At 41.2% G+C, this 60948-nt stretch overlaps 5 protein-coding genes across 6 annotated transcripts; 3 read left to right on the forward strand and 2 right to left on the reverse strand.

Annotated features, from left to right (window-relative positions):
- The first annotated feature begins 12510 nt into the window (after positions 1 to 12510).
- Positions 12511 to 16282, forward strand: ikzf5 (IKAROS family zinc finger 5). Its single transcript, XM_076075814.1, has 3 exons — positions 12511 to 13097; positions 13427 to 13600; positions 13684 to 16282. The coding sequence occupies exons 1-3, from the start codon at positions 12965 to 12967 to the stop codon at positions 14652 to 14654; spliced, it is 1278 nt and encodes a 425-aa protein (XP_075931929.1). The 5' UTR covers positions 12511 to 12964; the 3' UTR covers positions 14655 to 16282.
- Positions 16283 to 16325: 43 nt separating this feature from the next.
- Positions 16326 to 25884, reverse strand: LOC142931665 (uncharacterized). Its single transcript, XM_076075691.1, has 23 exons — positions 25833 to 25884; positions 24664 to 24808; positions 24370 to 24566; positions 23897 to 23989; positions 23529 to 23567; positions 23348 to 23446; positions 22740 to 22778; positions 22462 to 22649; positions 22320 to 22364; positions 22130 to 22234; positions 21170 to 21302; positions 20562 to 20600; positions 20301 to 20471; positions 19942 to 20046; positions 19675 to 19707; positions 19339 to 19374; positions 19111 to 19255; positions 18656 to 18876; positions 18133 to 18308; positions 17776 to 18016; positions 17545 to 17695; positions 16673 to 16917; positions 16326 to 16554 (listed from the first exon to the last, which is right to left on the reverse strand). Exons 1-23 carry the CDS (start codon positions 25882 to 25884, stop codon positions 16508 to 16510), a joined length of 2745 nt encoding a protein of 914 aa, XP_075931806.1. The 3' UTR covers positions 16326 to 16507.
- A 4059-nt stretch (positions 25885 to 29943) lies between these two features.
- On the forward strand, positions 29944 to 32846 carry agt (angiotensinogen). The gene is made up of 6 exons (XM_076075895.1): positions 29944 to 30351; positions 30540 to 30906; positions 31254 to 31378; positions 31490 to 31638; positions 32093 to 32249; positions 32330 to 32846. The coding sequence occupies exons 1-6, from the start codon at positions 29944 to 29946 to the stop codon at positions 32504 to 32506; spliced, it is 1383 nt and encodes a 460-aa protein (XP_075932010.1). The 3' UTR covers positions 32507 to 32846.
- Positions 32847 to 33409: 563 nt separating this feature from the next.
- cog2 (component of oligomeric golgi complex 2) lies at positions 33410 to 41029 on the reverse strand. Its single transcript, XM_076075829.1, has 18 exons — positions 40882 to 41029; positions 40344 to 40505; positions 40102 to 40167; positions 39933 to 40013; positions 39541 to 39644; positions 39169 to 39277; positions 38834 to 39013; positions 38604 to 38728; positions 38144 to 38270; positions 37851 to 37990; positions 36879 to 36940; positions 36642 to 36793; positions 36339 to 36524; positions 36131 to 36203; positions 35547 to 35689; positions 34861 to 35000; positions 34477 to 34660; positions 33410 to 34305 (listed from the first exon to the last, which is right to left on the reverse strand). The coding sequence occupies exons 1-18, from the start codon at positions 40936 to 40938 to the stop codon at positions 34207 to 34209; spliced, it is 2190 nt and encodes a 729-aa protein (XP_075931944.1). The 5' UTR covers positions 40939 to 41029; the 3' UTR covers positions 33410 to 34206.
- Positions 41030 to 42258: 1229 nt separating this feature from the next.
- Positions 42259 to 58587, forward strand: pgbd5 (piggyBac transposable element derived 5). Of its 2 annotated transcripts, XM_076075668.1 has the most exons (8): positions 42259 to 42446; positions 42516 to 42628; positions 47843 to 48273; positions 51617 to 51751; positions 53476 to 53650; positions 56257 to 56454; positions 57758 to 57863; positions 58392 to 58587. In XM_076075668.1, the coding sequence occupies exons 1-8, from the start codon at positions 42259 to 42261 to the stop codon at positions 58585 to 58587; spliced, it is 1542 nt and encodes a 513-aa protein (XP_075931783.1). The 2 variants fall into 2 exon arrangements, with proteins under 2 accessions (XP_075931783.1, XP_075931782.1); XM_076075667.1 differs by having other exon boundaries at positions 42259 to 42628.
- Positions 58588 to 60948: the final 2361 nt, after the last annotated feature.

Below are 60948 nucleotides of genomic sequence, written 5' to 3' on the forward strand. Positions count from 1 at the left end.
ATTCATTTCATACAAAAACCAACGTGTTAAAAAGGTTATTTTACTGTGGTTTATGTAGTGGACTATATGTCGGCTATCAGTGGAGACTCCAGGAAGATAATGGTCCAGGACAAGAAATGGTTCAGCACATATCCATTTTAAAATGGCATATTTAGATGTTTACACTTTGGCTTTGGTACAGGTTAGACAAAGGTGTGTTTATTAGTGAGCTTTAAAGGTGCTGGTAGGCACATTTAATTACGTTTTGTTACCTTTGGGCAGGCCAGCTGTTTACCCGTTTCCACTCTGTATGCTAAGGTACAAAAAGACCACAAGTCTATGCTGTGCTGCTAGTTACTACTACACTTTCATGAGGTTTATGAGAGGCCAGAGACTGCACTCACTACTTTGTGTCTGTATGTGTGAATGCAGCATTCTTGCACATGCAGGCGGAGTTTACTGTTTGAACTGAACGTACCACTAAACTGAAGACTGAAGTGCATCTGAACTGTGATGCTGTCATTTAGCTTAGAAAACAAGTGACAGAACTACACAGTCAGTGACAAATCTTTGAACTGAACGAAACGATACAAATAAGCAAAGTGATTTTCAATTTCCACCTCAACAGTGAGCACCGAATACCAGCCTCAAAGGAACACATCCAAAGAAGGTTAACCGACTGTACTGTCCTCTTAAGAGGCAGGGCCTTGACCCAGGGAACTAGCGTAATGCACGCTATGTGTCACCATATTATCTTGTCCACATCCACAGAGACAGCTGATCTCTCTGTGTCACTGCATAATTGAGGAGCTGTTGGTATCAAGGATGTGACCCTGAGAGGGATGAGAAAGTGTAGACCCCCGCGAGAAAGACCAGAGGAACCGACTAGAGTGGGAACCACAGAAGGGGTGCATCCACAGGACAGAGGCGGCAGACAGTCTCCCCCACAGCCTCTGAAGCCAGTGGCCCGTAACACATGCAAGTGACTGATGTGTGCGCTCCACTGTTATGTGACAGAACTCCACATTAAAGAGGAAACTGATCTTCTGGTCAGTATTAAGGGCTGGGGTCAATTTCGTCTCGTCTCTCACACTTCGGGGAAATGGATTGAGATTCAGCTCATGGGTTGGGAATGAGACATAATTGATTACTGATAATCAATACATTGGCCAAGGAATAAGAGCCCATTACTAACCAATCATCAATAGCACTTTAGCTGCCTCTTTGTTTCTGTCTTTCTATCAGCTTAGCAGAAAACCTGCAGCTATCTGACACACAGGACGGATTGATGCTCCAAAATTGAAGAGGACAAGAGAGAAAATAACAAAACAGGAGCAAGACTATTAAACTCAACAAGAGTCTCACTCTCCAGGTCAGAGGACAAAACATGTGGTTTCCTACTTGACATTAATACTCTTATCCTCCTCATGGACACAACTCTGCTGATCCTCTTGTTTGGTCTGTGGGTGCAGCGAAGATCACATGATGACAAAGAGCACCCAAACATGATTACTCCCCTCCTCGTGACAGACAGTAATTGGTGTTTGTTTGCTGTCTTCTCTCCCTCTCTTGTGTCGCGGGGTGGTAAAGAGCATTATTACTGTCAGCTGATTAGTATGGCTCCTCCAGCAGCTGTCAGGACTAACTAATAAGAAGAAACTTGAGCAGAGTGACAATAGAGGACTGTGCACACACACACAGACATATTCAATTTAAGCATACACTGAGTGAGTGAGATAGAGAGATTCATTTGACATGCCTTCAATGTATTTATTTATTTCAGCATGCGTGTAAGCAAATAAGTAAAGATAAATATATGGGGCCACAACTTTGTATTAATGATCTAATAGCCTAAATGTATTCCTCATCATAACCAATATTACTTTCAGTACAGAACATGTGTCAAGAGGTGCACAAGGTGCATGCTCTCACCTATGTTTCTTTACTGCAGCCATGTTAAGATCTACTCTTAACCGATTTAAAAGAACTCTGGAGCTTCAAGTATTTTCAAGTCAAAACTACTTTTATTCTTAAGTTTGCCACTAGGATTAAAAGTAAAAGATTTTTACTCTTTTCACTCAAGTCCAAAACAGGTTAATAATTAAGGGCTCTGTTGTCTAAATCGTTTTGGCAAAGTAGATACAGAAACATCTGACAAAACTTGAATATACAATGTACTTTATCCATCTGAGTCATATAATGTTCCTTCTGTACTGTAAACAAGAAATATACGACCCAGCAGCATCAATTCCTAATGGATCTTTCAGAATTGCTCTCCTAATACATCAAGCATTCACACCAACCCTTGACAACTCTATCTTCCACACATCTTAACGCACCCCAAAGTCCTCAGGGCACCCAGGAAAATTAACCATTTAATAGCAATAAATAACAGATTCTGACTCAAGGGGACTTCAAATCAGCCTCTCTCTCTCTCTCTCTCTCTCTCTCTCTCTCTCTCACACACACACACACACACACACACACACACACACACACACACAAAGACTAGCCTCACAAAGCTGGATTAACACCAAACAGCCCAATCAAATGTTTTATTACTGAGGTTGCACATATGTAACATCTATTTTTCACCCATTCACGTGCACACTAGCCTCATAGAATGTGACCGTTTTATAAAAACTCAGTCTGTCTCAACCTTGTCCATGCAACTTTGTTTTTTGGAGGAATTAATAACCATTAAATCAAACAAGAGACATATACTGAAAGCAGACATGATGATATACCAGGGTTATCTTCAGTGGTACATTTACTAAAGTTGAGTACTGTGCTTAAGTACACATTTGAGGCACTTTATTTGAGTAACAGATTTACTTACTTTATAGATTAAGATTTTACTACAGAATACCTAAAACTACTAACAGTAAATAGAACAGTTCAAATGACCTCCCCCTCAACCAACAAATGTATAATCCAAGCTATACATTGATGCATCAGTTATAATAATCAAATTATAAGTATAAAACTCATAGCATCTCTTTACTAAACAGGGAGTACTTTTACTTGTGATACTCTAAGTACATTTAGCTAATAACCCTTTTTACGTACTTTTACTGAAGTGACATTTTGAAGTCCGTACTTTTATTTTGAATGGTATATTTTCATATTGCAATATTACTTGAGTGAAGGACCAAAATACTTTTTCTACTGGTTACCATGAGGGATGATTCTGTGGCTTTGTAAAAAACCATGCAGCACGTTACATTGTGGCATTTATCTTTTCTGTTTTCATAAAATGTCTGTCTTCTTTCCCCTTTTCTCGCTGACAACGTGTACTGTTACAGGCCCTCGTATTAGTCAGAATGGAGTATTGACTATTTGTAAAAACAGAAGTGCAAATCAAATCAACATTGTGCAGGGACAGATGAAAGCTGCCTACCTGTACACACGCAGGAAAAGGGGGCAGTTAGTGACCAATTGATTTGATGTGAAGGAGGGGCATTCTTTTTCCTGCAGTGGAAAGGCCTCCACTGTACGCTGTACGGCTAGCAATCACTCCTCCACCTTACCTCCAACTACCTCTAACACCCAACTGTGTCCTCAATCTCCACTCCACCGGGCCCAGGTATGCAACTTTTCCGTCAGCACTGTTATGTATTTGGCTTTCTATTTCACTTTAATAGGAGAGAAATTGGCAACATATTCTTTTACAGCCCCCTGGCACCATTAGAAAGCCTGCTGTCATTTGGATTATTTATGAAAAACTATTTCATGCTTACTTACATTTGCTGCTTATTTTCCCCCAGTGTGACCTGCAGCAGATTTAGTTCCATTTCGAAAGCCTTAAAGCCAATTCTTTATATCTGCAGGTCAGCCTTCTCGATTGAGTCGAGATTGAAATACCAGTGTGTAGAGGAAAAGGTATGGCAAGAGGAAACCAATGGTGTTTTATTGTGTTGAGGGCTATAGTAAAAAGAACAGGGAGGGGGGGTACTTAAAGAGGAAACGATGGGGGTGAAGGCGGAGGAGCGGGGGTGATTTTTAGGCGGATGTAGAACTGGAGACACCTGCAGAAATAGGAGGCAATGCAGAGGCAGCAACAAAAGTTGAGGAATGAAAGGGCCACAACAATCCAGCTGCTCGTGAGCAGCAAAAGCAACAAAGACCGGCCAAGAACTGAGTCAGCAAATTGGCATAGAAAGTAAAAAACAGTAAAGACATAAAAAAAAGAAAGTGGTATTAAATCCGCAAGATTTTATATTTCATCTAAAAACATGTCAAATATCGTTGTTTGTGAGGTGTTTTACAAGGTCCACAAAGATAAACTTTGGTGGGGATTTTTTGCTTGTGATATTTTTCCGCTGTGTTTCTAGAATCTATACTCATATTCTTGTCTGTACAAGAAAATTGGCAATCTTTGTCTTTCAACATATCAAATGAATCAAAATAAACTTCCCCACTAAGGAGCTCGACAGGCCAGCACAAAGCAGTCACCTGCATGCATCTATACTCATAATACCATACTGTATGGGGTCTTTTACTCACCAATGCACACACACACACACACACACACACACACACACACAAACAAACACACTTTTGATCTGGGTTTGTTCCGGGCTTTATACAGTGACCCTAATAAACTGCGGCGTGGCCAGGCAGGTTTGTCACTGTCACAGGTAAATGATGTAATTAATGAGTGTGAAGCGGAGTGGATGGGAGCCGGGGTGTTAGCTTTTAAACACCTCTCCAGCTGACTGGGTTTGGGGAGGCCCAGCTGGACACAGCCAGCGGATCGATAGGGGGTCAGGGGTCAGTCAACCCTCCCATTATAACCCCGGTGGCTCCCATCATCGTCTGGCTAACGATGCCTGCAGGAGGGCCAGAGATGGAGCCACTGCAGGGAGAGGAAGCAGCTTCTGGAGCTTCAAACGGAGGCTGGTGTGCTTTCTGGGCGCTGAAGCCTTAAACTCATATCTATAAGGTTTATTTGTGACTATTGTTAATGTACTTATCTGTACGAGTCGATGATGGAGTGTCCGACCTGCTTTACGTTGGTCACAGACTCTCTATATTCTGTTATTTAGAAATGTTGGAGACCTTGTCGGGTCACAAATGGTTGTTAATGACGGGACATGTTTGTATTTTCACATATTGAAATCCGGTAAGATGTAATAATTTATCTTGCTTGTGCAGTGTCCTTTGTGTCAGGAATGTGTGATATTAAAACAAGACAGAAAATGACACATATTGACATTGATTTCTACCCAAGTATCAAGTGGCAGATTGTTTACCTTTACTAAGATTATGTTATTTTTACATCTTTAAAAAAATGTTAAATGAAGGTTTCTTACAGACTGTACAGAGCTGTTGGTTATACATACAGTATACATATATTGCTGGCTGTTATCATTTGTAATCTGCATTTTTTTTAGTTTTATCTGTCATCATCAAACTAAAATGACCCAACTGCAGCTGGAGTGATGGCCTCTGGCTAATGTCAAGGACAAAGAGAACAGCAGGAGAGGATGGGAAATTTTTCTGGGTCAGAGTGGTTTAATCATTAACTGTGAGTCTATTGATAAAGTGCCTTTTGTTTGGAAAAACAAAACTCATTTGATGTTTAACTTTGAAATATTGTGGTTTTTTTTGACAAAGCAATAGCACTGTCGCAATGCCAAATCCCATAACATCTTTGCAAGTATTTATCTCAAATATTCAGTGGAGTAAAGTTAAGATGATCATTAGATTAATTATAAGGAAATGTAGAAATTATTTTTTCAAACTAAACCTCAGATTTTATCCAGCAAAACATTATTTGTGGAAAATAAGAAAAGGCACTTGTCAAACAACAAACAAGAACTATTAGCTCTGTAAATATATAGTGGATTCATGTTCTTGAGCAGAGAATGAAGTCCCTCTGTATGTGTTGTTATCAGAGCTTCTTCTTGCTATGTTGACATAGCCGGGCCGGCCCCGCATGCTTTTAGTGCATGTTGGTGCACGTGAGCGTGCACCACCTCACAGCTGCTGCTCTGCTGATAACGCAGTCCCAACCCACCCTCTGGTTTCTCCTCAGGTAAACACTGTTAGCTCTGTCAGCTCTTTCACCATAGTTTGCATTGTTCGTGCTGTTAGCACTGTTAGCTATGAGCCACCAGCTCGCCAGAATCAGAATGCTCCCAATCTTGGATGTTGCACCTCTAAAGTGTGCCTCACATTTGTTGGAGCTTTGAAGTTTTTTATCCCGTAGATGCCCCGAGGAATACTGCAACCAGTTTTGTTCATGATGTTGATACGTCATTAATATTACAGCAGGGGAACATGGGAAATCGTTTCTGACCAGATTGATCAATATCATTAAAAGGGCAAAAGCCTAATCTAAAACTTCCCTCACATTAGTATAACTGTCCAATTCAGACCCCTCTTTACTCAGACTCAACAGCCACTCCAGCAGATCCATACAGAGATCAAAACTCAGCAGCTAATTTAGAGTGTGTGCTAGAGTTTTTAATGCTGTGAGCTCCCCGAGGAATACTTGGACCAGTTTTGTTCATGATGTTGATACATTATTAATATTGCATCAGGGAAGCAAATCGTTCCCGGCCAGATTGGGTTTGATCAATATCCTCAAAGGGCAGAAGCCTCATTAATCTAAAACTTCCCTTACATTAGCAGGACTGTCCAATTCAGACACCTCTTTACTGCCGCGGATCCATACAGAGATCCAAACTCAAAAGCTAATTTATAGTTTTTAAAGCTGTGAGCTCCCCGAGGAATACTGAGATCAGTTTTGCTCATATTGATATTGATGCATTATGATTATATTATATTATTATAGGGATCTTAATCTGCGAAGAAAAAAGATTGATGTTTCATAAAACATCACAATGAACTTCTGTCAGGTAGAAACAAGTTTCTCCAGTATTTTTGAAAGATTTTATGACCATAAATGGGTGGAGAAATTTTTATTACTCACTGCTTTTTCGAATTGCTTTATATAAAACATCAAAAGAAAATATATAAAAGAAAGGCAAGTCAATAAAAAGGTACATAAATAGTTCTATAAAGGAATAGAATAAAACAGAGGATGAAAAATGTGTGAAAAGTTAAAGAGTAGACCTGAAACCATTAGTTGATTAATCATTTTTCAAGTAAAAATGACAAACATGCAGGATTTGCTTCATGTCTTATGTGATGGTACGCTAAATATATTTTACGAGAAAGTTGAATATTTAATTTATTAAATATTTTTTATTTTATTTTATTTTCCCTATTTTCAGACATTTCATAGACAAAATAAATTGATTAACCCATTAACTAAGAAAAGAATTGGCAGATAATTGTTAGTTGCAGTCCTAAAAAAATAGATATTTATTTTGTTTTAGTCCGAAAATCAGTGCTAGACGTGAGCAGACATGCTGAGAGTTGACACTCTACCTGTGACCCAACGGTGTTTAAAGATGTGCCAGTGGACGCACTATATTATCTTCCTATGGACAGGCTAATCCATTATCGGCCCTTTTGCGGTGCGAGTGAAATGCTCGTATTAGGGCAACTGTGCGTTCAGAGGCATCATTCAGGACAATGAGCTATAGCCATAGATTGACAAGCTAGAAAAATGTCCCCACTTTTCAGGCTGTACAAATGACGTTTGGCCACAATAACTCACAACTGGACACCTCATTTCGAGTCGGGAGCTGGCTGGCCAGTCAAAAGCTATCATACTATCTTCTTTATTTGTGGCCCATGCTTTTGGTAGTAACACTATCAAATAAATACTGCTAAAATGCCACTTCAGTCAAAAATATTGGCCAGTTCTTTCTCCGTCGTGACTGGGTCCGGATGGCAACCTGTTTCTGATGGTATAAACCATTAAGAGTCAGGTGGTCGGGCAGCCGGCATCCATCATACCCAACAGCACCATGAGTTACTGTTGGATATATATATGCACGTGATTTCGAGTGATCAATGCTGCTGATCCCTTGGAGCCATTCTCAAAGCATGATAGTCAAATGAATTGATTACCAATTAATCATTGGGGAATTGCTTGCTTTGAGGAGTAATCGCTCACCGATAAAGAAGAAATGGCTATGAATACATTTCAAGGATGACAATCTTTGAGGAGTAATAGTATAATTTGTCACTTGTGACAGTCTATTTGATTGTTCTCGATATTTCAGCCTGGTGGAATATTGGACAGAATCACGCTGGGTTGTCAGAGCCAAGCTGAGATGTGTGTGAATGCGTCGAGTGGTGCTTTAATACGGTAATAAGGCAGTCAGAAGAACACTTAGACTTCCTAAGGTGACAGCAGCTTTATCGGGCATCGCCTCATAAAGTCCCATCATATCTGTTCGCCACTATTATCAAATGGGTGTTTAGCGTGCTTCTGTGTGTGGGTGTGTGAAAGACGGAGAAAGAGGATGGCTGTGTGTGTGTGTGTGTGTGTGTGTGTGTGTGTGTGTGTGTGTGTGTGTGTGTGTGTGTGTGTGCTGAGGGTAATGACATGAGAGCACAAAAAGATCAGCATGAAAAGTGAGTTGATCCTGGCTGAGGGCAGAAATACTGTAAGATTTTGAGCTTTTTATAAGAAAAATAAGCCCATTATCCTCCCACGCTGAAGTGAAACATTTCTCTTTTTCTCTCCACTTTCCCTTCTAAAGCCCAGGCAGCTGTGGTCAAACTTGGGTCAATAAAATGTCTGTCTGTCCATTGAGTTGCCACATCTATCAAAAGATGAAAGTTTGTCTTTAAAGGAGAGATAGAATTCAGCGGGGAGAGAGTGGGCCCTTTCTGTGAGGCATGCAGGAAATTAATCAAGGAAATGGGGTTTTTGGTGTGCCTATATCACATCTAATCTATCCTTTGTCCACATGTAGCCGGCTCCAAGCCTCACCAATCAAGAGCGACACGCTGGCTTTATGAAAAGCCACTTGTTCCCTGCATAATTGGGGGGTCTCGTTGCTGAGTTAAATGGGAGGTGGAGGTGGAGGGAGGGGCTGTCTGTTTGCCCATGTAAAGTGTGATCCAGATAATAGCATTCTCATCAAAGGCGGCAATTACATTCATTACAACGGCGCAAGGCGCGCCTGCAAGGAAATTAAGTGGTGAGAGGAAAGAAAAGCTTAATATATACCTCCTTTATCCTATCCCCCACCTCTCAGTTCTTTTTCAAATGCTACTCGTGGAGCCGGAGACCTCAAGAAAGAAACAGTCTCAGTAGGAGAAGAATAAATCTTGTCAAAGTCCCCCTTCACCTTTCTGCCTCCAAGAGGCTCCTGTCTACCGTTACTATGGCTGCACTTGTCTAGGATTGAAAAGCTTTTCCAGAAGGGTAATCTCTAATGCAGCTTTTACACGAGCCCAACAAATGACACCAAGTCTTTAAAAACTGCTTAAGACCTTCTCTAAATTAAATTCCAATTTCTTTCAGGAGAGGAGGAGCAAATCAATTGTCTTGTGTGGCGTTAAACCACAAACAGCCTGTAAATCAAGCGGTTAAGAGGAGAAGGGAACCTTTTCATTCAGGCCTTTTAAATGTGAATCAGAGCAAGTGGATAACACTGCAACCTTCTCAAAGACAGGTGTTGTCCCTGAGCCCATTCTACACGAGCCTGTGTGTATATGTACACGCGCTCATATTATTTAGATTAGTTTTGTGAAGGTTTTGAGTTCAAGTCAGGCCTTTACAAAATGTTAAGTATATGAGCAATTGTGTCAATTGTATCAAAATAGACAGAAATGTTGGATTAGCGTGTTTGATTTATATTACATCCATAGTTTTTCAACAAAGCTGGAGTCACTTGTAATCAAGTTTCCATCAGTGCGAACGCAGCATTATTGGGTGTAAAATGCCAGCCCCAGTAAACTCTATTAGAGTATTACCTGCTCTTATTCTCGTTAATAAATGCGCACTGCCCTTTATAAGAACAGTTTAACATGTGGACATGTCATTAATGTGAAATTAAGTTTGACCAATTATCCCCCTAAAAGAAATCTGTCCTCCAAACCAAAGGCTACATTGGCTCTAACTGCAGGAAATGCCTGGTTGGAAATACAACATACGATTATTGTTTTAATGATTAATATTAAAAGGAATTAAAAACAAAACTATTCAAACAAGTGAGCACACGGAGAAGTGCACACTTTGTCTTCAGGAGTCGACAAATCATTGTGGCTGTGTGTAAATTATTCAACAGGATCTGGCCCTGGTGGAAACCTGAGCATAATTAAATTGCAATAAAATAACATTAGTGTGGACAGGCTGTTAGAAGGTGGCGTAATTGGCCGTTCTCGCTGCGGTCATGGTTCAACTGATGAGGTCGACTGTCATGTCCTCCACTGGTCCTGTACATGCTGTCCCCGGGGACTGACAGCTGACACAGAGAGGACACTGAGCTTTCTATACAATGATAGCCACGGTCTGTGTGATCTTGATAAGTCAGGGTGAAGACTTATGAACAATACTAGCCCACATGTATTGTATCTTGTGTCATGTGGAGTACTTGTCTCTCTCATATGGTAGAATGGGAAGTACCTGTTTCACCACTGAGACATGTGCGCCATCTAGTGTCCAGATGTCGAACTGTACTCACAAGTGGCCAGGCAACAGCAGGTGAACATGCAGGACAAGTGTACCTGTCAAAAGAATGTTCTGTTAAAATAGTCTATAATTGTTCTATGTGACAGACAGACACATAATACACGCGGTCCGTCACTATGTAGGTAGATACATTTTCAACACAAAAACATGTGACTCATGTTACAAAGTACAGAATTGACAGGTTTACATTACTGCTGTAATACTATTGCTCTGACGGTAGCAGTTGTAACGCGGTAAAAGGATACCGCAGCCAGCCTCACACAACTTAGTCGTTTATCATCTTCTCCTCAGTGGTTTTCCAACAACTTTGACACAAATGGGGCAATGCGATCTTCACAGAGTGCTTACTGGTAAATTATTGATTGTGATAAAACATGAATGAGTCAATAGCTTTTGAAAGTAATGCGATTGTTGTGCCTCATTTGTCACTTTGCATATAATTGCAAGCTCTACGTTTGAAAGTGTCATGTCACCGATGTGAATGGATATGCTATCAGTTAACATTATTAGCTTGGTGGCAGGAGATGGTGTTTAAAACACTTCTGTAATAAATAAATGCTATTGTGCTTGGATGACAACGTGCATTTTTTAAGGTGTATTTTTAATTACAATGCAAGACGCATTTTCATTTAGGAACTATTTTCTTTCAACCATAGTTCCTACATGTAACTGCTCACAACAGTCTGTGGACTATCTTGCGTAATCATGATTTCTGGAAAGAGACATTACTGTTAAGTTTTTTAAATGTATTCTTTTGGCACTTTGAGCACCACAAGCCGTGTGCCATTTAGTCCCATTATATTTGAGAGAAGGCAGACATCTCTACAGCCAATACCTCCAAAACTAGCCAACTCACACCAAAACAAGATTGATTGATAAATAGCACTTCAGGGAAGAGGGAAATATGTCTTTTTTACTTTGGGTTGAACTGCCCCTTGAATATTCCTTGAATTTGAATTATTACCACATACGGCATCAATAGAGAAGCTGCATATGGTTCATTGCAATGACATAAAGCATGATAAGCATGTCTAGTTTACATTGTTGTATGCAGTACATGATTGATTTTTTTTAATTGACATTTTTACCGAAAGGACTTTAAGGGGCCACAAGTTTGAGATGACTAAAAAAATGGTCTGTACAGGGAGGGAACAATGCGAAATCTCTCTCTTCTGGCAAAAGGTTAGAGAGTAACAGGAAGTCGTAAAGGAGCAGCTGATCATTGATGCACAACAGCAACATGTGATTTGCCTGAGTCCAGTAGTATCATTTACCATACTTATACAATTAGTGTTTAATCTGCAAACTCTTTTTCTTTCATTCAGTCGGTCTTCAGAAATCCTCGTAAAAACATCTGCACTTTAAACCAGCTGGCTGGACCAGACAATTTGGCCAATTTCAAATGCCAACGGCACACCATACGATAGAGATACAGACAAAATGACAACACATGTCAAGAGTAATTTCCACTTTAGTCATGATTTTGCTTGTTTATATATAGTTTTTTGGCTTCATTCTAAAGACAACATGTTGTAAGTTTAGCTTTTTCTGCATAAACAACACAGCAAAAAGGCTGGTCACGCCTTTAGAATGCCATTTACAGGCCACAGGATAGGACTGGAGACAAAATGAAAATTTGTTATTGAGAGCTAAGATCCATATATATATAAACTAATCAAATGGAGTTAATTGGAACACAGATTGTCTTAAAGGCTACGTTAGGCCTACCCATTAAGCCCATGCCAGAATTTTGACATTTTTTGACAAATTTAATTAGAATGAATGAATTATCGACACTTCAAATGGGAGATTACACTTTAATTTTAACCAGAATTTTGTTCTCACTTAAACTGGTTTAGCATATAATAAACATGTCTGAAAAGCGGATTTGGTAGGCTTACAGTAATATGGACAAGCTCAATTAAAGCGTCACTGGTGGGAACCTTCCTTCGCGGGACGGTTTTCAGCGGTGCACACTGAGTGAACTTTCACCCCTCAAACTGGTTTATTGTTTTGACTTAACAGGTTCTAAAAGTGATTCGACAGAAAGACAATTTTAAAACAATTAAGTACTCTTGATGATTTACTCAAACGCGTAACATACGATGTAAATAATGAGCGTGTCGACCAGATACCGACGTGGCTGTTGACAAAGATGCTTTCTCCTCCATAAGCTAGCGTTAGCTGTCTGGCTAACGTAGCGTACGTAGCTTTGGAAACAACATGACGACGATGAGGATTGGTGTGTAAGAGCGACCGACCAGACATCGGATCGCACCGATTTCCTGCTTGTCTGACACATATTTCCAGGATCACCCTGTCTGTTGCGTCTGCATAGCTTCAAAAACGGCTTTTGCGCATCAGTAATTCAAGTCCAAACGTCTTCGTAGTGTGGGACAGTTGCATCACTTTGCTTCAATGGGCGAGGAAAAGCCGGACACGCTCGACTTTGTGAAGGATTTCCAGGAGTATCTGAGCCAGCAGACTCAGCATGTCAACATGATATCAGGCTCTGTCAGCGGCGTCAAGGAGGAGGACGAGCTGCCACCAGGTAACTAGCTGTGTGTCATTCACTCTTTGCAACAAGTCTATGGATCTTCAGCACTTTTTAGGCGTCTGGATGTGGTGCAATTATCCCCATGATCCTTCAGTATGTGTCGTCTGTGATACATTCATTTCTTGATTCACACCATTTGAGAACCACTGTCCTGTTTGCAAAGTGCCACTTGTATGCAGTTCAACACAAATGTAACTGAAGTGTTGGGCTACATGTTTTTTGTATTCCAATGGAATGCCACCTGTTTAAATCCCTCAGAATCCTTTGTTTCCTTCGATAGTAAAGTGTAATCATAAATGTCCTGCTAATGGTCCTGTATGCAGACTGCAGTCAGAATGGACTGGATCACCCCTCAGTGGACATGTCACTGGAGGACAGCTCGGGGATCCTGGTGGATGGTTTTGAGAGGACCTACGACGGCAAGCTCAAGTGCCGCTACTGCAACTATGCAACCAGAGGCACTGCGAGACTCATTGAGCACATCCGAATTCACACAGGTAAGTGTTAATAGTTCATTTTCAGGCGATGCAATTGACGCGTTTTTGTTAATCGGCCTGTTTTTTTTCCTTCAATTAAACAGGAGAGAAACCTCATCGCTGCCACCTCTGTCCATTTGCTTCGGCCTACGAGCGCCACCTGGAGGCCCACATGCGATCGCACACAGGTGAGAAGCCTTATAAATGTGAGCTGTGCTCCTTCCGCTGCAGCGATCGTAGCAACTTGTCGCACCATCGCCGTCGACGCCACAAACTCCTGCCAATGAAAGGTGCTCGCTCGCTTTCCCACAAGAAGATGTTGAGTGTTTTACAGAAAAAGGCCAGCTCGCTGGGCTACGGCCGTCGACTCCTCATCAACTTTACCCCCCCTTCTACGGTGGTGCACAAGGCGGAAAATGTGAACGACTTCTCGCATGAGCTGCCCCACTTACGCCAGGAGACGTACGATAGTCAGGGTCGCGCAGTGGAGGACGGGCACTCGACAAATCAAAATCACCATCACCATGATATGGTTATGGATAACCCCCTGAACCAGCTGTCCACCCTGGCAGGCCAGTTGGCCAGCCTCCCTTCTGAGTCCCAGGACCAGACTCAGCCTCAGCCTCCTATGTCTCCAGGAGCAGAGTCTATCGTAGATGAGAAGCCCTTCCTCATCCAGCAGCCCCACCCTGCCACAGCTCCCGTGGCTGTGTCTGCCAGCATGGTCCATGCCTCCTCCTCTTCCCCAATCAGCCCGGAGTCCCGGGCTCCTCCCCACAGCAGTTGCAGCCCTGGAAGGGGACCCTGCAGCGAGCACAGTGGGCGCACCAGTACCCCGAGTATCTCCAACAGCCAACCCAGTACACCGGCCCCAGGCCTGTCCATCCCACTCCAGGACCCCCACATGCTGCATCACTGCCAGCACTGTGACATCTACTTCCCCGACAACATCCTCTACACCATCCACATGGGCTGCCATGGCTACGAGAACCCATTCCAGTGCAACATCTGCGGCCACAAGTGCAAGAGCAAGTACGACTTTGCCTGCCACTTCGCCCGCGGGCAGCACAAGTGATGGATGACTGAGGACAACTTTGAAAGAACTTTTAACAGGACAGTTTTGTTTTATTAATTCCATAGTCATTTTATTTATTGGTCTTTTACTTGGCCTTGATGTAGCCTAGCCTTTGAAAGTTGTATAATGTCAACATTCAGATGGTTTAATGTGTAATTAAAGGTGCCCATTCAAGTGTATTATAAAGGGATGATCAGTGTTTTCAACAGGTTAAGAATTTATTTGTGGTGTGATAAATCAGAAAAACAACTTCCCTACTTGGCCAAATTCATTAACCTTATTTAATGTAGCAATTTATCAAGTTAGACATAGCTCAGAAATGTACTGCTGTTCATACGTTGAAGCTTCTCTTCAGTACGTGAGCTAAAACAGACAGACAACAGGTGTGATCCTGTTCAGTAAAGTGATAACACTCCTGCTGTTCACACAGCAAATCGACTCTCACCCTCAACAGTGTGTCCCCTTTAGAAAAATGCAAAAAGAGAAGAAACTAAATGAGTTCTCAACCTCCCTGGAATGTTTAAATATGGCTCCGATGACACTGATGCCGGAGTGATCTTACTTTAGCCTTGTTGAACTTATTTCAGTGCTTGGTGCATTACTACTATTCTTTTGCAGTGCCTGACATAGTCACTTTCTTGTGTGTCCAAGATAGAATGGACTGTTACTTTTGAAGATTAATAGATGTTATTAAAATATCCTCTTCTTGCTGTGATGAATAGGCCCAGAACCTTAGAAAAAGAGTTTGGCCATTGTAGTTTTCTATGGTAGCCATTCTTTTTTTTTTTTCTTTCTTTTTTTTTTCTTTTTTTTTTTTTTTGCCTAAATTCTGCTCCATGAATGCTGCTAAGACACTTTGGAATCTGAAATATGTGGACGGCGTCTAGCCGGCCAAACGTATCGGTGGTTTTAGGTCAGTCGGTTAAGTTGTCGAACTAGATTTAGTAGGAGTTGGGTTGTTGTTGACGTTCCTTCACTCAGTGCCCTTCCTTGACCAGCATCATGGTAACTTCACGTGTTTGGTTGAACGGGTTTCGTATCCTTTTTAATCACATGGTGTCACCTTCTGATGTTTTGATATTGTACGAAGTCACTTTGATATCCCGTGTCTGTGTGTTTAGGACAGAATCATCCCGTCTTGTGTCTCATGTGTCTCACGTAGCACCGGGGATGCCATGTTTTTTTCTGCCTTTCGTGATAACAACACACACGCTGAGATTCCCCCGTTCATCAAATGGATCCCAGTGCTTTTCTGACTATTTACTGAGTATTGTATTCTGAGTTGTTGGATAGATGTTCAGTGTCAAAAAAAAAAAGAAGCAAACTCATGTCGCAGTAAGACTGCTACTTTAGCAAAAGATTGTTCTTTGTCTTGGGTACTGTTGTTTGTTGCTTAGCAACGTGCGTGGAGAACATTGTCACTGTTTTGTTTTTTAGGACCATCTCCTTGTTGCCATGCTAACCAGTAATAAGGGGCATCCCAGTAACGACTGCCTTATGTTCTCTCTGTGTGTGTCGTAGGGTCATAGGTCATGATGGCGATCACTCGCTCCCTCTGGGATGGCAAATCATTTGATTGTGAGATGGATTAATCTTACTAATTTATAAGTAAAGTGTTTTCTAACTGAGTTGCACTTCGTCTTTTGTCTTCTTTGTATACGAGAACCGAAGTCGATAATAGTTGTGTTATTAATTCGTATTGAATGTTCATTTAACAGTAATGAAATACACCAACGCACATTGTCTTTTGATGATGCTTTTAATCATTGTGATAAAGGGAAAATAAATGGTGAGTATGATTCAGTGTCACGACGAACAGAATGATGACTGAAGCCTCTCATTGTAGGATCACGTTAAGCCTGGTTCTGCTTAAGAGTCTCCTCTTCCTTTTTTTCAGGGTCTGGCGAAGAAAAATGTGTTTTATTCTCGTGTTACCTTGAGATCACGAGACTCTACCTAATATGTTTCTTCAACTGATCCGCTATCGGATTCAAAACAAGGTGCAAATGGACACAGACCTTTGAGTTTGATGGGACCCAGGACCAGAGTTTGGCTGTCGTGTTCTGACCCCAGGTCTCTGGCCGCACGTTTGTTGCAGCCGCGGCGGCACCGGGAGTTGTAGTCCGAGGCTTGGCATATCAGCACCTTGCACTGGATGTACACCGACTCTGTGGCTCGCAGGAACTGGAAGGCCTTAAATGTGAAACGGCCATAGGCACGGCTGCCAGTGATGTAGGCCTGGTAGCTGTTGTCCACAGGGCAGCTAAAGGTGAAACAAGAGACGGTGTTTGTGGACAATACTACTACATGTATGTATTTATTTTTTGTTGTATATAGTCAGATCCCTTATGTACGTAAGAGTACCAGTTCCACATGTAAAAAACATAAGTTAAAGTCCCACATTCAAAGTCCTACTTAAGTAAAAGTACTAAACAATAATTTACTAATATATCAAAGGTAAAAGTAGTCATTATGGAGAAAACATCTGTTATTAAATGTTACATTGTTGATTATTTATACTGATGCATCAATGCATAAGTATATTTTTGATGCAGCTAGTTAGTCCAGTGCAATGTGAGGTGTCTGGCCTCCAAAGAGTCACCAGAATAATCTGAGGGGTCGTTACTAAATTATTGGGCTAGGAAACAAAAGTAGTTCTGCTACACAAATTTATATTTAGCTTTTTGGACTTTATCACGGACATTTGTCTTTGGTTGAACTGCTGACAACCTATAGACCTCTGAAAAGTAAAAAGAAGCCCCAAAAACTCTTCTTCTGCAATCTAAATCTGTAAAGTGACTATAGTTGTAAAATAAATGTAGTGGAGTATAAGTATAAAGTAGCAGTGGTTACTTAATCTCCAATGTGGCAAAGCAGACTCCCATCTTACCCGTTGCGGACCAGGTAGTAAGATCTGGTCTGGAAGTCGTGGGGCGATGGTGAGGTCACACAGGTGTCAAGATAGAGGACCAGGGAGCTGTCACCCCTCCTCAGGTCCACTTGAACATACAAGTTCTGGTTGAGTGTCACCTCGTATGGGACTTGAGTCACCTGTGAGTGTAAAAGCAAAACATCAGCATGGCATGCAAGTCTTTACATTAGGGATTTTCTTTACAAACACCCGAAAACACCTTATAGTAGAAGCTGCTGGATGTGTAGAAATCCATGCTGGTGTTGAATCTGCCTGTGCCGGTAATGCTGCTGTTATCATGGTGACGGACAATGTACATCATCTGGGCCACTGAGTCCTGATCCATCCGACAGCCCACGCTCATCTTAAGGTGAGACTGCCGAGTGATCTCCCCGGAGCTGGAGGTGTAGGCACGGAGAGTGTTGGTGTACACAACTCTGCCATTCTCAAACTGTTCAAGGTAGAATATAGTGGAAGATGGTCACACTCTCTTCTTACGTCACACTGATTTGTATCAGGAAGTACTGTATGTTGTTAATGCTTTCCAGAAGGTGATGAGTTGTCTACCTTTCGAACGTTGCCACAAGTGTTAATGGGGAAGTTGAAGACCACCTGAAAGCGCGAAACCTGGGGTCTGCAGTGCGGGTCGTTCAGGTACAGACTCTGGCCGTCGTAGCCGAGAGAGTTCAGGTAAGTCCTCTGGATGACAATGTTCATGTTGTCTGAGGAACAGTCCACTCGACCTGACAAAGGACCACGTTCACAAGATATTTACAACAGCTTGAGTTACTTTTAGGATAAAGGTGTAAAATGACACAACAATAAGTCTTTAGTAGTGCCAGTTGTGCGGTTCGAGGGTCGGTTGGGCTGTCCACCCACAACCCTAACCCTCCAGACTGAAATATCTCAACAACTATCAGCTTCAACTGTACTTTGTGTTAAATGAAGATGGTAAACATTATATGCTAAAACATTGTGAGCATGTTACAATTCTGACCTTTGCATTTAGTGCACAGCACCGCTGCGCACCAAATGATTCAACCAAGATTTTTTTGTCAGACCCTTCCTATTAAATCTACCATGATTCTACCTGAGCTTGGTGGCAAAGAGCTTATGAAGTCAGCGTTGAACCCTCGGCCAACCACAGAGCTATCAGTCCGGAAGAGCACAGTCAAGTAGTTTGAGGTGGAGTAGAAGGTACTCAGACTGTTGTTGTTGTTGTTGTTGTTGCACACTTTCCCCAGATATCGTGAGCTAACAGACGGCCCATCGTAGACTGCAATATAGTCACAGGAGCAGCAGTTCTCCAATCTGTTTTTTTTTTTTTTTTTAAAAGATGATAAAAGCCATAAATTACTGACTTATTGAAGCAAAACTCCAAAAATAGTTCCAATGAGTCTTTGATATCAATTGAGAGCCGAATTCTCCACAAGTTAACAATGTTGTATATACTTCCTGTCATGACATCTTTTTATATATTTGTAGTTCACATAATAATACTGCTCATTCACACAAATGATCTCCAACAGTCTGTTGTTCACTCACTGCAGGTACGTGAATGACAGGAAGATTCTTTGGTCATACGCGGCCCTGAGCTGCCAGACACAGTAGGCGTTGTCGTAGTAGTGGTTCGGGTGGTTCGGGCTGGAGAAGGTACCAGAGCCGGACAGAGAGCCTCCACAGGGGCTTACTAAAGGTGGACAACATAACACGAGTGTCATTACAGTGAAATATATTTGCAGCAGGCTCGTGGTACACACTTGATGATCCTACCTGTGGCTGGCATGTCAGTTGTGGCTTGGCAGTAGGCTGTTTGAAGTAAACAACAACAACATGGGTTTCAGTATTGCTTGTTGGTGGAAACTGTGATGAAAGTGTACTGAGGTTTGAATAACACAATACTTACAGTAGAAGTCATAACAACAGTTTCCATTGTATCGACAAGAGCTGGAGCAGGAGCAGCTTCCCAAGTGCCGGCCGCAGTTGTACCGACACGAGGGCTGACCTGAGAGACATGGTAGATATTTAGCTAATCTCTCCTGCTAGCAGAATAATGGTGGGCTGATTTATTCCAACATAGTCTAGTAGGTTGTTTAGAGATGTTCATACCTGTGGTGGGTGGGGAAGTTGTCTGGCAGTAAGCTAAACGACAAAGAGAGGAGAATACAATTATTACAATCTTTTACACCTGCTATTATTTAATTCTGCAACTGTGAGCAAATACAAATTGTCCCATCATATCCGTATTGTTGTCCGGTCAGCCAGCATTTGTTTAAGTAAATAAGAGATTGCAATAATCTAAATGATGTTTTTTTTTCAATTTGTTTCTGAAGGTCTTGGTTGGGATCACTGAGCTTTGATGGACATTATACTCACAGTTGTAGTCATAACAGCAGTTTCCTTGGTATCGGCAAGAACTTGTGCAGGAGCAGCTTCCCAGGAAGCTGCCACACTTGTTTCGACATGAATACCGAGACACCCCTGAGAGAGAGAGAGAGAAAGAGAGCGAGAGAACATTCAGTAATTGATGATATAGTTTCCTCTTTTGCATGTAGGTTGTTGAGAGGTTTCCATACCTGTGGTTTGTCTATCAGGTGTGTAAGTTGTTGGCTGGCAGGTAGCTACATGATGGGAAGAGAGAATAAAGTGCCCCAGTAAAACTGTGTACAAACATCATGATATTTAATCTGCAACTGTAGACAAACATTGTAATCACACCATGTCCGTATGAGCACTGAGGGATTTGACAGACTTCAGCATGAAAGAGATGTTATTAACGCTGTTGATTTGTGTGACTTGGCACTTACAGTGGTAGTCGTAGCAACAGGTGCCATAGTATTGACAAGAGCTTGAGCAGGAGCAGCTCCCCATGTGGCCCCCGCAGTTGCTATAACACGAGGGCCGAGCTGTGAGACACGGGGTGACGGGTTACAGTATATAGGAGGTGTTACAAGTGCTTCAAGGTAAATTATCTGTAGCGTGAAGGGTTTTTATACCTGTGACGGGAGGTCTCTGAGTAGAGGTTGGGCAGAAATCTACATGACAGAGAGAGAAAAATGAAGTTTAATCCCTGTTGTAGTGGCCATTTGTCCAATGAATCAAAATAACACAAACAATAATCAAAGGCCACTGATGCACCGGTTTGTAGTTTACGCAGGCAGAAAAGAGTTGAATGTCCATACAGGATTCAGATTTTTCTTATTTATTTTGTAAACAAAACAAAAAGAACAAAGAAAACTCCTGTCACTGTCTCTGTTACGCTGTCTCTCCTGTGCTGGTAAAACACTATAGGCCCACCCCGGTGCATGCTGGTCCTACCTACCTACTCCTATATATAACCACAGGTGCCCACAGTGTTACCCAAAGAAACAAACAAACGAACTAACCCAAAACTAAGTATACAGACAAAATAAATAGCTGCTACACCTGTCTTACTGCATGATGAATTATAGCACGTCTATAGTGTTTGTTTTGTAGTCTTAAACAAAAAGAGACAAAGTCATGTGCCATTCTCGGCACAGCATCACACTGTAATCTGACAGACTGATTGCTTCAGCGCTGCAGAGGCTGTTAACACTGTTGATTTGTTAGACTTGGTACTTACAATTGTAATCATGGCAACAGTTTCCTTGGTATCGGCAAGAGCTGGAGCAGGAGCAGCTTCCCAGGTGCCGGCCGCAGTTGTACCGACACGAGGGCTGAGCTGGGAGACATGGTAGATATTTAGCTAATCTGTCCTGCTAGCAGAATAATGGTGGGCTAATTTATTCCAATATAGTCTAGTAGGTTGTTTAGAGATGTTCATACCTGTGGTGGGTGGGGAAGTTGTCTGGCAGTAAGCTAAATGACAAAGAAAGGAGAATACAATTATTAGAATATTTTACACCTGCTATTATTTAATTCTGCAACTGTGAGCAAATAAAAATTGTCTCATCATATCCGTATTGTTGTCCGGTCAGCCAGCATTTGTTTAAGTAAATAAGAGATTGCAATAATCTAAATGATGTTTTTTCTACATCTGGCTGAGAGAGGAAGCGTCTTACTTTAGTGGAGAGTCTGGTCAGGCTTCTGGACAGACAGACGTAATAAAGATGTGTTTCCTGCTCCTGAGACATTAAGCACTAATGACAAGAATCTCTGTTTTTGTTGTTGTTGAGTTGCAGGAAACTCTTTCAGTCAGGGCTATAATGTCAGGGAGGTAAAGGTGCACGTATACTCCATCAGAACTGCTTGTTTTGGTTAAATAGCTGTGGAAACTCCCTTCTCCCACACCTTTACAACATCAGAATTGGAGAGGCTGCTGTGTCTGACAATTTTTCTAAACTGACAGTCCGTCATTCAGTCCCACTTTACGCAATCATTGGCCGACTGTGCGGAGATGTAGAAGGAAATACCTCATATCAAGAGCAGAAGAAGATTGTAACACTGTACAGTCAGTGATAATTCAGTCAATTTGTTTCTGAAGGTCTTTTGTTGAGAAAAAGTATTTGTGCATTTCAGCGTGATGCAAGATGCTTTTCAGTAGTAGTTGGGATCACTGAACTTTGATGGACATTATACTCACAGTTGTAGTCATAACAGCAGTTTCCTTGGTATCGGCAAGAGCTTGTGCAGGAGCAGCTTCCCAGGAAGCTGCCACACTTGTTTCGACATGAGTACCGAGACACCTCTGAGAGAGAGAAAGAGAGAGAACATTCAGTAATTGATGATATAGTTTCCTCTTTTGCATGTAGGTTGTTGAGAGGTTTCCATACCTGTGGTTTGTCTATCAGGTGTGCGAGTTGTTGGCTGGCAGGTAGCTACATGATGGGAAGAGAGAATAAAGTGCCCCAGTAAAACTGTGTACAAACATCATGATATTTAATCTGCAACTGTAGACAAACATTGTAATCACACCATGTCCGTATGACCACTGAGGGATTTGACAGACTTCAGCATGAGAGAGATGTTATTAACGCTGTTGATTTGTGTGACTTGGCACTTACAGTGGTAGTCGTAGCAACAGGTGCCATAGTATTGACAAGAGCTTGAGCAGGAGCAGCTCCCCATGTGGCCCCCGCAGTTGCTATAACACGAGGGCCGAGCTGTGAGACACGGGGTGACCGGTTACAGTATATAGGAGGTGTTACAAGTGCTTCAAGGTAAATTATCTGTAGCGTGAAGGGTTTTTATACCTGTGACGGGAGGTCTCTGAGTAGAGGTTGGGCAGAAATCTACATGACAGAGAGAGAAAAATGAAGTTTAATCCCTGTTGTAGTGGCCATTTCTCCAATGAATCAAAATAACACAAACAATAATCAAAGGCCACTGATGCACCGGTTTGTAGTTTACGCAGGCAGAAAAGAGTTGTATGTCCATACAGGATTCAGATTTTTCTTATTTATTTTGTAAACAAAACAAAAAGAACAAAGAAAACTCCTGTCACTGTCTCTGTTACGCTGTCTCTCCTGTGCTGGTAAAACACTATAGGCCCACCCCGGTGCATGCTGGTCCTACCTACCTACTCCTATATATAACCACAGGTGCCCACAGTGTTACCCAAAGAAACAAACAAACGAACTAACCCAAAACTAAGTATACAGACAAAATAAATAGCTGCTACACCTGTCTTACTGCATGATGAATTATAGCACGTCTATAGTGTTTGTTTTGTAGTCTTAAACAAAAAGAGACAAAGTCATGTGCCATTCTCGGCACAGCATCACACTCTAATCTGACAGACTGATTGCTTCAGCGCTGCAGAGGCTGTTAACACTGTTGATTTGTTAGACTTGGTACTTACAATTGTAATCATGGCAACAGTTTCCTTGGTATCGGCAAGAGCTGGAGCAGGAGCAGCTGCCCAGGTGCCGGCCGCAGTTGTACCGACACGAGGGCTGAGCTGGGAGACAACATTTACTTTATAGCAAAATTATTATGTACGTTTTTCTTTTATGGAGCTTTTATTGAGAGAATAAGTTTACCTGCTGTTGATGCTGGTGCAGACGTGGCTGAGCAGGAATCTGTATGACAGAGAGATTAGATTATGTTGATACATGAATCTAACTCACTATTGTGATGCTTTCTTTTATTCTACTCATCAAAGACCTGCATTCATAACAGTAAAATGCACTTCAACAATAAATTATATTTTATAAATTTACCGTCAACTAAAAAGTAACTAGTAACTCTAGCTGATAAATATGTTTAGTGGAGTAAATAGTGCAATAGTGCAATCAAGTAGAAATATAAAGTAGCATAGAATAAAAATGCTGAGTACAAGTCCCTCAAAAGTTGTAATTCAGTACAGTATTTGAGTAAATGCACTTAGTTATTTTCCACCACTGCTTACCTTCATAGTCTGGACAACAGTTCCCTCTGTATCCACAGCTTGAAGAGCAGGAGCAGTTTTCGAACTCGTAGCCACAATTGTATCGGCAGGAAGCTGCAGAAAGAACACACAAAACAATTTACCGTAATGTTTTTTTTCTTTTGTGTATTTTAACTCTGTAGGCCTTTTCCACAGAAGACATTTGTACATGTCACTGTAGGAAAATCACATGTGTAAATAATAAAAGTATCAATGACTGAGTTCCATTTAGCTGCTTTTATTTCAGGGTCCTGGTATTGTGCAGACTGGCACTCTTACTGGGACACTTGAATAGGACAGAGCCATCATAATGTTAGTATTCATACCTGGGCCTTTCCTACAGTGAAAAGTGAACATGTTGGCTGTGAAATAGGCCTATTCGAATCCTAGATCTCATACAAATGGGGACACTGCATAATTTACAAAATCACTTGGTCATAATGATTGTGACTTACCCACAACTTGGTATTCAGCACGGAATCCTGAGAGGCTAACAATACCATCACTCTTGAAGCGCACAGTCAAAGAAGTACCGGTGGAGTTGAAGGTGGTACTCTTCGTGCCACACACTTTTCCCAGAAGCCTGCTACTGGTACTGTAGCCGTCATAGACGTAAATGGCATCATAAGCACAAGTTTGGTGAAACTCAATGCTGTGATAAAGGCAAAAGGGGAACAGGGGTATGAATTTACAGCTACAGATGATACAGCAACAGTAGTCAGTGATCACAGGACCTCCTGCAAGCTTACTTTAGAATAGGGAAGGCGAGCTGCACGATTCCACTGCTTGGTGTGATGTACCATATACAGTCTGAGTTTGGCGGGTAGTGGTTTGGATAGTTGGGGCTGTTGAAAACACCCCTTCTGCCATAAAACTGGCCACCACAGTGTGCACCTGAAGAAACACAGCACCATTACCAGGACCAGTAAAAACAAAAAGAATGCAATCACTCAGATTAGAAACATACCACTAAATTATTTTGTGTGATACTTGTAATTTTAATAAATGCTGTATTTTGATTAATGATGGGGATTTTAATGTCAGATTCTTCCATTGGGTGAAATTATAAATAAATATAATAAAAAATATATTTTGTCAAAAAAAAAAAACCTCATTGGGTTTTTAAGTTGTTTATGCTGATTACATTTTATCAGTATCTATATCTCTCCTAGAAGAAAAAGAAACATAAATTCTGTGACGGTAATGCTTACAGTTAAAAAATGTTGACACTTTGCCTCTCCATTAAATAGTGCAGCCTCTTTATAACATGTAACCAGTCTATACCTGCAAGTTATCCAGAGCTATCCATTTATTTGAACAACATTTTTTTAGGTATTAATAACGTAAAAAAACAGAACCTTGATCTGAAATTATGCTCCTTATTTTGGTGGTACTTATTTTACCTGCTGCAGCAGAATCCATTACACGATCTGCCGTCGTTGAATTAACTGATGGATTTAAAAAAAAACATAAAAGTAGAAAGACAGAGAGATAAACACTTAAAGGCATGCATCAACACATGTGATTCAGATCAAAAGATTATGATAATCAGATCTTTGCACTTTTATTACAGTAATTGACTCTGATTTAGCTGAAACTGATTGAAGCACTTCAACCAGGCCATTCAGATAGCGACAGGGTAAGGCAAACATTTTAGATGTACGCAGGACAGTTAAAACTAAATCATAGTTGCATTATTTGTAGTAGTAGGTCGTTTTTGAACCTGGAAATCCTGTTGGATGCATTTCCCCAGGTGTTTGGAAGCGGTCGGCACCTGAAGTATTATGAGAGGAACAAACAAACAGGACAAAAGATCAGAGTATTTAAAGACCAGAGACGGTACGGGTAGCAACAGCCAAAAACCCACAATCCAAAAACAAAGAGACAAACATAACAATAAGAAAATAGTGGACAATACCTTGCACTCCATCTAAGGCAATCGCACTGCAGAGAACCAAGAGAGTCCACATGTCGATTTCGTTCACCTTCCAGTCTGCTTCAGATGCTAAACATTGCGGCTTATATAACCAGACACTTTAATGCAGTACCCATAAAGTTTCTGATGCCACCAATAGTGACAGTCATAAATTACATATTTATTGTTGTGCATGAGAAAAACCACACTTGCTTAGCTATCATAAAGCGGACACAAAGATTGTTCACTTCCGGGTGTGTTTTAAGATATTTGCTCAACACATACGGTTGAACTTTTTGGTAACTTGCAGAAGAGCAGACAATAAGATATCCGCTGATGATCTTACATGACCAACTGTACTGCTACAGTAATTAAATAGTGTCGCCACTAGAATCCTGCTGCACTGGTTGCATTGTTTTTTGCAATAACTGAACATCAAACATTTGTTCATTAATAATGAAATACTATAATCTATTGCAGTTTCATTTATTTTAAATCCTGGAAAATTTGCAGTTGCTTGTAACTGTCCTGTAAATGTGCAAACCTATAAATCAGATTAATTAATCCTGTTAACAATAAAAGCAGCTGAAGATTCGCATATTTCTTGAATTTCTTGAAGATAATGTCATAGTTAACAGCAGTTAAATGACATTTATGTTTTTACAATATAGCCACATTCAGACTGAAATACTTGAAGAATTTTACCATGACATTTGATCCCCTGAATTTTCATCTAGCACCACTAGCAGATTAACAACTTTTGGATGTATTGCCATGAAATTTAGTACATACATCAATGTCCCCCTCAATGTTAATTGTAATAACTTTGGTGATCCCTTGTCCTTTCATCTAGGGCCATCATCGGGTCAACACTTTTTATTTGTCCAATACTTTGATTTATGACCTGAAAAACCAATGACATTCCCATGAGCCTTAGCTGTACTTTGTGTTGAGTTCTAATTAACAAATGTTAGCATCATAACTAGCTACACAATATGGTAAACATTCACTGTGTTCCGATGGCATACATATTGTTTTTACTTCTAGTAAATACTGCTGCCCTTACAGAGTACATAACGTTGCATGCAGTATGCGTTCAATTGGGACATACTACTTCGTCATAACATTGCACCTTAAACTTTGACCCTCTTGCTCATACGTCCGCTCCCCAGAGGATTGTGGGTCAGAATAGCCAGAAAAGTATAATGGCTTGTATACTGCAAATTAGGATTTGGGATTAAATTAGTTAACTGTTTAAAATGTACTGTCATCCCATATTATTATTGTCATCTATAATAGTAAATGTTTTTGTTCAAGTATAATATGTGCTGCAAATTCCATTGTCACAACCAAAATCTGATTGTTGTCAATAGTAATGTTAAATTCTTCTGTAAAGTAGGAATATTGGACGAAATAGGCTATTATATCAAAACTGTGGTTACTCTTACATATTTCATATCAGTGTCAACATAAAAGCATACTTTATATGAATACAGTAAAATCGTCAAATACTAGTATGTCATAGATTAAGAGACCAGATGCATGAATGTTGCTTTTTTAGTTTAAACAGATAGATGAGTGACTTTGGATACCAATTGGTCAAAGTTATATAAAGTCATTCATTTTTGCTTTATAGACTCTTTACTTCCTGTTATCAATTATTATCACTGTAACAATGTTTATAAACGATAAAACTAGGCCTTTATAACACCTAACATGACACGATGTTTCTCTTTATGATGAGAAAATGTAGTGTACCCTGTTCTGTTGAATCAGGTGTGTGGGAAGGATTCTCCTCATTACAGTCACGGATGTCGCTCCCTAAAAGTAAATATGAGCTACATTGCTTAATAAACTTGTTGACTTGTGTATAAAGAACATTTGAAATGTGTTGGCTCTTTTCCAAGGACACTTTGGCCTTATTATCTCTCTAAATCTAATCGTAACCTTTTAACAGTTTGACATGTAAGAAAGTTAAAGTGAGGATTTTGGATTTATCAGACATCTTATTAGTTCTTGCTTGATAAGGAGCTCATTAAGTTAGAAATGTGGGGTGTCTATAGAATTTCTCTGGATATCGGTTAACATTGTTTAATCAGCGTTATTGTACATTTATAGTATAGAGTGAATTTGCACTAATGACATGGAATGAATATAAGAGAACTCAAGAAAAGGTGTATCGAGATGAAGACAGATAATAGTAACAATGATAGCAGAATAATATTATACAACATGAAATCCATTTCTGTCCTCTTTTTTTGTTATATTTAGGTGATTCAGTTTCGAGACCTGTTTACTTGATACTTGTTTGACCCCCCTCGACGTTGAGCAAAAGTTCTTAGAACATGCGTAATTAATCAAGAGAACCATTCTCGCTTCACAAATAAACATCAGTGAGTCACTCTCAAACACAAACAAGCCTGGCTGTCCCCCTGCTTCCCAATCGTCCTTTGTGGAAGTTGAGCTCTCCTTTCACCCCCTCCAGGATGTGGTTGCATCATCCTCCTAAAGTCAACACGTAGAGGGACATTGGGTGGTCTTTCTCTCTCTGTCAGGCCAGCGTGTCAGTACAAAGCGGAGTGTAAGTCATGACAGCGGAGCCCCTAACTCAATGCTGTTTTGGTTAATCAGTAACCAGGGTGGGAGTAGTGCAACTGGCTGGGCCGGTTTAAAGCAAAGGAGCAGAGGAGCCAGGACCTCATTCAGCACCTCACTCAGCAGCAGCAGACACACACACGGTAAGAGCAAACTTTGACTTTATCTCAACAATCGTCTTTTGATTGTGCAGTGCAGTGAATGTACAGACTCTTCAGAGATGAGGGGAAATGTTTGGAGTCCTATAACTGCTGGGACTAATCCATTATGTTCTTCAAAAGCTAAACATCATGTTCTAAATGTCTAAAATGTGTCCAACCGCCTCTCTGACAAGCTTTTTGTTTACTTTAAGGGTTATTTACTTAATAAAAATAAACGGTATAACTAAAATTGAGCTTAAAGACAAAGCTATAATGAATCTGAATACAGAAAATAAACATCCTCTCCCATAAATTTGGTGGGTGAGTTATGTATAAGAACATTTGAGTGCACCGGTTTTATTGATTAGGTACCAAGGCCATGTCCTGTGGCGCATTTCCAAATAGAGGGAAAATCTAGTGTTTGCTCACCTCTTACAGGAGTCCATCAGTCCAAATTTCTGCACGTTCAACTCAAAGGATAAAGTCCTATTTTTGCATAAGAGCACTCACCAAAGTTATTCTCCTCCACAGACAAGACATCTAGGTTAACGCATAAAAGTGTTCATGAAGGAGTAAAAGTTGTCAGTTCAACTTAGAAGGCCAACTGCAGTACATCAGTGTTTACTCTGCATTCAATAGGAGCTCCAGCAACAAAATTGCAATGAGAAATATCTCGATGAACTTGTTGATTCTTTTTTTAACTATATATTTACTTTAATATAAAGTGTGTGTAAAAGTTTGTTCTGTGAAACATCTATTAATTTATTCAAGATGATGTGTTTATGTGTTCAGTTATTACAACATGCAGCCAAATATTACGCAATAATCATATTTTCCAATCAAATTGAACAGTTTTGTCTTAATACATGTTGACAATTTGGCCTGAAGACACTCAGTTTGTGTCCCTAATCTGAAAGCTGCTTTAACAGGATCCACATATACAACAAACAATATCCAAATGAAAGATCCATCTCATTTTAGTCTGTGAACACATAGAAATTCGCACACAGATGTGCGTCGATGTGTCTTCATTATCTATGCGACCTCTGTTGCGGAGGGTGATGCCTGCTCTCATTCACTGACCAGCATGAGAGAGGACACACAAATAGCAATCAATCCATCGCTGACATGCCGCTCTATGTCCAATGTTCCTGCCAGCCAATCCTGTCGGAGACAGAAAACCAGATCCAGCCAGATTGCTGACGAGAGTCACATTAGTGGTGATATAACATTCACAAGCCGCCCAATGCAAAGTGCTCGCTAAGACTCAAGAGGCAGTTAATGGGTTGAAATGCTCAAGGTAATTCATTGTGAACTAAAAATAGCTCTCTATCTCCACAGAAGGAATCATTTTAAGGTCACTACCAACAAAAGGTAAAATGCGGTCGCCTCTTCTAGCCTTCCTACTCTGCTGCTACCTCTCAGCAAGCCAAGCCAACCGCGTCTACGTCCACCCCTTCTACCTCTTTGCCGCGGAGAATGTCAGCTGCGAAACCTTTGACACCCAGACCTCCAAGCCTCTGGAGACGCTTCCTGTGGTCCCCCTCGATATTGAAGTCCTCACACCAGACAGCAGGGACCCGTCGAAACTGGACACACAGAGGCAGAACATCACAGTGAGGACGGCGGTCCTGGCAGAGCTGGTGAACTCTGTGGGCCTGAGGATGTACCAGGCTGTCAGCAGTAAGCAGCAAAGCACCAACACCCTGTTCTCTCCAGTCAACACCTTTGGATCCCTCGTCACCTTCTTCCTGGGGGCCTCCAAGAAGACTGCAAGCTCATTCCAGGTCTTTGCTTTTGATTTGTTCTCATTGTGGAGATATCCCAAAAGGGTTTTAGGCAAGCAGAACCTGCTGATCCTTTACTATTTTGAAAGAGGGGATGATTGATACGGCCCTAACCATCTATGTGATCATCAGGTCTTTTTGTTCACTCAAAGATGTTAATCTTTACTAAATCAGTCCTTTCCTTGTAGCTTATACTAGGCCTGAGCAGTAACACCGACCGAGAGGACTGCGTGTCCTTCATGGATGGACACAAGGTTCTCAAGACCCTGCAGGGCATTAACTCTCTGGTGGACGACGGACCCAAAGATGAAATCACCACCCAGGTCTGGACCTTCATTCGCCAGGACGCTCAGCTCTCCGATGACTTTGTTCAAGGCACGCAGGAGTTCTCCGACACATCGTTCATCCGTGGCGTGGACTTCTCCAAACCTCAGGAGGCCGAGCAGCTGGTGAACAGCTTTGTGGAGAAGACATCAGACGGGAGGGTGAAGGGCATCTTCAAAGATCTGAACTCCAGCAGCGACCTTCTGTTTGTTTCTTCCTTCAACTTCCAAGGTGTGTTTCTTCTTCCTCTCAATTTATTTTACAGTTTGCGCACAGTGAGTTTCCTGATATAAAGTCAAATCTGACTTTGTGTTTTAGGAGTGCAATGCGAATGTGTAATCTTCAATCTTTATCATAATGCCAGGATTATAATATCAAATCAAGCCCGATACCACTTGTTATGACCACAGTCAGATTTGCAATAAATCAAATGGCTGTACATGTAACATACATGTGTCAGTCAAACTTAGCTTTGTGCTGTTGACCCAGACCCATGTACCAAACTGAAATCCTGAGTTGTCAACTACTGCGCCACCTTGTATATTACCTGATTGTGTTCTTTGGTCGTGTCTATTTAGGCAACTGGAGGACAGCTTTTCAACCAGAGAAGACCTCCTTGCAGGAGTTTCATGTGGATGAAACAACCACAGTGATGGCTGCACTGATGACCCACACGGGTCAGTACCACTACCTGAATGATAAGGTAAATTTTAGTTCAGGATATTGTTTGTCATCACATATTTGCAGCTGTTAAATATGAAATTGACTTGGGTGAGTATTCAAATGTAATATTTTTTCTTATGTCCCCATGAAGGTACGGCGGTGCACTGTTGTCAAGCTGTCTCTGAGCAAACGGTCTTATATGTTGCTGGTCCTGCCTCATGAAGGCTCCAACCTCCACGACATTGAGTCTAAGCTGCTCACTGGCGTCATGTCTGAATGGTACCAGAGCTTCCAGGAAGGGTGAGTATTGTGCTTTTTTTTTTTTCTTAATGTCATTCACAATACCACAAGCTGGGGGACTGAAAATGTTAAGCATCTTTGGTCGTAATGTCATGTTATGTACCCGTTGTGTATCCATTTTTAATTCCATTCATGTCATGCGACTCATAGTATTTTCAGTAGCCAATAATGTGTATTTCTGTTCAAATTTCACTTTTTGTGTTGAATAGCTCAGTCTACAATCTTAGGGTGATTTCATTGTAATTAAGAGTTATTGCATGATGTAATAGTTACAATTGCAGTTTCAGAAATCAATATCAGAAACAGTTTTACTGTCAAGTAGATTTGCACATACAAGGAATTCATATACACACAGAGCTATATATTTCAAAGCGAGATCGAGTTGGGTACGGTCCCATTTCATTTCAAATACTTTTACTTTACAATCTATCTCTCCTTCTGTCCATTCGCCCAGTCTGTTGGAGCTGTCCCTCCCAAAGTTCTCCATGTCATCTACGACGTATATGCGCGACTTGCTGACCAACATGAATCCGGAACTTGAGGCCAAGCTGTTGGGCTCTCAGGCTGAATTCAGCCAACTCAGCAACACCAACCCCTTCACTATCGATAAGGTGAACTACATGAGAGGTCATCTTATCATAAAAAACACTGTGTGTGTGTATCATTAACAGATCTCTCTGTGTCCTCTCAGGCCGTCAACAAGGTGTCGTTCGAGATGTCCGAAGAAGGCGCAGAACCTCAGGACAAGGTCCAGGAAGCAGGCGTCCCTCTGAAGCTGACCATCAACCGGCCATTCTTCTTTTCTGTCATAGAGGGCAATTCTAACGCCATCCTCATGCTGGGAAAGATCACCAATCCCACACTGTAAAGTTATATAGAACTTAAAACCTCATCAAGATCATACTCTTGTTTTCCAGCTAAAAAAAAAATGACCACACAGCACATGAGGAATGAAGCATAACCTCGCTCAAGAAGGACCCATCGATATTCAACAGTGTTATCTTTCACCACATAGCTGATCTCTCCTCAAACTCAGGAGTCACTGGGGATCCCTGTCTCAGTATTTATGACAAGCTTTTACTTTATGCCGAGTTGTTTTCAAGCAGCCTGTTAAAAATCCTAATTTGTTTTTCTTCTGTAAAATGTATTATAGCAGAATTCTGTACGGTATTTTGCAGTAGAGTAGGTACAGTAACCATGATTCTCTATGATGACTAATACGTTGTATATTGTAACTAAGAGTATATTTTTGTTTTAACATTTGTGATTGCTGAAATAAAACTTGTTTCCCAATATAGTTCAAATGTGATTGGTTTTCATCAGGATGTCAGACAATTTTGCCACAAAATGACAAACCAGCCAAAAATAAAAACCTGCAACATGTTCATTTAAAAACAACAAACTGTACCTCCTCACAATACATAACACCATGGCATAGATATTTTTGGAATATACAAGTATGTCTGACTTGCAGACATGAGGACGGATGCAAAGCCTCTGGCCACGGCTTCTGCCAGCACGGAGGCACAAAAACACAAATTCATGTGTGAAATAATATGCACACAGTCATTGTTTCAGTGGCTTCTTGCTTTTGGTGCCCAGTTTAAACAGAAATCTAAAACCAGTTATTGAAATACAAATTTTGGTTCGACTTTGATTTAGAAATATTTCGCCAATCTGTAGTATTTGTTGGTAGTCGATAGAGAAAGATGTAAGCAGTGCAAACATCTAGCTAGCTCACGAACTTTATATGAAACACACAAATTCAATGCTGTATCCACAGTCCTTTATTTTTTTCCAGAGTTAATTATATTATGAAACTTTGATTTTAACATAAATGTACATGTTACACACCAACAGACTATTTCAGAGGAAACCTTCACCTTGTAGCAGAATTTAGACAAACATGGTTTCATTGACATTCTCTCTTTACAACGTAAAGACTTGAGAATCTTGTTATGAAACATTCTGGCCCAACATGTATAATGATTGGTACAATCACTTTCTATAGAGCATTGCATACCACCAGCATCGGGCATCGGTCCGCAGAACCAATGACGACCCAGTCGCTCTCACAGACTGTTTACAGGGGCCACTGTGGCAGGTTCTTGTTGAGGACATGTTAGTGCACTGTGGATTTTAAGGTGCCATGTCTAAGAGTAGAACTGCACAAAGGACTTTTTTTTTTTAAATAATGCATCTACGGTCTGTGTACGTTTTGATAGTTTGTTTATTCAATTAAATCCAAAAATGGCAGAAACAGGAAAAATGACTCGCACCCTCGCCACGTCCTCCCCGCGGTCAGGAGGCTTCTAGTTAGTAGTTGGCTTTTTATTTTTAATAACTGATGAGCCCTATTTCTTTGGAGCAGGTGGCTACATGGTACACATTGAACCTTCAAAGTCTGCAATAAATGGAGATGATTTTGTAAAAGGATTTCAGTAGCGTGAGCTCTTGTCATACATTCTTTGTGGCCTGATCATTATAAACTGCTATCTTCACTATCTTCCCAAGTGTTCAGGCAATGCAGCATGTGAATGGGTTTCAGTTACTATGCAGTCAACCTTTTTACTGGTTCTGTTCAGCGAGCTCTCGGGCCTCTTTCACCAGGTCCATCAGAGTAGAGAACATCGGGATGTCACTTGGCTGAAGACCCATCTTCTGGATCTGAGGCACACAACAGAGCAGTGGAAGAGAGAACAATCCAAAGCATTTCAGTAGCAGTATGCAACCTCAGCAATATTTGCCCAAGGAATGTGCATTCTTAGTCACATGTTTAAATATTTGTCTCCACAGATGTCTCTGCGTGCGTTTGTGTACTCGTCAAACGCCACCCACCTGTTCCCCGAGGTATTCCACATCCAATGCGAGTTGAAGTCGGATCTTGCTGTCGTCTGTGAGTGCACCGTTCGCGCCGGCCGTGGTAGTCGCGCTCGCACCTTTTCTGGCTTGTTTCAATCGCTTCAGACTCTCCTCCATCTTTCTCACTGAGCTCAGCACCTCTGAGATGGTCTCATAATACCTGAAAGCAGATGGGAAATGAAAGTAGGCAACACAAAATGTGTTGGTTGCAGCTGGAAAATTGTATAAAATGAAATGAATACAACTTTTAGAAAGAAATAGTCTTAAACGGAATAGTTCATTCTGTGAATTTCAAGCACAGGTGATCCTTTTTAATTCTGGTAATGTTTCTGGGTCTATTTGTCTTGGCAGGGGTCTTACCTCTGTGTGCAGTCAGACAGTGCAACTCGCAGCCACTCTTGTGCTGTAGAGGGGGTGACGAGCTCTGATGAGTCGGTCAGCAACTGATGTAACGGGCGTAAGGCGTTGTCCATGTAGGCGGATGCACGCACTGGCAGATCCTAAATATGTTCAAAAAATATATACATTTCAAAATGTGCCTGTGTTAACGATTGCTGTTGGTAGGAAACAGAATTTGAAGTTCAGTGTTTTGTTCACGTTGACAATAAGGAGAGGTGGTCGAAACCACAACAGGCGGCTGCGAAGTGCGGCTCGCTGCAACAATTGCATTTTTCTGCGGCCGGGAAGAATGTTAATGTGTTTCAGGCAGTAAGAGATTCTTTGTAATACAACATGTCACAGGAGTCACAGGACTCTGGTTATTGACTTGGGAAAACTATTAAAGTAAAACTGTGTTTAGGTTTCGCTACATTTTGTTAATGTACAGCCATGCAGTTGTCATGCATATCAAAATTGCAAAAAGTGTGCATTGTGCAGCTCTATGATGCAGAAGAACATGAACAAATAATCAGATTCAGTATCAGCAGATACTTCAAGAGCAATAAAACTTAATCGGGACATCCTTCTTCAACGGGTAACTGTGTTTGTGTGTCGTATGCCAACAGTGTTTTCCTCCAAGTTATGTTCACGTTTGCAGCTCCACTGACCTTATTAGTCCTGCGGTAGAGTCGCGGAACCTCAGAGGCACTCTTCAGGAAGCGGCAACAGCGTTCAGTCAAATGCTGGGTCATCCTGGTGTTCAGAGTGGGAACGCTACTTGACAGGCAAGTCTTGGAGTCCGTTAGAGCATCTGACATAGAAGAGAGCGCGAGTAAAACTACACACACGGTCTGATTTGCTTTGGCGCTCAAGTCGGGGATATTGAACAAGGAAGCCAAGAGACACGGAATGATTCGATTTCGTGGCCGACATGTTCTCTCTGAAGAGGTCATGCTCAGAAGCCTGAGGATTGAATGGTTACATTTTAAATGTCAGTGATCGCTGGCATTTATGTTTTGCATTGCCGTGTGTCTCCTGGCATGTTTTCCATAGAAATAAGACCACAGCAGAAAAAATGCAACAATCCCTCCCAATTATAAAAAAATCCTGCAAAAAGATTTGAAATCCCACAAATATTACAATTTTCTCATTCAGAGAAATATTAAATGCTTCACAACAGATGTTAAATGCTATCGTCATGAAATCGTCCTTCTTCCTCATTAATAATAAGATGAATTTACTTCAAACTCACCTTCCACGATAGCAATGTTTTTGAATCCAATGACTTCTAACCGCTGTCTGACCATCTCTGTCAACTCTGGTATCTAAGAGGAAGACGAGCAAACTGTCAGTTTAGAAACAGTTAAGTGGAAACCACGAGACTTGGTTAACCCCATAACTTTAAAATGTATTTTATATTAGAACTACATATGTAAATATATGTATTTGTGTGTGTGTACCTGCTCCTGCAGCTTTTGGATGTCAGCTGCAATGTAGACCAGCTGTTTGGTGGACAGAGAAGCAGGACTCCCACTCTCACTGCCGCCCTCATCCATTGACGTTCGGCTGGAGGTGGAGGAGGCTGAGCTCGGCAGAGGCCTGGTTGGCTCTTTAGTCACTTCAGTGGATGGAGTCTTAGTCAACACCTGTGCGGACGCCAATCACGATGAGGAACACAAAGCAAGCCACAGCAACATGGCTAGTCATTGCTTACATACTGCTTTGTTGGAATAATTATAGTCCTCAGGTTTAATTAAGTTTACCTCGTCAAGAAACTTGGCATATCGTGCGTAGAGCTGCAGCGTGAGCTTCCAGAAGCGATGGGCCAGAGGTGACAGGTAGACTTTGTCTGACCAACATCTCATAAGGCAGGACCACAACACCTCAGATACCTGCAGGTGGTACACACTGCCAGCTGGACATGAACAGACACAGAGACAGTTACTTTGGCCAAGAGATTAGGTACACACTGGTGTTTATGATAGTAAATAAATTCATACCTTGTGCAGCCTCAAGTCCATCACTGATGGCGTTCTCCAGACTCCCTGCTATTTCCTTGTACCTGGAAAAACAAGGCAAAAACAATCAATGTGTTATCAGCTTATTCAGCTCTGATATGAACATGCTCATGACGTGAAACACCACTGTGTGCGTTGGAAATTCTCGACTTTCCAGAACAGCTGAACTGTGCAGGTTTGTGTTGTGAAATTAGGTCACAAGCCCTGCTCTTTACAGTGTGTGTGTGTGTGTGTGTGTGTGTGTGGGGGGGGGGGGTTGACAAATAATGTACAACTTTACTTTTTCACACAGATCAATAGCCATTCAGTCAAGGTCCAGTGTCATGTTTATGGGTAATGTTTAGTACAGTAATATGCTGACACATCCTCAGTATATACATTTCTTCTTGTCATAATTTTGCATGAAACTCACACATCCATAAGCAATTTTCCATATTACAATAAAAATGTGTCTTCTGAAAATGCTGTCAAACTGCAATTTAAATCAAAGCGCGTCTCTTGAGAAGGGTCAATTCTTCAAAATACATGAAAAAAAATGATGTAAGATTGTGTTTATGTATGAATTTCACTCTAGTTTGACATGATATCCTGACACTTAAACTGAATGATGGATTTTCTGTTTAGGAGAGTTACAGGAATGGACAGAGTCTGATCTGATGTCTGAAAGGTTTTTTGGGGGGGGGGAGTTCTCAGTATCTGACAAGCACTTCTGAAAAAGCATACTGCCAGCTTTTCCTGTCCCAGCCAATAAATAGTATACATATTAACCCCCCCCTCTAACCCTCTCCTGGCTCCAGCTTTATATTAAACAAACAGACATGAGAGTGGTATCAATCTCTTTCATCAGGAAAGCAAATAACGGTTAGTTCCAAAAATATCAAACTATTCCCAGAAAGAAGTGCGTTTTTGTACTTTGAGTATGTAGAGTATAGATCGTATCGAGGTAATATGCACCGTAGTTGAAAGTAGACAGGCAGGTTCCATTTGTTGTGGAAGCTGGTGTATGAGGGATGCACTCTCAGTCTCTTCACACTGGCCTGCGAGCTGCACTGACGCTCAAACCTCCGCACAAACTCCATACTTGCACTGTAACGCTAAAAAATAAAATAAAAATAAAAAAAGAATATGAAGAGTCAACAGACAGCACACGCAAATGAAACTCTTCAATCTAACATACAAAGAATGAATGAATGCATACACACACACACACACACACACACACACACACACCAACTGTGTCACTGTACCTCATAGAAGATGTCTGGGTTTCCGGGGCTGAAGATGTGGCCCAACCTCTCCTCTATCCCTCTGATCATCTCCGGCCACACAGAGTTCACCAGGAAATCATAGCCTGGCACTACGTCAGCTTTGTCACTGAGGAGAGAGTGACACATTCAACATATGTTATGACAGCATCTACTTTGGTCACTACTCCAGCCACCGATTCATTTTATGTACACAAACTAGGAGTAATAGTTCAAATATTCAAATATGTCGAGCAAATGATGCATGGTAATTTTGGTAATATATGAATACTAAATAAACACATTTCAAAAGAGTGGTCAATATACTGAATGCATCAGCTCTACAGATGAAAGGCGGGTCATTTGCGTCACAAATAGAGGATTTCAAACCAATCAACACAACAAAGAGTTGCTTGATCTAAGCATGCGTTGAATGAATTTGCCTCTATGATAATATTAATACCTGGATATGGCTCCTCCAGTGACCTCTCTAAGCAGTCTACAGTGATGAGGAACGAACTCCAACAGTCTAGAGTACATCAACTGGAGCCCATTCGGACTAGACTTCACCACCTCTTCTACTATCACCTAAAGAAGGAAATGAGACGAGAGCATACTCCGTCAAAAATTATCAAATAATGTCTGAAATTCCCTTGGATCTACAGTATATCAAAATATGAGTGGCATGTTTACCTGGTCCATGTACGGCTTGACCAGCACCTGTCCCACCAGGGCCTCAGCATCTCGAGTCTTGTCTATGGTGGCATACGTCCTCAGGCAGTGACGCACCATGACCACGTTGGACGTTTGCAGACCCTCGATCAGCACGCCCTCCAGAGACTGCTGCAGCATGGAGGTGATGCCTGCGATGCGCTGGCAGAGGACACAACCAAGCGATTGTATTGGTCAATTAATCTTATGGCTGAAGGATTGACAGAAAAAGCAGCAAGACAGACAAACTTGACTGAATAACCCGGTGGCTATTCATTTATCATCCGTCTTGATTGATAAACCCATTTGACACTTACAGGTCTGACTTTGTCCAGTAGGGGCATGCCTTTGCTCTGTACAGCGTGGAACTGGAGCTGGTTGAATTCTGTAGCAATCCTCTCCAGGATATGACCTGCTAACAAGGGACTGTACACAGAGAGACAGGAAGTCAGACACGAAGGCTTAGGGCTACATCCCTGAATTGATCAAGCTCAAACAATATATATAAATATAGCTTTTCAAACTGCAGCTTAAAAATAAATCAAATTTAAAAACAGGATATTTTCTAGCTTATCTAATAGGACATCCTATTTGTGATATTTGGTGAGGGCCAACTGCCATTACTTGCCCACATACAACTAAGTTATCCAACTGATGCCAGTGGGTCTGTTCGCATGTCGGTTTCCCACCTGCTGGTTTCTAGAGAGCTGGATTCCTTGGAGTTCTGTGAGTGGAGGATCTTCTCAATCTTCTCCACTGAGCGCACCACCTGAATCAGCCTCAATACATACACCTGATGGATGGGATAATAAAAAGGTAGATGAACATTAATAGAGTTGTCCCATAGAGTAGATAACTGTCTACTATCGCAGGTTATCTTCTACATGAAAAGTTGGAAAACTAGTACATGTGTAAAATAATTGAAAAACAGGTTAATCCTCTGTACAGCACCAAATATAGCTTGTTGAAACAACATTGAGTTCAAAATACGTATTTTTATAGGTGATTCTAAAATATATTTAATGATGAATACAAAGCGGGATCAGATGCTTCACTCAGACAGGAAGAAGAGGAACCACACCTTTTTTTTCTGCAGATCTTCCTGTTTGGCTAGCTGGTTGTCTATAGCCTGAACCACCTCACTCACACAGGAACGCAGACTCTGCAATAGATAACAGCCAGAAACATGCATGAACGCTCCGTGGCAGGAATTAGTCGAAGCTTACAGTATACTTTATCAGAACACATACCATAACCTCCTCTCGTAACTGTCCCAGTGGCACAGAAAGCTGATTGAGGGCTTTGTCCATCCCCACCTGAGACGAAGGAGCAGAGGTCTGAGATTAGCAATAAACCTGACGCAGATTAACTTTAATAATCAAAACTGCTTGGTGTGCACTCTTTCACTTTTCAAGAGCATATTAAGAGCCAATATAAATAAAGACGTCATGCTATAAAATATATAATCACAGTTTCATGAAACTTTACTGACCAGGTTGGTGGAGAGGTTAACAAAGTCGGCATAGTCCTTGTTGATGAGCTCCACCATGGCCGTTTTAAGCAGCTTGTAGTAGAGCTCCAGGTCCTCCCTCATCTCCTCCAGCTGCACCTGCTTCCGACACTCCGACACAAACTGGTCCACGTCAAAGTCATCCTGCAGACAGAGACACAGCCGACAATAAGACACCACAGACCGGAAGGATAACGTCGCAGACAGATACATGTATATATATATATAACAGCAGCCATGCATACAACTACACACAGTATTACGAGCAGAAAATGGAAAGAGAAAACTAATCCACTTAGCTACAGACTATAAAACACATTATACAAAATGCACATTTTACTTTTTACTAACGTCGTTTGTCGTGAAGTTTAGACTCAGCATTAAGTATCCATATTCAATAACAAACGAGAAAGGTTTAAGAAACGAGACGACAGCATAAACTCAACAGTTAAAAAGCTAATGCTAGCTAACGTTAGTTTAACAGCACAAGGTATCGATAACAAACGTAAAGGACTCATACCTTCATAAAAACATCCTTGTCGAAGCACAAAGAATCGGGTCCCTTTGGTAGATTCATGTTGAATTATATATAACAGATACAACGAACATGCAAAGGGGATATCAGGAGCCTCCAGCTAGCTGCAGCAACTAGGCTTCCGCAAACATGGCAAACGCACCAACGAGGAAGAAGAGACAGGAAGAGCACTGGACAGTTTATAATGATACTACAGCGCCCTCCAGCGGCAGACAGAGGTGGTGGTCAGGCGCGGTGAGGGCGTCTCAACCATCAAAAAAACGCCTGTTAAATTGTAAAATAGATAAATCCAGTTAATAGGTCCGTTATACTGTATACCATCTGCTTCAAAATGCATGTCAATCTTTGTCCATCAAATAAAGGTATCCTGGCCTAGAGACCTGAAAAATATAATAATAATAAATAACAAACAATATGGAAGTTGGAGATTGAAAGTTCATTGTCGACATTGGAAAGACAAAACAATCTGGTCAATAGGTCCATTTGTTGTCATGGATGTTCAAACTTTTATTTTTTTTTATCCACTTTAAGGACATCTTGCCCCTGTTGGCTTACAGGTTCATTCTTGACGTATGTAGACCTAAAAATATAAACATTTGCAATTCTATGACAACTGCATACTCCCTCTGCACAGGACTGTAATGTGATGCTGCAGGATCAAAAGCCCCGAAGAGGGCTACTAAATGCACCATGTGGAGGGATTATGTTGTTTAATGTGGAAGGCGTGTCTATATTTGTAAATAGGGGTGTAGAAAGCATTCATTCATAGGCATAATTATATATTTCATCATATTGTTTTTTATTGCTTTTTTAAGGGACTATATTTTCATTATCATCTTTTCTATCCTGTCGTATTATTATTACCATTAATCATCGTACTTTTTCCACATTAGCCTAAAGCCGCTCCTCTCTGAGATTGGATGAGAAAATGCATCTTATTGGATGGCAGGGCAGGGCTGTGGTGTCAGGTGATGCAGAGAGAGCCACTATCTCTATTTTCTCTCTTTGTGGGGAAATCACTGGTCTCTCAACCCGGATGCGAAGCCAGAGCTATCGATAATTTTGCAGCGCTGCAGAGCAAGGGGGCGGAAATATTTCAGTACCCTTGAAGCGGACAGCTCTCCCCGGATCCTCACGGATTCAGACCGCCCGGGCTGCGCATCCGAGCCTGGAGTGCAGGCACTGCAGGGTCATAATTCATACTAGGATAGGGGAAAGTGAAGCGGCCACGCTGAAGGGAAACACCTCCCTACGCTTGCAAGATCGTGACCACTTGCACGCCACCAGAGCCGTAGTGGAAGGGTGAGAAAGAGGGAGGAAGGAAGAGAAAGGGGGGAGAAGAGCATCACGATACGGATAGAGATGGCGGAGTGCGGGCGGAAGGCGCTGTCTCTCCTGGAAGCGGCCCGTTCCCGGTACGAGAGCCTGCAGATATCCGACGACGTGTTCGGCGAGTCCGGGGATGACAGCAGCGACAATCCCTTCTACAGCACCTCCGGAGACTCCGACTCCGACAACTACATGGGCGAGGAGGAGCAGCAGCAGCAGCAGCACCACCATCACAAACGGGGCGATAAGGAGGGCAGCGGACACCGCGGGGGATGTGGAGGTGGTGGCAGCGGGAGCACCGGAGCCGGTCCCCCGGGCTCTCTGTCCCGTAGTCAGGCAGAGGAGGAGGGCTGGACGGAGACTCTGCAGGATGTCACGGTGCCGCCGTTCAAAGAGACATATGGTGAGAGGTGATGCAGCATGAATAAGGTCATTTGTGCAGGGTGTGTGTGTGTGTGTGTGTGTGTGTGTGTGTGTGTGTGTGTGTGTGTGTGTGTGGATGGATGGATGGATGGAGAGACTCAGAACTTGTGCAGATCACGTTCATGTTTTCTTAGGTCAGGCAGGACATTTCTGTGGCTCTTGGTCTGGTGCCAAAACAGCACACAAAAGGCCATTGCTTTACAACAACTGGATGCTTGTTTCGTTTTCGTGTGTGTGTGTGTGTGTGTGTGTGTGTGTGTGTGTGTGGGGGGGGGGGGGGGGGGGGGGGGGGGGGTGTGTGCATCCTAGTGAGTGAGTGACACAGAGAAGCATAGCACTGCATCATTAATTGCTGTTAAGTTCACGGCATATGCTCGGCCTTTGATACTTCACGCTTGGAGCTGTTGCACACATGCTGTCCTGTGTGTGTGTGTGTGTGTGTGTGAGAGAGTGTGTGCGTGTGTGTGTTCATGTTTCAGGGCAGGGCAGGGAGACATGCTGTTCAATTTAGAGAATCGGCATGATGTCTCTCCTGGTTCTACACACATATACACACACACATTACACTAAGCATAGTGTACTGTATGTATGCAGAATACATGTACAAATACATGCTGGCCTTTGTCCTCCTGCACCAAGTTCATTAACAAAATGCACAACTATTAACTATTATGAGACACAAGCTAAAGGCGTTTTGATTCTGGTTGCACACTTTCTCTTTGAGAGAGTGTGCGTGTGTGTGTGTGTGTGTGTGTGTGTGTGGATGTGTGTGTGTGTGTGTGTGTGTGTGTGAATCGTGACAGTTAAACAGCACTGTGCACCCACACTGCTCTGTCTTTCTTTGTCTCATTCTATCTTTGTGATTATTGCCCAAAAGCATGATGTCATTCTGTTGAAAACCTGCTGCTAGTCAACATTTACCAAGCTGCTAGTCTCCTCTTCGTTTTTTTTATCCATTTATCTATCACTGAGTACAGCATGCATCAGGCAGCAGGGTTTGGGTTGTCACTGTCAGGCTTCGTTTGGATTTGTCCTCCGCTTCCTTCTCTTCTGCCTCAGCTGAGGCAACAGTGATGGGTAGAAATGCCATCCTGTGTCCACTGTGACGTGATGCACTGTGGCACCTTTGGAGCTGAACCACCAAATGGCTGGAGCAGACATGGACCAAGCTGCTCACACATAACATAGAAACACACATAGGGGCATCCACATACAGAGATGTTTTAAGGTCAACAGAAAAATGTACTGCCTCAGATGAAGTAAAATAAAAGACCCAATATGATCATGAGATAAAAGTCTTTGGGTCTGCTGTTGGTATGCCACCTAAATTGAAGGTGGTGGCATTGGCCTGTACCATAAAGTTGGATTACTGAGCAGCAGGGCAAACAAAATACAGAACAGCTCTGTTTTCTTTTGTCCATGTTCCAGATTTGAAGGGTTACCAACCAGTAATCCAGCTAACTTCAGTAATCCTACTTTATGATACAGGGACCAAACTCACTTATCCAAAATAATCCGAACCAAACTGAGCTGAGCTAGACATAAGAGGTTAGAACATCCAGTAACTTCACCAAACAACAACCGTCAAATAGAGTAGGACAGAGCAGGATGTGCAGGAAGTGTACTTCCCGGTTGTTTTTTGCTCTGTTGACCAAAGCTTGGGAGTCAGCAGGTGTGTCTGTCTGCTTTGTACAGTCTGGTCTGGTTTGTAAAGATACGTTTACTGTCTGTTTTCACAAGCACGGCCAGTGTGGGTGCAGCCCCGCCATCTTGCATCAGGGCTGAGATGATTAAGAGCTGCCTGACTGGATGGAAGCAGGACTGCCATGGAGCAATAATCACACTTCAGACCTCAAGCGGCCAAGAGCGTACGCTGATTTTAATCGGCCCGAACAGCACAGATTGACTGCATCCTGAGCATCAGCGTATCTAGATACATTTTCTCCACCGATTATCGTGGCATTGGGATGAGAAGCTGCTTAAGCCACTAAGTCGGCCCATGGTGAAAATCTCATCAGCGATATATTTTTATCATATGTAAGGATTTTGTCAATCTGCCCAGCTGTCTGTCTGTCTCATTCTCACCTTCCCGTCTGTCTCCCTGTCCATTTCTCTGTCTGTCTCTGTGTCTTACTGTCTAGCTGTGACGCTGCTGACACAGACACACTGTTAGCGTGACAGCTCTCCTCCTTGGAGAATGTGCACCCCGTACATAAATCATCAGCCGCCGCCATAAAGCGTCGAGTCAACCTCAAGCGAACTCTCAAAGACTGGATTGTGTTTGTTTGGAGTTACAGCGGCAGCTCCTCCATTGTTTTGAAGAGTTTTTTTGCTTGCGTGAAAATGTGGTTGAGCCAAGGCCAATAGGTGCTGTTTTATGTCAGCGAGACACTTGTTTCCTCTGCAGCCTTGTTTGCATGTTACCTCTTACCATTGCAGAGACATTTGGAAAAACAGTAGACTTACACAGACTCAAAGTGAAATTTACATTTATACCGGTAACAGAAGGCTACTGTAAGGTACATTTACTGTTTGACAACCAGAGACGCATGTCTCTTTTAACACACACATGTCCAAATATTCACAAAGAAAACTAAAACAAAAGACACACATTTTATCCAATATGGGGCATAAATATGCAAAGACAAAAAATACAAAATAAAATGAAATAGAATAAACTATAAATATCATCTTAAACAAAACAAAATAAATGCTAATATAACTTGTTTCCATGTGGTCTATTGACTTACAGTGGAATTGTATTGTAATGGTAATAATAACTATAAAATGTTTTTTTTAAAGTACACCAATTTTTCCCAATCAAATAACTAAATCACTTACAATACATGTACTGTACTGTGTAATACTGGAGAAATTATAATAATGTCTAGTTAGATAACCCGTCGTGCTTTCCTTTCCAGGTTTCTCAGAGAAAGTTAGCCAACCTTTACTTAAATCAAATAACCATTTGATTTATTTTAATCATCTGTACGCCACACTATTTAAGGGTTTTGTCAAGCTATTTCATGGAAAATCTTAAATAATCACAGCACTGTAGAATACTAAAGAAAATGGGACAGATATGATCACAATGCTTTGACTATTTAACACAATTCTGTTGTCAAAATGAACGATTCATAGCGAGATATAACAAAATGAGTTGTCAAAGTCTTTGTTTCACACGTGACGACTTGTTTCTGATGTATGCAGCTCAGTAGAACACAGATAATTATATATGCCCTACACTCTAGATATGATATACTGTGTATTGACATCAAAAACATTCCTTTTAATATTGTCTATTTCAGCATATTGTCCTGCCAAAGCTGGCATTCTACGAGAAAATAATCAAAAATCGTTCTCAAACTCATGTTCTCTTTCTGTAATTTCCGCTAAAAACTGAGCGTAAAACATGTTTTGTCTGCGTGAGGGGTTTATCCACCCCAGCTACGCAGTAATCTCTCATTCTTAAATCCATGGCTATAAAAGCTTTACCAGGCAGATGTTTGTCCCTCGCCGATAGAAATACTATACAGCAGATAATCATGAGGGTTTATACTCCTCTCTGTAGGTGCAACGTAGCTGGAGTTTTGTAATATCCAAGGTGGGAAATTGATATTTCAAAGCTTCCCTCGTAGAGAAACATTATCTAATATTTGTAGTCTGAAGAAAGAATGATGTAAATGTTTGATCCAGTTTTATCAGCATGATGTTGGCTAGATTGTAGATCAGCTGGCAGGGATGTATAAAGAAGATCTATGGAGGAAATAGATTGAAACATAAAAATGATGAGTTCTTCCTCAGGTTGTATTCTTGGCTTACTCCTGAGATGAGCTGATGTGAGTCATTTTGCCTCGGTGGACCTTGCTTCTGAATGTCAAATGTTTTTTATGGAGGAATGACTTGTTCTGAGGACGTCGTGCTGGATTTTACATTTAGCTTTTAAGTCTAATGGAATGCAAATGAGTGGATTTCCAGCCGTGCCCGGAGGCTACTTCTGCTGTCTTGGCCGCAAGCACCGGCTCTGTGGGTCTGCTTGTCTTTTTTTCCTCTTCTCATCCTCCTCCACGTGATGTACCTTTTAGGTTTATGCCTTGTGCATGTTATCTTTAACTCAGCATTAACAGACTGAAACAAAAGACCTTCATTGTTGTGGTTGGAGCCACTCAGAACTGGAGAAAGGATAGAGAGAGAGAGAGGGAAAACCTTGTTCTACTCTGTTCAGAGATAATGAGATTGTGTTGTTCAATTCAGCCTGAAGTTGTTCTGCGTAACATCCAAATTCCCTCTCACGGATCCAACAACCTTAGAGAAAATCTCTAATTTACTAGAGCAAACACATCAAGCCAGTCACTGCATTGTGTGTTGATTGTGTGGCTTCAATGCAACACCTAAAAGCATAGAGACAGAGGGCTTTTAAATAGGAGGTAAATGTCACTTCCCCCCCAGTAAACTGGTGGATTACAATATATGAAAGAGGTAAAATAGCTGTATTGGAAACGTTTTACGTTCTTTATGCTAGTAACTAACCTTACTCTCAGTTTTTTCCTGTAAGCTTAGTTAAATGTTTATTTATTATCTTAAGCTGTTTACCCTTTACTTTAAGATGTGCTATGTTACATGCATACTCTGTGTGTGTGCAACAGGTTTAGTTGCATCCATTATTTGGTTTTAAAATGAAGGCATTTGAACGCTGCTGTATAAACAACCACATCTCTCATCAGCTGATGCTTCACTGACATTGTGACTTCAGACGCCTTTCATTTCATTCTCCCTCCTGACCCGACTATCAGATCACAACAAGATTTTTGACTCAATGCCTGCCATAACACTAATGCAATGAGACACTGAAACCTCCGACAAGCGTAGAAACGCCGCACCGTGACAGGCATCACAGTGTGGCGGCTGTCATGTTGTGTAAATGATCTAACAGCTGCCCTGGGCTCGTGACATTTACACCAAAGGCTTATGTGGCTGATTCATGAAAAAGCGCAGCGCTTTCATGGGAATGTATATGTTCTTCTGAGGATTTAATACAATGCAAGACTACCTGTATTAATGTTTGTTCTCTCTGTGTCCTTTAAAAACTGGGATTAAGTGACAGTTGTGACTTTGAGTTAGCCCACATGGGAATCTCTATCTGTCTATCTTCCTCTATCATACATGTTTTTTTCCCCTTCCTGTCCTGATCCAGGCCCTGCTCAGAAGATGCCGGCCACCGCCACAGCCTTGGACTTCTTCCAGCTCTTCGTCCCTGACAACTGCATCCAAAACATGGTCACCCAGACTAACATGTATGCCAAGAAGTTCCAGGAACGCTTCGGCTCAGACGAAGGCTGGCGTCCCGTCACAGCCCAGGAGATGAAGGCCTTTCTGGGCTTTGTCACCTCCACCAGCGTGCACCGCTGTGAGTCCGTGCTCAGCATCTGGAGCTCGGGCTTCTTCAGCAACCGGAGCATCGCCTTGAAGATGAGCCAGGTGCGCTTTGAAAAGATCCTCAAGTACTTCCACATCGTGGCTTTCCGGCCGTCACAGGGAAGCAACCAGGGCCTGTACAAGATCCAGCCCTTCCTGGACTTGCTGCAGCAGTCATTCAGCTGCACCTTCAGACCTTCACAGACGCAGGTGTGTACACTCTGTTGCGAGCCTGGGTCTGCCAAAAGCATCCTATATAGATATATAGATATAAAGATATACTCTAAGATATAGCATGCACTTTTAATACAGAGGCTAAGGAGTCATTTTTAACAGACTATCCTTCCAAGGGCCTCACTCCAACTTGTTTTCAGTCACACTGTATGCATTAGAGCCACATTTATGCAACTGGGGCAGTGGAGAGCCTGCCTTGCAACTCTATTTTGGGTGGGCTGGAGTTTATTCAACTCCTGCTTTACTTTCTTCTCGAGACATACAGCAGCACTACTGATTCCAAAGGAGCAGGGACTAAACAACCTGATCAAAGTAGTATCTGTTAAATCTAATTAGCATTTCTATATCAGTGTTATGCTTTTGTTCAACTTGATTCATGTAAGAAAACAATACAAACTGCTTCCCACTCAACCTTCTTTACTTCCTGATGAAAAACAGGCTTATAATGTGTGTGAATAATAGCAAAAGTAGAGTGTTGTGTTAATCCGCAGAGGGAAAAGAGAACATAGCAAATTTGCTCCTGATTGTCCCAAGTTATTACATTTTTATTTACCACTTACTCATGAGAATGGTTGCCATAAAAGTCAGAACATAAGGTTGCTTCCACTGAAGGACTTTTCTCATTCAGCTCCACGTTCTTCCATAATCATAATAAATCAACTGAGGTATTCAGATTCTGGGTATAGCCAGGGTTGGCTAATCATATTCCTGTGGGATCTGATGCCAACTCTGCAGACACATGAATGACAAATGAATGAATTTCTGGGAAGTAGTTGATTAGAAAGCTTTTCTGCAGTATGAGTGCTAAAGCATCCTCTTCGTTGTGATGTCAGTGCTGTCATGCATTTGGGAATACAGGCTCTTAACAGCAACCCCCCTCCTTATATCACATCCGCATCTCATTCAGCACATGTCATTTTACGGTCAAAAAAGTTTAAGTGTAAATGTTGATGAGTTTATTTCATTGTGAAGAAATGAAGGGATCCACATTAGTGCTCTCTATCCACTAAACTGAGACGATGAGGGCAGACCATCTGTCAGACAGCATGTGTGTGCGTCATTCGCAGTACTTGTGTATCTAGGCCAGTACCAACAGTCCAACATTATTTAGTTTGATATTATGGAAGAAAACCAGCACATTTTCACATTTAAGAAGCTGTAACAAGAGGGTTTGGGTTATTTTTTCGAAATTACCTATTTCCATTATGAAAATAGTGGCTGATTAATTATCAATAAAAAAATTAATTCAGTAATATTTTGAATTGAAGGGAGGGAACTGCTTTGTCAACATTTTGGAATTATTCTATATATAATATTTCTTTACATGTGAGGCTGCATGACCTGGATTTATCTGCCACTTAGCATTATTCAACTGTGTGTGTGTGTGTGTGTGTGTGTGTGTGTGTGTGTGTGTGTGTGTGTGTGTGTGTGTGTGTGTGTGTGTGTGTGTGTGTGTGTGTGAGAACAACATCGGTGCTGAATATTAGCATGTTATGTCAGAACCTTTTGACGGCAACGCTTCAAATTTTCTGCGTCAGTCTGTCAGTTTTGCCGTCGCTGAGATGATCTGTTGACACCGCTTTGTATTGATTTGCACGAGTGACCTCTTTGAGAGCATTTGTCACAGTCCTAACAGAACATCCACTGCAAGACAGCAAATGAGTGGATAGATGGGTTTTCCTCCTTTCTTAGTACAATACAGGATAAGTGAACCTGTTTAGATGATTAACTTAAAGCACTTGTGTGCTTTAAATGTATCCACCTTGTTTTCAGCTGTTACGATAACACGCAGAGAAATATCTGGTCACCAAGAGAAACGTGCTGCAGTAGCAACGGCTGTGCTAATGTGGCAGCTACAGGATGAGATTCTTAAAAGGCCATTGTGGTTTGGTTGATGTCATCCATCCAGAGGCTAGATAGCCTCATTAATTTTCCACTTGTGTAATCCATAACTCCGCATTTGACTTGGAAATGACTTGTTGCTGTTTGTCCTGGAGCAGGAGAGAGCTGTTGGTCACTGCTCACTTCAGCTTTAGTCAAACCATGATGGAGCGGGAGGAGGAGGAGGCGGGGTAGACACCGGAGGAAGGGAGAGCCTAGAAACATTTGAAATGCAAATATTTGTTGTGTGTGGTTGAAAGCGTCTCTGAAAAATATGAATAGATAAATGTACCAAGCTCGTGTAATCGTCCAAGGAAGGGTTAGATAATATTTGGTTTTGTGCGTGAATGTTCTGTTAGTTCCCAGATTTATTTAATCCCTGTTAGGAAATTCCTCGTTAGTATCTGATTCTGATCCTAACTAGAAGAGAAGAGACAGTGATTAGGCCAGGGAAATATTAAAAGCACAAGAGGCAGATGGAACAGTTCACCCAACTTTTGAAAAATACTTTGACATTTCTTTAGTTATTTCCATCAGTTTGACTGATAACCACACCACCAAGGGGCTGATGTGACTTTTTTGGGGAACAAAACATAAAGATATTCAGTTTACTATCGTGGGAAACAAAGAGAAGCAGCTTTTTGCATTTGAGAAATCGGAGCAAATGATATACTTTTTAATATATCGGAATTAATATTACTTGATTACCAAAACGGTCGCAGATTCATTTTCTGACCATCAAGTAATCGATTGATTGACTCATTGTTTCAGCTTTTTACTCTGCTTGTTCTGAAGGTGGAGAATCCTAAAAGCATGAAAATAGTTGTGTGTCTCTATTATATTTTCATGTATTTCTTTTCCATCGTATTTTAATTTTGGATCAATTTGCTCCTTGCAGCAGAACCCCAAGGCTCACTGAATTTATTGCGTCAGGTAAAATTCAGGACAAAGTTACAGTCATGTCTTATTTAGATTTTTCTTTCGTTTATTTTTCATGAGGTTTGGTCTGAAGCTAGAATACTCAAGCACATACCATGAAAGTACTGTCTTTACTTTGCTTTTTAGTGGTTATGGACAGATGGAAACAGACAGAGAAATACTGAAGGGGATAACATAAAAATGCAAAAGAAGGGTTTTTCAGACAGCTTGCACAGTTGAGAGTGGGTTTCTGCCAAGAACAGTGTTTTTTCTTTTCTCTCTCTGCAGTATCGCAAGCTTATGAGGATCTTCAATTGGCTGCCTTCTCTCTAACCCTGAGCTGTGATGTTACATCACACACAACCTCATTCTTATGCCTCACACAAATACTTTTTATTCTCCCTTGTCAAGGCCAGCTATTATTCCAGGAACACATTGTGTACTTTACTTGTGGCATTGTTATATAAAAATCCACCGAGACAAACTCACATGAACAGTTACATTGCCCGTGTGTTTCCAGGTTCTTCATGAGCCGTTGATAGACGAGGATCCGGTGTTCATCACCACCTGTACGGAAAGAGAGCTGAGGAAGAGGAAGAAGAGGAAGTTCAGCCTCTGGGTACGACAGTGTACCTCCACCGGATTCATCTGTCAGGTAGCAGCAAACAACACTCATAAGCAATCAGAAATCTGAATGGAAGCAGAATATAGTGAAGAGATGAGAGAGAAAAGAGTACATGTTTGTGTGTTGGCTTCGAGGGTATTTTAATCTGCTGCTTTTAAACTTTATGACCGAAATCTAATATTTTACATCAAAAAATGAAAGAAAAAGTCTTCAGTCTTGCTGAAATCGAAAAAAAGCTCTTAAAAACAGAGACTTTGATCTTCACCGAGTTTCAAATCTCATTCTCAGCTTGTCAGTGTTGCATCATATGGCATTCAGCCATATTCAGCACTACAAAGAATAAAATCACATTTTTAGGCTTTGTACGAATAAACATATTTTAAAGTAATCAAACTAATCTTGAAATGAGAAATACTTTCTGCGCAAAAATATTGGTTGTCTTTTGAGGTAGTTTTAGATTTGAATATACTGCTGGCTCGGATCTCAGGCAGGCAGGGCTGCTGCTCACTAACAACCGTTCTCTTCCTGCAACCTTCCACTACTGTTCCTTATGTAACACCACAATGTAACTGCAGGAGGACTGACAGACATGACCAACCCGTACCATTACAGAGGACGGAGGAGAAAGCATTCAAAACCTGCAAGAGGTTACAATGTTTGGTCTGTGTTGTTAAATTGGTGACAGGTGAAGGAAGAAGCCTCCTAACTACTAAATCTGGTAGGAAGTACAGCAATACAATTACACCACCATTGTAAAGAAATGTTTTGTCACTGCAGAGAATCCAAAAGTGGAAAGATCTCAGTCACAAGACTAAGCTGCAGGGAAAGTGTTTCCTTCTGTAGCCTGGATGTAGTCCACAATTACACTAGTGGAGATCAGACTCAGATCAGGATCACGATCAGAATTATGATTTGCCTGTTTACTCTCTTTTTGTTATCACGGCTCTAAATCGAATTTAAAAAAAATAACATCAATTCATATTTTTTTCTTGTAAACCCAAATCTCCTGTGTGCAAGAAGCATCTCCGTCATTTAAAGGCATATCCCATTATCCAATCCGTTTAAAAAATAAGCATTAGCATTCACACCGACCGTGGCCATTTGACAGTCACTCAGTCTTTACCAGTCAACTGATGTGTGTCTGCACTCACATCTTCTCTCTTTTAAATGAATTGGGTCGAGGGAGACAAAAAAAAAATATCTCAGAAATAAAACGAGTTAATGGAGTGAATCAATGAGATTCCATTAGCCAGTGCACCACACAGGGACACGAGAACACACAGAGTTACGTACTGACCACTTAGTGTAATAGCCAAAGGCCTGACGTAGATGCAGGCTAATGCCGTTAAGCTTGTGAACAACAGCAGGAATATAAGTGCAAGAAGGACACTGAGCTGTTTGTGGGTGTACATTTCTGTTTGTATGTGTTTGATAATGGCTTTCTTTGGAAGCCAAGCTCTTCTCCATGTTTCTTCTGAGACTTAAAAGGGCGTCATGTAGCAGTGTGCTGAGCTACGACGCAGCTCAGTCTGTCTTGATCCAGAGCAACACATCTCAACAGCATATGGCCAGATTGTCATGAAATATTCATATTCACAGCCCCAGCGGGTGCTCCTAAAACTTTTTGGGACATTTTGAAAAGTTAGAGCCTAATTTATCAAAAGTTAGATGAGAATAAAATGGTATTTTGAACTAAAATGAAATGAGCGGTTTCTCTATCCGTTTTTTTCTACATGTCCTTTCTCTTTCTGCAGATCTCAGTCCATCTGAAGGAGGGCACAGATGGTCTGGCCACCTTGAAGAACAAGCCTCAGCTCCACAGCCTCGTGGCCAAGCAGCTTTGCCAGAACATCTCTGGCAAGAACACCATCATCTTCACCGGGCCGTCCATAACGAGCCTCAGCCTCTTCACCGAATTCAGCAAACAAGGTACACAAACAAGTTGCACCAGCAAATAGTGAATATTGGTCTGTCTCTGTCATGCTGCCTCAATGAAACACCTTTTTCTTTTTCTATCTTCCTGCTGCTCCTCTGTCATCTCTCTCCCTTTTTCTGCTTTGGTGTGCAGACTGTGTTCTCTCTCCTCATCTCGTCTCCCTCCCTCTTTGCATTTCTGCGTCTCCAGGCTAAACAGCACAGAGAGGGAGACAATCTGTTGCATTTCACCTTCAAACGAGACTTCCCATCACTAGAGTTTCAGCTAGAATGATTCATTTTCTTTTTCTTCCTGTGGCTTTGCACCACGAGTGAAACATCTTTTACCATACGGAGAATGTGTAGAAGCAGAATCATGTCTCTGTCATATGTCAATGAAAACATAGGCTGGTGGATTGTTCTTGTAATCGTTTTCTCAGCTAAGGACTTCAATGTTTCTAAAACGAGATGAAATGTCCAAAAGAAAAAGCTTGATGTTGTAGAAATTTTTTATTTTGCACACATGTTTTCTTCTACATCTTGACAACTAAATCTTACGCTAAGTGACTTGTTAAGATGCATGGCTTTCTTCCGCTGTTCAACCAACATCGACCATAACAGCCCCACGATGCTCTGCAATAGACTGTTAATTGTCTTTTAACTTGCACAATAAATCATGGAAGATTCAGCGGGGAGTGTTTAGCCTGGTCATAGCTCAAAAAATCAATACGTGAAGTGGCGACTTGAAAGAAACGGCATTTACTGCAACACACAACAATGAGAACACTTGAATCCAAACAGTTGTTGTTGTTTTACTTTTTCTGTTATAGCCTACAAAAACACCCCATATTCTCATCATGATCTTATGTGATCATTTATCAGAAGTTGATCTGCAGGAAATAGTTTTGGAAGAAATTGTGATATTTTATGCTGATAATCCATATTTGAAGCAGGTTTTTACAGAGCTCTGGTTTTCATGTTCATTATACTAAAGGCATACTTTACTATGAAAGCATATAATCCTGTTGTGGTTACGGTGAGTCACATCTGAATTCTCTTCAGTGACCTGTTTTCTTCTTTCATAATAATAGCAAATGTGGGACAGTGTCCTCGTTCCATAAAAGGCTCAAATTTAGCAAATCAGTTAAGAAAACAGCGATCAAATAATCAGCAAAACAGATCAAGCTTTCTTGATGATATCATCAGCACGAAGTTTTTACATTCCCATTACCACAAATGCTCTCTCACTAAACAATAACAGAAAAGCAATTTTAAACTCAACCAGGCGGAGTTGAAAATGCCAAGTAAAGAAAAAACAAGTCCAGAGATATGATCAATACTCTGTCATCCTAATTGGACAAAGCTATCACGAGGCATTCAGCCGAAAGAAAACTCAGCTCTGAGCTTGCAAAGGCATTGCCCGACATTTTTCGTTCAAATTTATCATACTGGATTAATTAGCAGAGTTAATTACCTCTGCAGCACTTACTGTGGACACACACACACACACACACACACACACACACACACACACACACATACACACATACATACATGTATTACACAGATAGAAATCATTGTCCAAATTGAGAACATTAACAAATCAGCAGCACTCAGCCACATAATAGTTTTGCCGCTGCTCATCCATGTAAGAAATATAGAAAATAAATGGCGTATGAAGAGAAGAAGTGGGACAGCTGTGAGAGAGATAAATGTTCTACAGTATTTCGTTCTGTGAGTTTTGGTTTAACTCGGAAGCAGAATGCATGAAAAGCACAAAACATACTTGGCAGTTACTGCAGGGATGGATGAAACTAGGGCTGAAAGGAACAGTTATTAATACATTTTTCAAATAATAATTTGCTCTATGAAATGTCAGAACACAGTGAAATAAATGGCCTTCACAATCTCCTGAAGCCCAAGGAGGTATCTTCAAGTTGCTTTTTTTGTCCAACCAACATTTGGGCATTTTATGCTTAAAAATCAATTTGATTAAATTAGCATTTAGTCACTATTAAAATCATTGTCAATTATTTCCCTGTCGATCAACTAGTTGATAAATCAACTAATCATTTCAGCTCAAGATAGAAAAGTAATTCATGTTTGTAGGGCTGCAAATAATAATTATCCTCATATCATTTCTTTGATTAATCATTTGGCTATTATTCAAATAATGGATGAATGAACTCGTCTATAAAATATCAGAGAATTGTAAAATAAATAAGAAAATAAAAATAGATAAATTTCACAAAACCAAAGTTGACATAGTATGTCTTGTTTTGTTTGACCAATATTGAAAAACGCAAAAACATTTTCTTTAATGTCATAGAGGACTAATAAATATTTGAGAAGCTGCAACCAGGAACTATTTGCAATAGTTCACTTTAAAAAAATGACTGAGTAATTAACAAATTATTAAAATTGTGACCAATTAATTGTCTGCCGGTCGACAACTGAATAATATACAAATTATTGAATCTTTAACTGGTATTTTATCTATTGTGAATACGTGCCTGTACAGTATATTTCCTCACATCCGTGTATATACTCGTAGAATGTCTTTCTGTTTCAGAGGTATACATACAAATGCCAACATGTCTTTGTATTTATGCCGTCTCCAGATATCTACTGTTGTGGTCTGCTGAGCACCAGGAAGAGCGACTGTACAGGCTTACCACAAAACATGCTGGTCTGCAGCTCTACACCAGCGCAGCGCGGCCAATCACGAGTGATGATGAAAGGCAGCATGTCACTGATCAGCTGGTACAACAAGGGACACTTCAGGTTCCTCACCAACGGTTATTCCCCAACAAAACAAGGTAAACGCTGCTCATGCACCCAGAACTAAAACTCTGAAAGTAGATGTGTCTTGTTGAATCATAAATATTTGAAGAATTGTAGTACAGGAGACAGGAGACGGTGCACATAATATGCATTGCTGCACAAGATGCATGTGTTTATAATTGTAGGAAACCACAAATGTGCAAATGACACTTTTTTATTGAAAATAAAACAAGCTTTACTGTTGTTTCTGGATGTTACCATCAGGTGAAATTGGCACATCGTTAAGCATTTGTGTCAGGAAAAATCAATGAGAGCTTCTAATCCATGATAATCCCTTTCCAGGAGGCGGCCGGATCATGATATTCCCCTTCTCTCAAAGCGTAATCCACTCTCCTTGACACAGTTTTGTTCGGTTTAAACTCAGTTGAAGGGCCGCAGTGTGTTTGAACTCTTTGAATGAAGAATGTGGAAGCAAAGTACCAGATCAGTTAAACTGTTTCTATCCCATATTGATTTTCTTTCCCCTAGGTGTGCGCGTGTGTGTTTGGTTGGAAGTGTTTTTCACTCTAAAAAAGGAGAACAAAATGAGTTGAGTCCCATCAATTGCCACAATATTGTGTTCTTATTATGGTTTAAAATAAAACTATATCATGGTTAGTGATTGTTATATAATTAACTCAGTGTTGACGTAAGCGTTTTATATGATAACAAGAGTCTGGATTTAGTTCACGGCTATTTTAACTAGGTGTTGCAGTTATGAAATGAAGCATAATTCTGCAACTGCATCATGTATTTCTTGCCCAAATCTAGTCAGGAAGTGATTTTACCAGACAGTTATGGAGATACTGAAAGTTCACAGAACAGCTGAGATGTTCTTCTTCGTTAACAATCTTAAAACCGTGGAGCATCCAACCAGTCATTTAGGAAATGTTTTTAGTGCCACACAACACATGTAACCGCTAACATTAATAACGGCTGCATTTCCATTTCCATGTACCTGTTTAAGTATCTTGTGCCTGCTGGCTCACGGTCACTGCTCGCTGGTACTTAAATGGAACGAAACAGTTGATGATGTTGTTATCTGTGCGTCTCCAGCTGGGACAAGTCTGAGTGTTTGCTGCAAAAAAGACTAATTAACAAATGAGCCCTGCAGTTGTCAAATAATGAAGAGGTCTGCTAAATTATAAATGGGAACAAAGGGCACCTGGGGAGACTGCCTCGTGTAAAGGAGCGCTCCTTTTCGGGAGACCACATAATCTGGAGAAAAAGAGTCCCTTCAGTGGGATCTCTGCTGTATGTCTCTCACTCTCATTTTTCTGGTGTGTGTGTTTGTGTCAGGTATCATCATAAAGAGGAAAAGTGGGGAGATCGCATGTCCCTTGGCTGTTGAGGCCTTTGCGGCGCACCTCAGCTACATCTGCAAATATGACGACAAGTACAGCAAGTATGTACAACATAGCAAGTTGTCTCAAGACGATACAATTGCCGTGTGACCTTTAACCTGCTTTCTCCACATTGTCAGCTAAATATTCAGCCATGACATTTAAAAAATCTTTAAGATAACTTTAAGCGAACGCTTTCTGTTCACCAAGACAGCAAACTCTTCCTGGCACTCCTCTCTCCAACTCTCACTCACATTTGCACCATTGTCTTTGGCAACAATTGTCACCTTTCACGAGATTTCATAACGATACTGCTGTGAGGCTTAGTTAGACACAGTAATAAACAGACTGGATCGAGCGAAAAAGGTAAAGAAAAACGTTTTGAATCGCTCTGCAGCTTGTTTCGAGGCAGCCGTTTGCAGCACTCTTCCTCAATACTGGACCAATTTCAAATATTGTTGGACCCATTAGTCACTGAGACACAAAACATGTCCAGGTTGAAAAACACAGAAGTCACACTCATAATATTTTTTTTGATAGAACATCTTTGTGTAGAAACCGTGGAGTAAGTCGCTATTTTCCTCCCACAGGTACTTTATCTTCCATAAACCCAACAAGACCTGGCAGCAGGTGTTCTGGTTGAGCATCAGCATCGCCATCAACAACGCGTACATCCTCTACAAGATGTCTGACGCCTACACAGTCAAACGATACAGCCGAGCGCAGTTTGGAGAGAGACTGGTCAAAGAGCTGCTGGATTTAGACGACTGCTCCCCCACACAGTGAGGACGAGGAGGAGGAGGAAGAGGAGGACAGCCAGAGCGCAAAACACAACACACACACAAACACAATCCCCACAAATGTACACTTCACTACGGTTGTACAGACACTGCAGTCTGTGTCTATGTTATTATACTGAAGCAGTGCCAAGCCTGTGTCTCTCTTCCTCTAGTTGTTTTCCGTGGTACTGTAAATATTCATTAACACACGACTAGAGAATCATGAGCCATGGGACAGTTCACATGCCGCAACTGCAACTTCTAACCACATAGATTTACTAAGGATTTGTCAGCAGGAGCTATTTCACAAGCAGACACGCAGGCGGGAACAATGAAACCGGGACAAATTCACCATTAAATGATGTCAGCTTCAAGTCTTAAGTCTTATCAAAGAGTGAAGGTATTGATATCAGCCTGAATCACCCGTGTCGAGTGTTCAAACTTGTACTCGTCAGGCTAAAAGGCTACATGTAGCTCGATATTTACAATCTGCAAAAACACCTGTGAGCCTGTAACAAAAGCTTAGTAAACCAGGACAACCAGGTGTGTTCACACGCTGCATGCATGCATAAAGAATCTGGATCGTGATGTTCTCTTGTTTGGTGTGAAAATGATTTTCGCTCCAGGTGGGTTTTGAAAATGTATGTATGTGTGTGTGTGTGTGTGTGTGTGTATGTATTTGTCAAGTGGAACTGCCATTTGTGTGTGCGACGTTGAGCCTGAGGACGTAAATTTACAGTTATTGTGACCCAGATGTGTCGTGTTGCTGCATACTGTATTCACTAGAGGAAGACTGGCAGGTGCCGTAAAGCCACACACAGCAGTTGTGCCACCAACTCACAGCCTCTCACTCCAAAAGAGCCAAGAAAGACTCAAAAAAAGATTTTTTTTTAAAAAGCTAAATATTCATGTCTAAAAAAGGACAATTAATGTTTTGGTGTATTTATTAAGACTTAAACAAAACATTTAAAACTCAGCATGTGGGTGGTTTGATCAGATTTGACTGACAACATAAAGTAACAACTACACAACTGTTTTATCTTAATTCAAGTATTTCAAAATCATGAGAAGAGCGCAGCCAAAAGCATAAATTTCTCGTGGGAAAATGGGATTTGGCAGAAAAATGTTCTCTCATAATAAGAAGCGGATTGAGAAAATAGTTTTTCAGGGTCTTTAACAAAAAATGCCATTTAATCTGCAACCTACTTTTGTACAAACACTTTCAAAGCCGGATAAACTCATCTATTTTAGTACTCGCGTAGTTAACTGTGCTTTGCAGGCCACAACAAGTTCAAAATCTCCTTGATTGAATGTTAAGTAAGTAAGCCAGTGTTACTAAGCAACGAGTACAATCTGGTAAGCGAGATGGCGGGGGATCGGATTAATATTGCTTGGCAAGATTTGGTACAGGAAGTAAAAACGTACTCACTGGTGGCTTATAAGATGTCCCAGAAAACCAAATGTTGCAACACATCTTAATGTAGACAAGGATTCGGGGCCCAAATCTCATCAGGAAGTCCAGAGAAATGATTCATGATTTTATAACTGGATTGTTTCTATTAATGAGAACTTTTGCAGGAAATAAAACCTGTGGATACACTGACTATTATACATGTTTTTAAGAACAATCGCATAATACCATCTCGTCTGAAATGGCAGATTTCTTGCCAAGTAACAGATTTAGACCCGCCACCTCTCGTCCAGCCAATGGAAGTGTGAGAGAAGAGGCGAGCGTTTGTCTGATTCAAATGCACTTGCTGTCTTCAGACCATATAACCACACTGCTGTCTGTAGCTTTAATAAGGAGTCCACTTTGCGTTGCTTAACGTGTTATGCAGTCAACATGTTATTGTCATGCTGGAATCACGTTACGTTGCTTTTAAGTGAAAGGTTTTGATGTGTGCTTGCTCAATCAGCATGGTTCGATGTGTGAATACATATTACAGTAAGACGGCGAGGGTCTTTACGCTGGCAGAGCAGAGCTGTGGAGCGATTCGCTGGCAGGACTCATGCACTTTCTCTAATCACAGTCTTGCGCTTTGAGGAGAGTTGTTAAGTTAGCAACATGTTTGCTAGATAATCCTCTTAGTTTTGAACCCAATGACACTGCTCTCGGAAAAAAAATATGTCAATAAATTAATAAGTTCTGTAAATATACGTAGATAAATTAAATGGATTATATTAAAAAAAAATGCCAATGAAATAAGATGGAAAAGTAATGACTATAACCAAAACAGAAAAGATGTCCACTGTAGATTTAGAGTACAAGGTACAGTATGTATGTGTATATTTTGTTTACAAATTACTGCACTGAGTGTGTGTCCATAATCACTGAGACTCAAGATTGTGATTTTTTTTTTTTTACTTT

This window comes from Anarhichas minor, unplaced genomic scaffold, assembly GCF_050575085.1.
Source record: "Anarhichas minor isolate MPS153535 unplaced genomic scaffold, ASM5057508v1 ptg000054l, whole genome shotgun sequence".
Taxonomy (NCBI): domain Eukaryota; kingdom Metazoa; phylum Chordata; class Actinopteri; order Perciformes; family Anarhichadidae; genus Anarhichas; species Anarhichas minor.

What these genes read in the sequence shown, in the direction of transcription:
- ikzf5 (XM_076075814.1), top strand. Translation starts at nt 12,965, where the DNA reads ATGGGCGAGGAAAAGCCGGACACGCTCGACTTTGTGAAGGATTTCCAG. An exon ending in GGAGGACGAGCTGCCACCAG is followed by an intron (nt 13,098 to 13,426) that starts GTAACTAGCTGT and finishes TCCTGTATGCAG; the next exon opens with ACTGCAGTCAGAATGGACTG. An exon ending in GCACATCCGAATTCACACAG is followed by an intron (nt 13,601 to 13,683) that starts GTAAGTGTTAAT and finishes TCAATTAAACAG; the next exon opens with GAGAGAAACCTCATCGCTGC.
- LOC142931665 (XM_076075691.1), bottom strand. Translation starts at nt 25,884, where the DNA reads ATGTGGACTCTCTTGGTTCTCTGCAGTGCGATTGCCTTAGATGGAGTG. An exon ending in CTGCTGTTATGACTACAACT is followed by an intron (nt 21,303 to 22,129) that starts GTGAGTATAATG and finishes TTCTGCTAGCAG; the next exon opens with GACAGATTAGCTAAATATCT. An exon ending in GAAGTCTGTCAAATCCCTCA is followed by an intron (nt 20,047 to 20,300) that starts GTGCTCATACGG and finishes TCTCTCTCTCAG; the next exon opens with GGGTGTCTCGGTATTCATGT.
- agt (XM_076075895.1), top strand. Translation starts at nt 29,944, where the DNA reads ATGCGGTCGCCTCTTCTAGCCTTCCTACTCTGCTGCTACCTCTCAGCA. An exon ending in AGACTGCAAGCTCATTCCAG is followed by an intron (nt 30,352 to 30,539) that starts GTCTTTGCTTTT and finishes CTTTCCTTGTAG; the next exon opens with CTTATACTAGGCCTGAGCAG. An exon ending in ACCACTACCTGAATGATAAG is followed by an intron (nt 31,379 to 31,489) that starts GTAAATTTTAGT and finishes GTCCCCATGAAG; the next exon opens with GTACGGCGGTGCACTGTTGT.
- cog2 (XM_076075829.1), bottom strand. Translation starts at nt 40,938, where the DNA reads ATGAATCTACCAAAGGGACCCGATTCTTTGTGCTTCGACAAGGATGTT. An exon ending in TTAACCTCTCCACCAACCTG is followed by an intron (nt 40,168 to 40,343) that starts GTCAGTAAAGTT and finishes CCTTCGTCTCAG; the next exon opens with GTGGGGATGGACAAAGCCCT. An exon ending in CCTGTCTACTTTCAACTACG is followed by an intron (nt 36,941 to 37,850) that starts GTGCATATTACC and finishes TTGTTTTTCCAG; the next exon opens with GTACAAGGAAATAGCAGGGA.
- pgbd5 (XM_076075667.1), top strand. Translation starts at nt 42,259, where the DNA reads ATGGCGGAGTGCGGGCGGAAGGCGCTGTCTCTCCTGGAAGCGGCCCGT. An exon ending in CACCGAATTCAGCAAACAAG is followed by an intron (nt 53,651 to 56,256) that starts GTACACAAACAA and finishes TGCCGTCTCCAG; the next exon opens with ATATCTACTGTTGTGGTCTG. An exon ending in TATGACGACAAGTACAGCAA is followed by an intron (nt 57,864 to 58,391) that starts GTATGTACAACA and finishes TTCCTCCCACAG; the next exon opens with GTACTTTATCTTCCATAAAC.